Raw genomic sequence first — 64,053 nt, forward strand, 5'->3', positions numbered from 1 at the left:
GTGGTAAATAAATAAATAAATAAATAAATAAAATAACCACAATTTCATTCCTTTGGAAATATTTCCATTTTTTCTAGAGTTTTCTAGCTGTGAACTTAGAGGAGGGCAGTATCTTCTCTCCTCTTCTGGCCCCTACTGCGCTGTGAGATAGGTAATGTAGCCTCTACTCTGTCATGTGTAATGTGTCCTCTTGCTCAAGCTACACCACTGTGTCATAGCTGCTCTGCATCTACCTGTGAGATGGTGGTTTCTTTTTGTTTATTCTACTTGGGATTCACCAGAATTTCTGAATCTGCGAATCACTGTCATTGCGCCCTTCAGTTTCAGGTTGTTTTGGTTTATGACTTATGCTTTTTTTATTTTCCCCATTCATTCATTGATTGATTCACCTTACATCCCAACCCCAGCTCCTTCTCCTCCCAGTCCCCCCACACACACACACACACACATATCAACTCCTCCCTTCCCCACTCCCCTTCTTTTCTAAGAAGGTAGAGCTCCCCTCCCATAACAACCCACCCTGGCACATCAAGTTCCTTTCCTTTGTGTATATTGGGCCTGATTCCCTCCTGTCTTGTAATTCATTCATCTATTCAGGCTGCATAACACCTCTCATTTAAATAACCCATTACATTAAATTTGCAAATTTTAACATACTTATGTTCTTTGGAAGTCTCGTAAATGTCTTTTCCAAATTTGCTTGACTATTTCTCATTGTGCTCTACAGCTCTTTCCTCATTTTAATGCCTTTTTGTTTTGTAAGTACTTTTCTATTTTTTTTAGATTAAGATAGGATCGCTTCCCTTGCTTCCCTCTTCTCTTTCCTGGTGCCCCTCTTTGCTCTCTTTCAAATTCAAACCCTCTCTCTCTCTCTTTCTTTTTATTAGTTGTTGTTACATGCGTATATGTATAGGTGTATATATTCCTAAATATAACCAGCAAAGTCTGTATGATGCTATTTCTTATTTACATTTTCAGGCCTGACCATTTGGTACTGGATAACCGAGTGGTGTGTGCTTCACTCTTGGCATTCCTGAGTTGCCTGAAGTTTTTGTTCAGGGTTGAGTCCTCATGGTCTTTCCCCATTCCTGCTTTAGCATGTTCACTGCTCCTTCATTTTTTAAAATGAATTAACATATGCTAACGTAGACCTCAGTCATAATGCCTGGCTCTGGACGCCAGTCCCCACCACCATTAAAAGAAAATGACACAATAAATACAAACATGGAAAAGATGAATTTACTTACAATTTTGACCAAAACTGCAAAAAGAAACAATCTACCCTTGCCCAGTGCCGTTTACCATGGTGGTGTCAAAATGTATTAAAAGAGATGAAACTAACACCAACATAGGTCTGAGGAGATAGCTCAGCATTGATATGCGTAATGTGCCCACATGAGAAGCCCAGTTCAATCCCCCAGACCCACATAAAAATTCAACACATCTGTGCATACTTCCAATCATAGCAACAGGGAGGTGGAGACAGGCAAGTCCCTGGGTCTCACTAGCCAGCCAGCCTAGACTCCTTGGCTGGCAGCAGCCCAGTGAGAGACCCTGTCTCAAAAAACCAAGTTGGATGTCATTTCTGAGGAAAAACATCCAAGATTGACCTCTAGTGTTCCCATGCAAACTCACCACAGAAACACAGACATACATACACATACACACACACATAAACACACACACACACACACACTTGTGTACACGGTCTCCCATATAGATAGTCTTTTCTTCTGGTCTCAGGATACCTGTGGGTGGCCCATCATTATTCCTGCATGAAATTTCCTGGAGAAACCCTAATTGCTAGCACCTCCATGGCATATAATCGTATCAGAATCTAATAATCTAGGTATTTTAAGTTTTTTAAAAACGTGTGCATTTCTGTCTGGATGAGAGGAGTCACCACTGTGCACCACAGTATCCATGGAGGCCAGAAGAGGGTTTGATCTCCTGTGACTGAATTGACAGGCAGCTGTGAGCCATCCAATATGGGAGCTGAGAACCAGACCCTCGTCCTCTGGAAAAGCAGCAAGAACTCTTAACCTCTAATATTTGAATAATGAAGTGTCTGTAGGTCCATCTCAACTGCTATCTGCTACTCTTGTTTATCACACCTTATGTGCTCAGGCTGGTGTCTTCATTTCACAACCAGGCTACAGTTTTCCTATGTGTCTAGAGAGTTCTTTCTGTCCCATGTTGACAGTGTCTTCTTCTACTCAGGATTCGCAGACACCCTTGCCAGTTGCCTCTGTATAGGTCTAGGTTTCCTTCAAATTGACGTTCATTGCTCTTAATTCTTCAAAGAAAAGAATTGTAGGAAGGCTACTAATTACCAAATAGATTGTTCCCCTTGACCTATAGCTGAGATTATATATGTCACGTGGATTTTTTTTTCACCAGTTCACAGTTCTCCTGGAGCATAGTACTTCTTGGTCTTGGGAACCTTTGAAGTTGATCTTAATCCTCACCCAAATGCAAAATTTTGCCTTCCATTCCTGAGGACCAAACCCTGGTCCATCCACCCCTGCAAGTATAACTGGCACCATCAAACCCAACTGACTTGTCACACTGATGGACCCACCTCTTCCTGGACTCAGATGGCTGCCCTAATTTTGTAAGGTTCACTAACATAGGTAAAAGGTTGGGGCTTCAAGTTTAAGTTCTTGTGCTTCTTTTCACAACCTGTACAGCAGAATAGTTTCCTAATATCTAAGCTCCAATGTTGTCAGAAAGAATAATCGAAGGCTGAAGAATTTAATTTTTAAAATTTAAACTTCTATGTGACAGAAAACTCCATGAAGAACGTGGTAGAAGAAAAAACAGACACGCGAAGATAATGTGTGCATGCAACAATGAATCTATATGAACCTTTAAGTAGCGTTGAGGATAAAAACGGTTCTTACTCCAAAGAAAGAAGTAAGAGCTCATTCTGAGTGACTACAGCCTAGAAACACAGATTCCGACTGCCTTAAGGACATCTTCCAGTATGGAGGTGACTACACAAGCTTTTAATCACAGGGGAAAGAAAAAGACAGTTGGGAATCAATACATTTACAAATATTTCAGTGGAGATGCCAGGCAGCAAAGTGGAAATTACCTTAGATTTTATATGCTATCTAGAAGCATTTCTAGTTTTGAAGTTGACCACTTCATGGATAAAGGGGTCTTCTAAGAAAATACATCTCAAAAGTTTTACCTAATAATCAGAAAGATGCTGAATCTGAAGCAGACATGGATGATAAAATGGCTGCTCAGGGGACAAAATGTAAACTGTGCAACTTGAGTGAGAAATGAATGTTCCCCCACAGGCCTGGGTATTTAAGCACTTTGTTCCCAGTTGGTAGTGCTGTTTAGGGACATTAAGTCTTTGGAAGGCACATGCGTGCTGGAGGAAGTATGTCATTGAAGGCAGACTTTGGGGGTTTATAGTTTCACCTGACTTCCCCGTCACTCTCTCTGCTTCCTTTATGTTAGCAGTTCTCCATCCATAAGTCTCAACCCCTTTAGGGTTCAAACAACCCTCTCATGGGGATTGTGTATCAGATATCCTGCATATCAGGTGTTTATATTACATAACTTGTAACAGTAGCAACATTACAATAATGAAGTAGCAACAAATCAGTTTGTGGTTGAGGGTCACAACAATGTGAGGAACTGTATTAAAGGGTCACAGCATTAGGAAAGTTGAAAACTACTGCTCTACATGGATGAAAGAAATAGGATTAGCATGCTTCCTACTCCCACTGCCCCCCATGTCCTTCCTTCCTTCATGGACTCCAGGCTCCTTGATGATCCACCTAACTAAACCCTCTCTCTCCCAGTTGCTTTTGGTCATGCTATTTTATCAAAGCAAGAGAAAAGTAACTAGTACAGAATATAACCTAATTTTGGCTCTGGTCCTGCGACATTCTACCTCCCCACAATCATCAACTTCCAGTGAGCCTGCAGAACATTCACCATAGGTATGACTCTTTCCAGAAACTTCTACTCATGCTACATCCCAACCAACCCTATTTTTGAAGAAACTCCATTTTGTGTAAGACCTGGGACTAAACTCCAATGCCAGGAAGAAAATCACACTTGAGCAAACATCCTATAATACCCCCACTCCCACCATTAGCAACAGCCAAGCTACAATAGCAGGACCAAGGTATATAGAGATAACCTAAGACATCCAGAAGAGAATAATCTGACTATTTGTCAGGTGGTTCTGTCGTCATGTTTGGTTCCTGCAGATTACACCAGAAATGCAGTTCTTAAAACATTAACTTACTAACTAATGTGGAAATTCCCCAAGTTTGCTGTAACTACAATAAAAACCCTGCATCCCTAGACTCGGGGCTCTCATTCTGACCTGGGGCAAATTTGAGAGTCTGAGAGACCTTGCTTTCCAGCTGATAATAAAGACCCTTGTGCGTTTTACATCACAATTTGTTCTACAGTGGTCTTTGGGTATTGGCAACTTGAGCATAAAACTCACAACAAATTATACAAAGAGGAGACACATAATATGATAGGAAGGAAAATTTGGAAACATAAATTGGGGGGGGCAGGTGATAAAGATGTGTGCATTCACGTAGCTTCTTTTTTCTTCCTGTTTTACTAGAGGGGATTGGGGGTAATAAGAATGGGGGAAGGGAGAGGTAGGGATGACTTTTCAGAGATTAGCTCAAAACAAATTCATGGGTTGACCCAGACTGCAAATTCCATAAGAATGGTAGTTTTAAAACTGTTTTCTGTTTTCTTCTCTCTAGGTTGCCTATATCTGAACAAAGCTCATCACACGGGCTTACAAAGTGAATCTTTACAGAAAAACTGAACATTTTCACTGTGTGACTCTGATAAATATGCTGTTTCAAATCTACAAGCTGAATGGATGCTTTAATAAATAAGGCTGGAACAACGGCACAGTATGCCTAACAGCACACATAATGAAGACAACACACAATGAAATGAAAATGAGCGCTCTGCAGGGCTGCTTGCAGAAGCCAGAGACTCCAACTTATTTTCCAACATACAATATACATGACAATGCATGCAGGCTTACCAAGTACATGCAAAACATGGCAATGACAGAAACACCAGCAGAGAATTGATTCAGGGAGGGGATGTTAGCAACAACTTTAAAACAGACACCACATATATATAAAGCATGTTACTGTAACACAATAAAAATACAGATGGTCTTGGTGAATGAAAGATGGGGCAATTGTTTATGAAAGCAAATATTAAGAAACACAAATGTGGTGTGGCGTAAACATGGGGAAGCAAAAGAAAACAAGGAAATGTGCGACTATGAAGCGAATGCTCAGTCTGAGAGACGAACGACTTAAAGAAAAGGATAGGCTGACGCCTAAGAAGAAAGATCCCAGCGCGCTGAAGGAAAAAGAAGTCCCGCAGCATCTTTCCTGCTTGTTCTTCCAGTATAATACACAGCTGGGTCCACCTTACCACATCCTTGTCGGTACCAACTTCATCAACTTTTCCATTAAGGCCAAACTGGACTTAGTGTAGTCAATGATGGACTGTCTGTATGCCAAGTGTATCCCTTGTATAACTGATTGTGTAATGGCTGAAATTGAGAAATTGGAACAGAAGTATCGTGTGGCACTAAGAATCGCAAAGGATCCACGGTTTGACCGATTGCCATGCACACACAAAGGAACCTACGCTGACGACTGCTTGGTACAGAGAATAACTCAGCACAAGTGTTACATTGTGGCCACAGTTGACGTCACCTCAAACGAAGAATCCAGAAGATCCCTGGCGTCCCTATCATGTACATTTCTAACCACAGATACAGCATCGAGCGGATGCCAGATGATTATGGAGCCCCTCGCTTCTAATTCTCACTCTGCCTGCCATGCTTGGACCATCTCTCTCTTGTCAGTTAATTAAACGCACTTTCTGATAGAAAGAAAGAAAGAAAGAAAGAAAGAAAGAAAGAAAGAAAGAAAGAAAGAAAGGAAGGAAGGAAGGAAGGAAGGAAGGAAGGAAGGAAGGAAGGAAGGAAGGAAGGAAGGAAGGAAGGAAGAAAGAAAGAAAGAAAGAAAGAAAGAAAGAAAGAAAGAAAGAAAGAAAGAAAGAAAGAAAGAAAGAAAGAAAGAAAGAAAGAAAGAAAGAAAGAAAGAAAAATGTGTCTTGAATAATGAGAACATTGGCTGGACCTTACAGGAGGAGAGAACACTAGAGGGAAGTACCTGAGGCCTGGAGCCCAAGCCTGTGTTATAACCACGCTTCAGGACACTCATGTTTTATGAAGGAAAAAAGGAACCTCCAGAGACAACCATGGAAGAACTTTGTCAATTCTGTTTGAACATCAGTATAAATAAGCATTCATTACAAAACAGTCAAACTATTTTTTAGCCATGATATAACATTTAGAAAATTATATTGTTAAGTATGTCTTTCTTCATAGGAACTAGGGGTTACAACATTTCCAAAGAGGATGTCACATTCTTTGTCATGAACAAGTTTTACGTGTGTGTGTGTGTGTGTGTGTGTGTGTGTGTGTATAATTTTTCCTACCCAAATGTGAAAACTCCCTACAGACCTAGCTTCCCTCCCAATTCCTCCTCCTTCTTTACTTTTGCTCCACTAAACAACTGCCGGGCTAATCTTACGATTCACGTAAATGAATATAAAATCAGTAAATCGTTTTGATTCAAAATGTTGATGTGTTTACATGGGCAAAGAGAAGCATATAGGAGTTTAGCCTAACTGCTATCTAAAACTAATATCCTCCATGACAACCTACCAAGGAAGTCCTTTATTCCATCCCAGTCTGCCTTTTCTTGTCCCCTTCAATACCTTTCCTCTGGGATGTCCTTGCGGTTTCTTTACACACGTGTGCATGCACAAACACGCCCATATACAGAGAGAGAGAGAGAGAGAGAGAGAGAGAGAGAGAGAGAGAGAGGAAAGGAGGGAGAGGGAGGGGAAGGGGAGGGGATGGGAAAGGAAGGGAAGGGGAGGGGGTAGGGGAGGGGAGGGAAAGGGGGAGGAGGGGAGGGGAGGGGGAGGGGAGAAGGGGAGAGGGGGAGGGGGGAGGGGGAGGGGGGAAGGGGAGAGGGGGAGGGGAGAATACCAAAAGCAAATAGAAGAGATCCTTGGTACAACCAATGTAATTGGTCAATTTGTTATTTCTCCCAGTGTCTCTTATTTCTCCTGCAAATATTTCAGGATCGCCTTCCTCCTAACTGGCCTAGCACCTTCTCCTCTCATTACTTAACTGTCTATGTTGTGCTTTGGAGGCAATATTTACATTCTATATTTTAAAGGCCTTCTCCAAAGCATTTAATTATTCAACTTTACTTTCTGGGGAATTCTATTCAATAACATTTTGTTTCTTTTTTTTCTTTTATTTATTTATTTATTTTACACTCAGTGTGAAAACATTTTGTTTCTTAAGACAAAATCTGAAGCTACATTGAGATTTGGATTTGAAAAAGAAATAAAACAAAACAATGCAGCTCTAGGAACGTCATTACCCACAATGAGCAGGAAGAGAAGGTAGAAGCCAGCTGGCTAAGGCATGCCTGCTGGCAGCTGTAGGACAGTCATTTCCAGAAGTTTCTAGTATTGAAGCATCTTCCTGCCAAGTTCCTGGGATGTGGTTCTTTTCCTGCCAGAACAGAAATCCTCTCCTGCTGATTTCACTCATGACCACCCTTCTCAAACCAGTTGTCTTATCCTTCCTTAAAATTTCCAAATTCCTCTCACTTAATGTTTAGCTGTTTCAAATGAGACTTGCTTTTCTTCCGCTACCAACTTTTTTTCTAAGTGAAAAACTAACAAAGTTTTTATAAAATAACTGCACAATGGAAAATATGTATTTATAAACATTTATCCCCTTTTGCCCAAACACATCAGGTTTTAATTTTTTGCTGAAGAATACTTTTTGGTTTCAAATTCACTGGAAAATATAGAATTGATAATTATATGAGTGAGATCAATGTCCTAGTTTGCTTTTCTGTTGCTTGATAAAACACTGACCAAAAACAACTCCAGGGAGGAAAGGGTTTGTTTGGCTTACACTTCTACATTACAGTCCATCTTTAAGCAGAGTCAGACACCCAAGCAGAACTATAAGCAGGAACCATGGAGAAATGTTACTTATTGGCTTGCTTCCAATCACTTGTTCAGCCACTGTTATACAACTCAGGACCACCTGTCTTGGGTAACACTACCATAGGGACCAGGCTCTCTCACATCAATCATTGATTAAGAAAATGTATCAAAGACTTGCCCACAGGCCATTCTGATAGAGGGTATTCTTCAATTTAGTCTCCTCTTATAAGATGTTGCTAGTTAGTGTCAAAAACTAACCAGCTCAACCAACAACAATGACTCTGTACACAATGAGAGGAATGAGGGTTGAGAATATGTAACCTCACATCTTTGGGGGTATGCTTGAAAACCATCAGTAGATTCCTGAAGCTATGGTAAGTGCCCAAGCATATGGAAGTGGCACTATTAGGTGTGGCCTTATTGGAAGAGGTGTAGCCCTGTTAGAGGTGTGTCACTGTGGAGGCGGGGCTTTGGGGGTCTCCTATATGTGCTCAAGTCTGGCCAGTGTGATCCAAGCCCTCCTGCTGGCTGCCTGCAGAAGATATTCTTCTCCTGGATGCCCTTGGATCAAGATACAGAACTCTTGGCTCTTCCAGTACCATGTCTGTCTGGATGCTGCCATGATTCCCACTATGATGATAATGGACTGAATCTCTGAAACTGTAAGTCAGCCCCAATGAAATGTTTTCCTTTATAAAAGTTACCTTGGTCATGTTGACCCTTCACAGCAATAAAACCCTAAGACTCATGGCAAAAAGATTGACAATACCTCACCATAGATTCTAGCAACGTCTACATACGATTTCTTTCTACATTCCTTATTAAGTCAAGAATTTTCACGTTTTTTTTTATTTGAAGGAAATGGTATTAAGATCCTCTTCAGTATCTCTAATTTGCAGCATCATGGCCCTTTTACTTTGGGACTGTTATAAAGTAATTTAGAATCACTTACACATAAGTGCTGGGGATATCACAACTGTGGATCTGATAAGCAATATGCAAATAGGTACCATACACAATCTGGATAAAAACTGTAAGAGGATATAGCCTAAGAACACTAGGCAGAGTGGTGTAATATTTCATCCTGACAATACAAATAATGTGTGAAGTTGTTGAATTATTTATTTCGATAATTTTCCATTCAATATACCAAATCACTACTGGCCATGGGTAACTAAACCACTCTAGTCAAAACTGAAGATAAAGAGCTGTGGAGACTTCAAAGATCAAGCATTTGCTGTGCAAACAAGAGCACTGAAGTTCAGGTTCCAATCCCCACATATATGTTGGATTGCAAGGCTAGAAAGGAAGCTCTGCAGTACTTTAGGGGGATTCAGGTTCAGATCCCAGTACCCTCATGGCCACTCACACCTGTATAACTCCAGTTCCAGAGAAACCAAAGCCCTCTCCTGGTCTCCATAGACACCATATATATGCTACATAGACATACAGGCAGTCAAATACTCATATATACAAAATGAAAATAGATAAATCCTTTTCTTTAAGTTGGAAAGGCATGGTGGCCTGCTTATATCCAGCATTGGGTAGAAAGAGATTGGGGATACCCATGGCAGGCTGGTTAGCTAGGCTACCAGAGTCAGTGTGAGCTCCACACCCAGAAGACCCTAATCTCAATAAATAAAATAGAGAGTAATTGAGAAAAACATCATGCTTAACTTTAGGCCTTATATACAGGCACACACATGCACACAAATCTGTACACACATGTACCCACATGCATGCAAACATGCACAAACACACACACACAAAAAAAAATCCCTGTGGATAAAGAGGAATTACTGGTTTTAGAGAAAGCTCTGGATGGCTCCAAGAAACCTGATTTTGTCTAGGTGTAACATTACCTCATTGCTTGACACTGATTAAGTCACCTTCTCCTCCAGAAACCAGTTTCCTTATCTATGTAATAGAACTGATCAACATTAGGCTTAATGAGACACTGTGTTATTATTTACCCTCTTGTTGCTGCATCTCCATACACACTTGAATTTATTCCATTTGTGTTGTGTTGTGATCACTTGTTTGAATTTGTGATTCACTAGTATTGTAGTACATTAATCTTACGTCTTTGCATATGCAAAACTGTGTGATATAGCATCTATTATAACCAATGAAAGAAGAAAATATGGAAAATGGCATTTATGATCATTTTTACTTTGTTGAAGAAAGGTTCTACAGGGTTTGGAACATAAACTTGCGAATACTTGCAAATTTCCCAAGGAGTCTAGATTTTCAGCAGATGGAAATACAACAGGCATCTCAAAGGAAAAAAAATGATCAAGGTTACCATTAATGGTTAATCTGTTCATAGTAGTAAATGAGCATCTTTCTTAATTAATCATTATATCTGCGGAAGTGATCACATATCTTAACACAGAAGCTTTATAGAAATCGGGGGGATGCTAAACACATGAAACTCAAGAAGAATGAAGACTGAAGTGTGGACACTATGCCCCTCCTTAGAATTGGGAACAAAACACCCATGGAAGAAGTTACGGAGACAAAGTTTGGATCTGTGAAGAAAGGATGGACCATCTAGAGACTGTCATATCCAGGAATCCACCCCATAATCAGCTTCCAAACGCTGACACCATTGCATACACTAGCAAGAATTTGCTGAAAGGACCCAGATATAGCTGTCTCTTGTGAGACTACGCCGGGGCCTAGCAAATACAGAAGTGGATGCTCACAGTCAGCTATTGGAGGGATCACAGGGCTCCCAATGGAGGAGCTAGAGAAAGTACCCAAGGAGCTAAAGAGATCTGCAACCCTATAGGTGGAACAACATTATGAACTAACCAGTACCCCAGAGTTCTTGACTCTAGCTGCATATGTATCAAAAGATGGCCTAGTCAGCCATCACTAGAAAAAGAGGCCCATTGGACTTGCAAACTTTATATGCCCCAGTACAAGGGAACGCCAGGGCCAAAAAATGGGAATGGGTGGGTAGGGAAGTGGGGGGTAGGATATGGGGGACTTTTGGGATAGCATTGGAAATATAATTGAGGAAACTATGTAATAAAAAATTAAGACTTCTGGTGAGTGGAGCACAGCTTCTGCTCCAATCCAATTGCGCGGGACCTGAGACTGCATTAGTTAGGGAAGCAGAAACCGGCCTGAGTAGGACCACAGGCCTCATCCGGCCGGATCAGCGCCGGGGTAGCGGGAGCGCAGGGTTGCCTGACACCCGCCAGCTACCCACGACCCCCGCCGCAGGATTTTGGGACTGCTGGTGAGTGGAACACAGCTTCTGCTCCAATCCAATTGCGCAGGACCTGAGACTGCATTAGTTAGGGAAGCAGAAACCGGCCTGAGTAGGGCCACAGGCCTCATCCGGCCGGATCAGCGCCGGGGTAGCGGGAGCGCAGGGTTGCCTGACACCCGCCAGCTACCCACGACCCCCGCCGCAGGATTTTGGGACTGCTGGTGAGTGGAACACAGCTTCTGCTCCAGTCCAATCACGCGGGACCTGAGACTGCTCTGGTTGGGGAGAGAGAAATCCCGCCTACATAGGGCCACAACCCTCTTCCGGTCAGAAAAGCACCGGGGCAGCTGGGACCAGAGACTGCATTAGTTAGGGAAGCAGAAAAACGGCCTGAGTAGGACCACAGGCCTCTTCCGGCTGGACCAGCACCAGGGTACCATCAGCTACCCACGACCCCCGCCGCAGGATTTAGAGACTGCTGGTGAGTGGAACACAGCTTCTGCTCCAATCTTTAAACAGTGACAACGATAACAACTAACCCCAGAGATTACCAGATGGCGAAAGGTAAACTTAATAATCTTACTAACAGAAACCAAGACCACTCACCATCATCAGAACCCAGCACCCCCACTTCGCCCAGTCCAGGGCACCCCAACACACCGGAAAAGCTAGACACGGATTTAAAAGCATATCTCCTGATGATGATAGAGGACTTCAAGAAGGACTTTAATAACACACTTAAAGAAATGCAGGAGAACACTGCTAAACAGGCAGAAGACAATAAAGAGGAAGCACAAAAATCCCTTAAAGAATTGCAGGAGAACACTGCTAAAGAGTTACAAATCCTTAAAGAAAAACACGATAACATAATCAAACAGGTAGAAGTCCTTACAGAAAAACAGGAAAACACATCCAAACAGATGATGGAAATGAACAAAACCATACTAGACCTAAAAAGGGAAGTAGACACAATAAAGAAAACCCAAAATGAGGCAACACTGGAGATAGAAACCCTAGGAAAGAAATCTGGAACCATAGATACGAGCATCAGCAACAGAATACAAGAGATGGAAGAGAGAATCTCAGGTGCAGAAGATTCCATAGAGAACATCGGCACAACAATCAAGGAAAATGGAAAATGCAAAAAGATCCTAACTCAAAACATCCAAGAAATACAGGACACAATGAGAAGACCAAACCTACGGATAATAGGAGTGGATGAGAATGAAGATTTTCAACTCAAAGGACCAGCAAACATCTTCAACAAAATTATAGAAGAAAACTTCCCAAATCTAAAGAAAGAGATGCCCATGAACATACAAGAAGCCTACAGAACTCCAAATAGACTGGACCAGAAAAGAAATACCCCCCGACACATAATAATCAGAGCAACAAATGCTCTAAATAAAGATAGAATACTAAAAGCAGTAAGAGAAAAAGGCCAAGTAACATATAAAGGCAAGCCTATCAGAATTACACCAGATTTTTCACCAGAGACTATGAAAGCCAGAAGATCCTGGACGGATGTTATACAGACACTAAAAGAACACAAATTCCAGCCCAGGCTACTATACCCAGCCAAACTCTCAATTAACATAGATGGAGAAACCAAAGTATTCCACGACAAAACCAAATTCACACATTATCTCTCCACGAATCCAGCCCTTCAAAGGATAATAACAGAAAAAAACCAATACAAGGACAGGAACCACGCCCTAGAAACAACAAGAAGGTAATCCCTCAACAAACCTAAAAGAAGACAGCCACAAGAACAAAATGCCAACTTTAACAACAAAAATAACAGGAAACAACAATTACTTTTCCTTAATATCTCTTAATATCAATGGACTCAACTCCCCGATAAAAAGAAATAGACTAACAAACTGGCTACACAAACAAGACCCAACATTTTGCTGCTTACAGGAAACTCATCTCAGAGAAAAGGATAGACACTACCTCAGAATGAAAGGCTGGAAAACAATTTTCCAAGCAAATGGCATGAAGAAACAAGCTGGAGTAGCCATTCTAATATCTCATAAGATTGACTTCCAACCCAAAGTCATTAAAAAAGACAGGGAGGGACACTTCATACTCATCAAAGGTAAAATCCTCCAAGAGGAACTATCAATCCTGAATATCTATGCTCCAAATACAAAGGCAGCCACATTCATTAAAGAAACTTTAGTAAAGCTCAAAGCACACATTGCACCTCATACAATAATAGTGGGAGACTTCAACACACCACTTTCACCAATGGACAGATCATGGAAACAGAAACTAAACAGGAACACAGTGAAACTAAGAGAAATTATGAATCAAATGGATCTGGCAGATATCTACAGAACATTCTATCCTAAAACAAAAGGATATACCTTCTTCTCAGCACCTCATGGTACCTTCTCCAAAATTGACCACATAATTGGTCACAAAGCAGGCCTCAACAGATATAAAAATATTGAAATTGTCCCATGCATCCTATCAGATCACCATGGACTAAGGCTGATCTTCAATAACAAAATAAATAATAGAAAGCCAACCTTCACGTGGAAACTGAACAACACTCTTCTCAATGATACCTTGGTCAAGGAAGGAATAAAGAAAGAAATTAAGGACTTTTTAGAGTTCAATGAAAATGAAGCCACAACATACCCAAACTTATGGGACGCAATGAAAGCATTTCTAAGAGGAAAACTCATAGCTCTGAGTGCCTCCAAAAGGAAACTAGAGAGAGCACACATTAGCAGCTTGACAACACACCTAAAAGCACTAGAACAAAAGGAAGCAAATTCACCCAAGAGGAGTAAACGGCAGGAAATAATCAAACTCAGGGGTGAAATCAACCAAGTGGAAACAAGAAAAACTATTCAAAGAATCAACCAATCAAGGAGCTGGTTCTTTGAGAAAATCAACAAGATAGATAAACCCTTAGCCAGACTCACTAGAGGGCACAGGGAAAGCATCCTAATTAACAAAATCAGAAATGAAAAAGGAGACATAACAACAGATCCTGAAGACATCCAAAACACCATCAGATCCTTCTACCAAAGGCTATACTCAACAAAACTGGAGAACCTGGATGAAATGGAGAAGTTCCTAGACAGATACCAGGTACCAAAGTTGAATCAAGATCAGGTTAATGATCTAAACAGCCCTATATCCCCCAAAGAAATAGAAGCAGTCATTAATAGTCTCCCAACTAAAAAAAGCCCAGGACCAGATGGGTTTAGTGCAGAGTTCTATCAGACCTTCAAAGAAGATCTAATCCCAGTTCTTCACAAACTATTCCACAAAATAGAAACAGAAGGTACTCTACCCAACTCATTCTATGAAGCCACAATTACTCTGATACCTAAACCACAAAAAGACCCAACAAAGATAGAAAACTTCAGACCAATATCCCTTATGAATATTGATGCAAAAATCCTCAATAAAGTTCTTGCTAACCGAATCCAAGAACACATCAAAACAATCATCCATCCTGACCAAGTAGGTTTCATCCCAGGGATGCAGGGATGGTTCAATATACGGAAATCCATCAACGTAATCCAGTATATAAACAAACTCAAAGACAAAAACCACATGGTCATCTCCTTAGATGCGGAAAAAGCATTTGACAAGATCCAACACCCATTCATGATAAAAGTCTTGGAAAGATCAGGAATTCAAGGCCCATACCTAAACATGATAAAAGCAATCTACAGCAAACCAGTAGCCAACATCAAAGTAAATGGTCAGAAGCTTGAAGCAATCCCTCTAAAATCAGGGACTAGACAAGGCTGTCCACTTTCTCCATACCTATTCAACATTGTACTTGAAGTCCTAGCCAGAGCAATTCGACAACAAAAGGAGATCAAAGGGATACAAATTGGAAAAGATGAAGTCAAAATATCACTTTTTGCAGATGATATGATAGTATATATAAGTGACCCTAAAAATTCCACCAGAGAACTCCTAAGCCTGATAAACAGCTTCGGTGAAGTAGCTGGATATAAAATTAACTCAAACAAATCAATGGCCTTTCTCTACACAAAGAATAAACAGGCTGAGAAAGAAATTAGGGAAACAACACCCTTCTCAATAGTCACAAATAATATAAAATATCTTGGCGTGACTCTAACTAAGGAAGTGAAAGATCTGTATAATAAAAACTTCAAGTCTCTGAAGAAAGAAATTCTAGAAGATCTCAGAAGATGGAAAGATCTCCCATGCTCATGGATTGGCAGGATCAACATTGTAAAAATGGCTATCTTGCCAAAAGCAATCTACAGATTCAATGCAATCCCCATCAAAATTCCAACTCAATTCTTCAACGAATTAGAAAGTGCAATCTGCAAATTCATCTGGAATAACAAAAAACCTAGGATAGCAAAAACTCTTCTCAAGGATAAAAGAACCTCTGGTGGAATCACCATGCTGGACCTAAAGCTCTACTACAGAGCAATTGTGATAAAAACTGCATGGTACTGGTATAGTGACAGACAAATAGACCAATGGAATAGAATTGAAGACCCAGAAATGAACCCACACACCTATGGTCACTTGATCTTCGACAAGGGAGCTAAAAACATCCAGTGGAAGAAAGACAGCATTTTCAACAAATGGTGCTGGCACAACTGGTTGTTAACATGTAGAAGAATGCGAATCGATCCATTCCTATCTCCTTGTACTAAGGTCAAGTCTAAGTGGATCAAGGAACTTCACATAAAACCAGAGACACTGAAACTTATAGAGGAGAAAGTGGGGAAAAGCCTTGAAGATATGGGCACAGGGGAAAAATTCCTAAATAGAACAGTAATGGCTTGTGCTGTAAGATCGAGAATTGACAAGTGGGACCTCATGAAACTACAAAGCTTCTGCAAGGCTAAAGACACCATCAATAAGACAAAAAAACCACCAACAGACTGGGAAAGGATCTTCACCTATCCTAAATCAGATAAGGGACTAATATCCAATATATATAAAGAACTCAAGAAGGTGGACTCCAGAAAGTCAAATAACCCCATTAAAAAATGGGGCTCAGAACTGAACAAAGAATTCTCACCTGAGGAATACCGAATGGCAGAGAAGCACCTGAAAAAATGTTCAACATCCTTAATCATCAGGGAAATGCAAATCAAAACAACCCTGAGATTCCACCTCACACCAGTCAGAATGGCTAAGTTCAAAAATTCAGGTGACAGCAGATGCTGGCGAGGATGTGGAGAAAGAGGAACACTCCTCCATTGTTGGTGGGATTGCAAGCTTGTACAACCACTCTGGAAATCAGTCTGGCGGTTCCTCAGAAAATTGGACATAGTACTACCGGAGGATCCAGCAATACCTCTCCTGGGCATATATCCAGAAGATGTCCCAACCGGTAAAAAGGACACATGCTCCACTATGTTCATAGCAGCCCTATTTATAATAGCCAGAAGCTGGAAAGAACCCAGATGTCCCTCAACAGAGGAATGGATACAGAAATTATGGTACATTTACACAATGGAGTACTACTCAGCTATTAAAAAGAATGAATTTATGAAATTCCTAGCCAAATGGATGGACCTGGAGGGCATCATCTTGAGTGAAGTAACACAATCACAAAAGAACTCACACAATATGTATTCATTGATAAGTGGATATTAGCCCAAAACTTAGGATACCCAAGATATAAGATACAATTTGATAAACGCATGAAACTCAAGAAGAATGAAGACCAAAGTGTGGACACTGTGCACCTTCTTAGAATTGGGAACAAAACACCCAGGGAAGGAGTTACAGAGACAAAGTTCCTAGCTGTGATAAAAGGATGGACCATTTAGAGACTGCTGTATCCAGGGATCCTTCCCATAATCAGCTTCTAAACGCTGACACCATTGCATACACTAGCAAGATTTTGCTGAAAGGACCCAAATATAGCTGTCTCTTGTGAGACGATGCCGGGGCCTAGCAAACACAGGAGTGGATGTTCACAGTCAGCTATTGGATGTATCACAGGGCTCCCAATGGAGAAGCTAGAGAAAGTACCCAAGGAGCTAAAGGGATCTGCAACCCTATTGTTGGAACAACATGATGTACTAACCAGAACCCTGGAGCTCTTGTCTCTAGCTGCATATGTATCGAAAGATGGCCTAGTCGGCCATCAATGGAAAGAGAGGCCCATTGGACTTGCAAACTTTATATGCCCCAATATAGGGGAATGCCAGGGCCAAAAGAATGGGAATGGGTGGGTAGGGAAGTGGGGGGCGCTATGGGGGACTTTTGAGATAGTATTGGAAATGTAATTGAGGAAAATATGTAATAAAAATATTTAAAAAAAATTAAAAAAAAAAGAAGTCGGGGGGGAAAGTGATTTTGTTTATAAGACTTGGAAATTTATTTTAAATTTTCTCTAAATTTCACTTATTGTAGGCACAGAAAGCAGATAGATAACTCGATTGTCTACTTGCCAAAGCTCCAATCAAGCGCAAGAGCGAGATGGTTACTCAGCCAAATAACGTAAAATGCTGTCCTAGTGGAAAGAGCATGAGGAGAGCTAGGTATGCGGAAGTTACAGAGCACTCGTTGCTAGGAGAAACACTGCTCCGTGTGTGTTCAAGCATTCACATCTTCATATATCTAGGCTGTTCTGGAAGATTTTATCTTTGTTTTATTATTTTACATTTTGAAACAACTCTGAATACTCAGTCTGAATTTATTTTAGGCATCCTATAAAAATTGAGTTTTTCTTTCTTACCTGGAAGCCTAAAAAGGATGGTGGTACAACATGTTTGTTTTTTCTAAAAACTGCTTCAAAGGATTTAGAGGAATGCTCAAAGTGCCTGCAGAGCAGATGTTCACCAAACCAAATAGCGATTTCTTCTAAAGACCATTACTGTAATTCTGTTTCTTTGGGACTGCAATCAGGAAGAGCACTTAGCATCAAATGCCTGTTAATCAGTCTCAAAGGCTAATGCACAGAGCCTTCAACCTAGAAATGTTTGTAAAGAAAATGAGCACTGAGTAGAACCTTCAAATTAGAGAACTCAGCAAACTCGAACCACATACATTATGATAAAGAGGATATTTCCAGTAGGATATGTTTATCAAGTACCAAATCTAGGGGAAATGCAAAAATAAACCTTACATATATAATAAAATTGATAATAATATTTCAACCTTGAGGCTTGGAAGAAGAAAAATATTTACCTTCTTAGGTCTTGATTCTCTAGCAGACTTGCAGGACCCAAGTCAGAGTAACCCGTAACTGTTGCTTTTTGTTGTTGTTGTTGTTGTTTTAGGTTTTTTTGTTTTTTGTTTTGCTTTTTTTCTTTTTGCTTTAAATGATTTTTAAATGAAATATCTATTTGAACCTCATAGTCCTTTCATTTTTAGCCCCCTCTTCCCTCTCCAAGTTCACTCTTCACCTTTGTCAATTCCACTTACCTATGTTTATTAGCAAATTGTTAATATCAGTGTAAATATGACTGCTAAGAATGTATTTAGTGCCACCCTGGCATTTAGATGTTTATATTTCAAAGAACTACTCAAGACTCAGAATAATCCAGGACCAAAATTATTCATTCTCCAATAATAGATCTTTAAGTATATAATCCTGGTAGAATTAAAAGTATTAGGGATACATGGCTATCTTGTTACCCAGGTAACCATTCACAGTCTGCATCCATGACAGAGATTTCCTCAGTTTTGTTACAAAGCAGTGGCTAGTGACAATCCTAAGCATTGACAATTAAGCTTCTTAAATACAAACTTTCCCAGAATTCAAAAGCTTTCAAGCATCTACATGTCATGGATGGAAATTTCCACACCTGATTGATGTCAAAACGCAAATACACTGAAAATATTACCCCAAATTACTTTCAGCCTATCTATATAAAATATATCTGAAATATAAATGAACTGTTGTGTTTAAATTCGGTTCCCATCCCCAACATATCTCATTATGACTATGCAAGTATTCCCAAAACTAAAGCAAATCTAAAACCCGAAACTCTCCTGTACTTAACTTTTTGTCATTTGTTGGAATGATGGATCTGTACACTTACCATTTACACTCCAGTTGACAATGATTACTGTCCCTGTGCCCAAGGCAACTAAACTGTGAGAACTGATGGCTCAGTACAAAGCCTGTCAGAGGTCCTTGGTGTGGGACATTTATATATCAGAGCCTTACAACAGCTTCTGAATGCACTCACCTGTCATCACAAAGTGAACCAGGGTTTTATAATTCAGAAAATGAAAATCAGTGTACAAATGTGAGGACACTTACATGCATGGTGGTAACACTGGGCTATTTACTTTACTGTACTGCTTATGAACCTCTATCAGACTCCAGGTAACAGATGCAGTTCATGGTTACTTACCAGAGAGAAACAGACTGGGAGGAATACAAAGTTGGCAGCAAACATCACTGCAACGAACTGAATACTTACATTCTCCCCCAAATTCACACGTTGGCATCCTAACCTTGAAGGTGGTGATAGCAAAAATGGAAAGCTTAGTGAGAAGACCAGGCCCTCAAGGATCCACCCTCATTCCTAGGATTACAGAAGCCTCAGACAGCTGGCTTGTCTCCTCCCAAGAGAAGATCGAGTAAAATGGTGATCATTGATGAACTGAGGAAATAGGTTCTCGCTACGTTAGCATCTGTAATCACCTTCTCTTGCACTGTCCAGCCACTAGAACTGTAAAGTTAAAAGAAAACGTGTTTGTGCTTTTCATAAGCCAACCTATTTATGGTGTTTTGTTAGAGTGGGCCAGACAGATGAATGCCCTTTAATGTCGATGGACCAAAATGAAACTGCAATGGATCGCAACAAGCATAACAGAGAGTCGGAGCCAGATGACACTCAGGAACCAAGGCAAATGTCAGCATCCAGGAAGGAAATAAACCAACAGGGAAAGCCCTGCCCACACTATAGGATGGAAAATCCCTAGGAGGGAATATGGCAGAAGTCCATGTGTTACAGCTGTTCCCTTAACTACACTATTTAAAAAGTTCTTTAAAAAGATCTCTTGCTGAAGATCAAGTATGGCAATGGAAGTTGGGCATGGCCATGGAAAGGAGACCAAAAAATTTTCCTCTAAAAATGTAATGGTGTTAAAAAAAATTTTTTCTCACTTGGATTTAAAAGAAAAAATGAGTATCAATTTGAATAAAAATAATAAAACTAGAAAGAACAAGAGAAAGAAACGAAAGAAAACACAAGAGAAACGAAAGAAAATACAAGAGAGACAGACACACAAAAATAAAATTCATAAACACAAAATGGGAAATCATACTATACAAGCCAAAAACCAGTAAGACAAAAATCCCCAAACAGAAGAGAGTCCCCTTGGTATTACAAACTTTATATCCCCCAGTACAGGGGAATGCTAGGGCCAAGAAGCAGGAGTGGGTGGGTAGGGGAGTGGGGCAGAGGGAGGATATAGGGAACTTTCGGGATAGCATTTGAAGTGTATATAAAGAAAATATCTAATAAAAGATTTTTGAAAAGTAAAAAAAAATTCCCAAACAATGTGATATGAGACAAAACATCTATAAAAATGCCATTGAGTCCATCTTGTGTTGGCCATTTACTGCTGTGTGTGTGGCTAATACATCCAGTGAGGCTCCACTGGAGAAAACTAATTGTTCCTTTGCAAGCAGATGTCAACTGGAGATGGCTTCTTGGCTCCAGTTGTGAGCAATTTACAATTCCAAACCAACTTTCCTATTTCACAGAAAGCCTTCTCCAATGATGAGTTATTTATGTTCCCTCTATCAGCTCTCTAAATAGCATTGAACATGTGGCTGTCTGACTTTTCATTAGTCACCTTCGAGACGGTTCCTACAAAACTCGAATACAGGCCAGAGGACAGAGACCTGCCCTGCAGAGAGCGCCATCTTGGCTCCGGGACTCCGCCGAACTTAGTCTACAGGTTAGAGTGAGGACCACAGAGGCAGACAGCTTCTGGGACAGGCGGGAGCCACAGAGCCGCTGAGGCAGCACCCTTTTGGGGCCGCAGACATCCGGCACCCTCCCAGTCGGAGGACAGTGACCTGCCCTGCAGGGAGCGCCATCTTGGCTCCGGGACTCCACCGAGCTTAGTCTCTACAGGTCAGAGTGGGGACCACGGGGGCAGACGGCTTCTGGGACAGGCGGGAGCCACAGAGCCGCTGAGGCAGCACCCTTTTGGGGCCGCAGACTTCCGGAACCCTCCCAGCCGGAGGACAGAGACCTGCCCTGCAGAGAGCACCATCTTGGCTCCGGGACTCCGCCGAACTTAGTCTACAGGTTAGAGTGAGGACCACAGAGGCAGACAGCTTCTGGGACAGGCGGGAGCCACAGAGCCGCTGAGGCAGCACCCTTTTGGGGCCGCAGACATCCGGCACCCTCCCAGTCGGAGGACAGTGACCTGCCCTGCAGGGAGCGCCATCTTGGCTCCGGGACTCCGCCGAGCTTAGTCTCTACAGGTCAGAGTGGGGACCACGAGGGCAGACGGCTTCTGGGACAGGCAGGAGCCACAGAGCCGCTGAGGCAGCACCCTTTTGGGGCCGCAGACTTCCGGCACCCTCCCAGCCGGAGGACAGAGACCTGCCCTGCAGAGAGTGCCATCTTGGCTCCGGGACTCCGCCGAACTTAGTCTACAGGTTAGAGTGAGGACCACAGAGGCAGACAGCTTCTGGGACAGGTGGGAGCCACAGAGCCGCTGAGGCAGCACCCTTTTGGGGCCGCAGACATCCGGCACCCTCCCAGTTGGAGGACAGTGACCTGCCCTGCAGGGAACGCCATCTTGGCTCCGGGACTCCGCCGAGCTTAGTCTCTACAGGTCAAAGTGGGGACCACGGGGGCAGACGGCTTCTGGGACAGGCGGGAGCCACAGAGCTGCTGAGGCAGCACCCTTTAGGGGCCGCAGACATCCGGCACCCTCCCAGTCGGAGGACAGTAACCTGCCCTGCAGGGAGCGCCATCTTGGCTCCGGGACTCCGCTGAACTTAGTCTGTACAGGTCAGAGTGAGGACCACAGAGGCAGACAGCTTCTGGGACAGGCGGGAGCCACAGAACCGCTGAGGCAGCACCCTTTTGGGGCCGCAGACATCCGACACCCTCCCAGCCGGAGAACAGTGACATGCCCTGCAGGGAGCGCCATCTTGGCTCCGGGACTCCGCCGAACTTAGTCTGTACAGGTCTGCTGACAGAGGATACTCAGAATCCCCAGAAGAACAACCTCTGAACAGAGACAACTATAACAACTCCAGAGATTACCAGATGGCGAGAGGTAAAGGTAAGAATCTTACTAACAGAAACCAAGACCACTCACCATCATCAGGACCCAGCACTCCCACTTCGCCCAGTCCAGGGCACCCCAACACACCTGAAAAACTAGACCTGGATTTAAAAGCATATCTCATGATGATGGTAGAGGACATCAAGAAGGACTTTAAAGAACTACAGGAGAACATGGCTAAAGAGTTACAAGTCCTTAAAGAAAAACAGGAAAACACAACCAAACTGGTAGAAGTCCTTAAAGAGAAACAGGAAAACACATCCAATCAGATGATGGAAATGAACAAAACCATACTAGACCTAAAAAGGGAAGTAGACACAATAAAGAAAACACAAAATGAGGCAACACTGGAGATAGAAACCCTAGGAAAGAAATCTGGAACCATAGATGCAAGCATCAGCAACAGAATACAAGAGATGGAAGAGAGAATCTCAGGTGCAGAAGATTCCATAGAGAACATGGGCTCAACAATCAAGGAAAATGGAAAATGCAAAAAGATCCTAACTCAAAACATCCAGGAAATACAGGACACAATGAGAAGACCAAACCTACGGATAATAGGAGTGGATGAGAATGAAGATTTTCAACTCAAAGGACCAGCAAACATCTTCAACAAAATTATAGAAGAAAACTTCCCAAATCTAAAGAAAGAGATGCCCATGAACATACAAGAAGCCTACAGAACTCCAAATAGGCTGGACCAGAAAAGAAATACCTCCCGACACATAATAATCAGAACAACAAATGCACTAAATAAAGATAGAATACTAAAAGCAGTAAGAGAAAAAGGCCAAGTAACATATAAAGGCAAGCCTATCAGAATTACACCAGATTTTTCACCAGAGACTATGAAAGCTAGAAGATCCTGGACAGATGTTATACAGACACTAAAAGAACACAAATTCCAGCCCAAGCTACTATACCCAGCCAAACTCTCAATTAACATAGATGGAGAAACCAAAGTATTCCACGACAAAGCCAAATTCACACATTATCTCTCCATGAATCCAGCCCTTCAAAGGATAATAACAGAAAAAAAAACAATACAAGGACAGGAACCACACCCTAGAAACAACAAGAAGGTAATCCCTCAACAAACCTAAAAGAAGACAGCCACAAGAACAGAATGCCAACTTTAACAACAAAAATAACAGGAAACAACAATTACTTTTCCTTAATATCTCTTAACATCAATGGACTCAACTCCCCGATAAAAAGACATAGACTAACAAACTGGCTACACAAACAAGACCCAACATTTTGCTGCTTACAAGAAACTCATCTCAGAGAAAAAGATAGACACTACCTCAGAATGAAAGGCTGGAAAACAATTTTCCAAGCAAATGGTCTGAAGAAACAAGCTGGAGTAGCCATTCTAATATCAGATAAGATTGACTTCCAACCCAAAGTCATCAAAAAAGACAGGGAGGGGCACTTCATACTCATCAAAGGTAAAATCCTCCAAGAGGAACTATCAATCCTGAATATCTATGCTCCAAATACAAAGGCAGCCTCATTCATTAAAGAAACTTTAGTAAATCTCAAAGCACACATTGCACCTCATACAATAATAGTGGGAGACTTCAACACACCACTTTCACCAATGGACAGATCATGGAAACAGAAACTAAACAGGGACACAGTGAAACTAACAGAAGTTATGGATCAAATGGATCTGGCAGATATCTACAGAACATTTTACCCTAAAACAAAAGGATACACCTTCTTCTCAGCACCTCATGGTACCTTCTCCAAAATTGACCACGTAATTGGGCACAAAACAGGACTCAACAGATACAAAAACATTGAAATTGTCCCATGCATCCTATCAGATCACCATGGACTAAGGCTGATCTTCAATAACAAAATAAATAATAGAAAGCCAACCTTCACGTGGAAACTGAACAACACTCTTCTCAATGATACCTTGGTCAAGGAAGGAATAAAGAAAGAAATTAAGGACTTTTTAGAGTTCAATGAAAATGAAGCCACAACATACCCAAACTTATGGGACGCAATGAAAGCATTTCTAAGAGGAAAACTCATAGCTCTGAGTGCCTCCAAAAGGAAACTAGAAAGAGCACACATTAGCAGCTTGACAACACACCTAAAAGCACTAGAACAAAAGGAAGCAAATTCACCCAAGAAGAGTAGACGGCAGGAAATAATCAAACTCAGGGGTGAAATCAACCAAGTGGAAACAAGAAAAACTATTCAAAGAATCAACCAATCAAGGAGCTGGTTCTTTGAGAAAATCAACAAGATAGATAAACCCTTAGCCAGACTCACTAGAGGGCACAGGGAAAGCATCCTAATTAACAAAATCAGAAATGAAAAAGGAGACATAACAACAGATCCTGAAGACATCCAAAACACCATCAGATCCTTCTACCAAAGGCTATACTCAACAAAACTGGAGAACCTGGATGAAATGGAGAAGTTCCTAGACAGATACCAGGTACCAAAGTTGAATCAAGATCAGGTTAATGATCTAAACAGCCCTATATCCCCCAAAGAAATAGAAGCAGTCATTAATAGTCTCCCAACTAAAAAAAGCCCAGGACCAGATGGGTTTAGTGCAGAGTTCTATCAGACCTTCAAAGAAGATCTAATCCCAGTTCTTCACAAACTATTCCACAAAATAGAAACAGAAGGTACTCTACCCAACTCATTCTATGAAGCCACAATTACTCTGATACCTAAACCACAAAAAGACCCAACAAAGATAGAAAACTTCAGACCAATATCCCTTATGAATATTGATGCAAAAATCCTCAATAAAATTCTTGCTAACCGAATCCAAGAACACATCAAAACAATCATCCATCCTGACCAAGTAGGTTTCATCCCAGGGATGCAGGGATGGTTCAATATACGGAAATCCATCAACGTAATCCAGTATATAAACAAACTCAAAGACAAAAACCACATGGTCATCTCCTTAGATGCGGAAAAAGCATTTGACAAGATCCAACACCCATTCATGATAAAAGTCTTGGAAAGATCAGGAATTCAAGGCCCATACCTAAACATGATAAAAGCAATCTACAGCAAACCAGTAGCCAACATCAAAGTAAATGGTCAGAAGCTTGAAGCAATCCCTCTAAAATCAGGGACTAGACAAGGCTGTCCACTTTCTCCATACCTATTCAACATTGTACTTGAAGTCCTAGCCAGAGCAATTCGACAACAAAAGGAGATCAAAGGGATACAAATTGGAAAAGATGAAGTCAAAATATCACTTTTTGCAGATGATATGATAGTATATATAAGTGACCCTAAAAATTCCACCAGAGAACTCCTAAGCCTGATAAACAGCTTCGGTGAAGTAGCTGGATATAAAATTAACTCAAACAAATCAATGGCCTTTCTCTACACAAAGAATAAACAGGCTGAGAAAGAAATTAGGGAAACAACACCCTTCTCAATAGTCACAAATAATATAAAATATCTTGGCGTGACTCTAACTAAGGAAGTGAAAGATCTGTATAATAAAAACTTCAAGTCTCTGAAGAAAGAAATTCTAGAAGATCTCAGAAGATGGAAAGATCTCCCATGCTCATGGATTGGCAGGATCAACATTGTAAAAATGGCTATCTTGCCAAAAGCAATCTACAGATTCAATGCAATCCCCATCAAAATTCCAAATGAATTCTTCAACGAATTAGAAAGTGCAATCTGCAAATTCATCTGGAATAACAAAAAACCTAGGATAGCAAAAACTCTTCTCAAGGATAAAAGAACCTCTGGTGGAATTACCATGCCGGACCTAAAGCTCTACTACAGAGCAATTGTGATAAAAACTGCATGGTACTGGTATAGTGACAGACAAATAGACCAATGGAATAGAATTGAAGACCCAGAAATGAACCCACACACCTACGGTCACTTGATCTTCGACAAGGGAGCTAAAAACATCCAGTGGAAGAAAGACAGCATTTTCAACAAATGGTGCTGGCACAACTGGTTGTTAACATGTAGAAGAATGCGAATCGATCCATTCCTATCTCCTTGTACTAAGGTCAAGTCTAAGTGGATCAAGGAACTTCACATAAAACCAGAGACACTGAAACTTATAGAGGAGAAAGTGGGGAAAAGCCTTGAAGATATGGGCACAGGGGAAAAATTCCTGAATAGAACAGTAATGGCTTGTGCTGTAAGATCGAGAATTGACAAGTGGGACCTCATGAAACTACAAAGCTTCTGCAAGGCTAAAGACACCATCGATAAGACAAAAAAACCACCAACAGATTGGGAAAGGATCTTCACCTATCCTAAATCAGATAAGGGACTAATATCCAATATATATAAAGAACTCAAGAAGGTGGACTCCAGAAAGTCAAATAACCCCATTAAAAAATGGGGCTCAGAACTGAACAAAGAATTCTCGCCTGAGGAATACCGAATGGCAGAGAAACACCTGAAAAAATGTTCAACATCCTTAATCATCAGGGAAATGCAAATCAAAACAACCCTGAGATTCCACCTCACACCAGTCAGAATGGCTAAGATCAAAAATTCAGGTGACAGCAGTTGCTGGCGAGGATGTGGAGAAAGAGGAACACTCCTCCATTGTTGGTGGGATTGCAAGCTTGTACAACCACTCTGGAAATCAGTCTGGCGGTTCCTCAGAAAATTGGACATAGTACTACCGGAGGATCCAGCAATACCTCTCCTGGGCATATATCCAGAAGATGTCCCAACCGGTAAAAAGGACACATGTTCCACTATGTTCATAGCAGCCCTATTTATAATAGCCAGAAGCTGGAAAGAACCCAGATGTCCCTCAACAGAGGAATGGATACAGAAATTATGGTACATTTACACAATGGAGTACTACTCAGCTATTAAAAAGAATGAATTTATGAAATTCCTAGCCAAATGGATGGACCTGGAGGGCATCATCTTGAGTGAAGTAACACAATCACAAAAGAACTCACACAATATGTATTCACTGATAAGTGGATATTAGTCCAAAACTTAGGATACCCAAGATTTAAGATACAATTTGCTAAACGCATGAAACTCAAGAAGAATGAAGACCAAAGTGTGGACACTGTGCACCTTCTCAGAATTGGGAACAAAACACCCAGGGAAGGAGTTACAGAGACAAAGTTCGTAGCGGTGATGAAAGGATGGACCATTTAGAGACTGCCGTATCCAGGGATCCATCCCATAATCAACTTCTAAACGCTGACACCATTGCATACACTAGCAAGATTTTGCTGAAAGGACCCAAATATAGCTGTCTCTTGTGAGACGATGCTGGGGCCTAGCAAACACAGGAGTGGATGTTCACAGTCAGCTATTGGATGTATCACAGGGCTCCCAATGGAGAAGCTAGAGTAAGTACCCAAGGAGCTAAAGGGATCTGCAACCCTATTGTTGGAACAACATGATGTACTAACTAGAACCCGGAGCTCTTGTCTCTAGCTGCATATGTATCGAAAGATGGCCTAGTCAGCCATCAATGGAAAGAGAGGCCCATTGGACTTGCAAACTTTATATGCCCCAATATAGGGGAATGCCAGGGCCAAAAGAATGGGAATGGGTGGATAGGGAAGTGGGGGGGCGCTATGGGGGACTTTTGGGATAGCATTGGAAACGTAATTGAGGAAAATATGTAATAAAAATATTAAAAAAAAAAAAAACAAAAAACAAAACTCGAATACAACTCTATTTCATTTGCTCTCAAATTTCTGTGCCCTTGACCATTTGCCATCTCATTAATAAAGTGTCCTACCCATGATTCATGTGGAGTCCCTCACTTAACCAGTCAGATACCATTGATTTCCATTCTTAGAAATTGAATGAGAAATTGAACATCTAGTAAGTAAGAGTGTAGGTTCTCAGATGAAGATTAATTACCTTAAGAACACAAGAATGATGGACACCAATTAGGACTCAGAAACTGCAAGTTCTTGAGCTTGACTTGTGAATAAACTTTCAGTGAGAACTCTCTTTCCTCCCAGGACCATCTGAAGCTCATCCATGGGGACTGGTGTCTCAGAGGAGACTAGAAAGGTGGCCCACTGACAAATCATTATTTTCAAAGAAGAAAACTTGGACTGGCATGAACTCGTCCGTTAATCACGCTCAATGCAATCCTTCTAAACACTGAGGAATTTTCTTATTTCTTAAACTCTTTATGAAGAGAATTCAATGATGCTGGAAGACACTTGCCTTCAGATCTGAGAAGGGGTTCGTTTTTCTTTACGGGAAGTAAAAGAAATACTTTTTTTGTTTAGACTATACTTCTAACGAGACTCCTTTTCTCTCAGAAGAACCGAGAGCAGAGGCACACTTCTGGACCAGCACTGCTGTCTTAGGCATCCTCAGTACCGTAAGTATCTCTTGACTACAGAGAGGAAAGAGCTATTATTGCTTAGGATATTTGGTTTTCGCTAGAATGAATAAGTATAGTTAACTCTGATGCATGGATATCGTCAAGCAGATTCTAGCAACTGAATTTCAACCTCATACTGTAAAATCATGACCGTGCCCTCAACCTTCTTCAGCAAAAATGACATTTTTTCTCTTACACCTAACCAGGATGCTGAGTCCTTGAGTGGATTTCACACTAGCTGTTTACTCGAGTTCTACTGTGGTAACATCGTCAAGTGGTAATTCTTGTTAGTTCCCCTGTGAAATGTATACTTCATAGTATCTGTGCTTTAAGGCTCTATTGTGCTAAGAATCTTCAAATTAACTCTATGACCAAAATCTTAAGAACTTGAATTTGCCTACATCAACAATTAAAAACTTAAAATAAACAAGGTTTAAGGGCACTACTAAATTTTAGCTCAAATCCAAAAGAGAAAATACATATAGTAACACTTTTTTCTTCTAAGACAATGAAAAAGATTTAAAAGGGCAAAGTCCTTTATTGCAACAACAGAGCTTAGAAAAAGTAACAGAATCTCAAGCCAGTCAGCAGTAAATGAGGTAGAGAAAGACTTGGGGACACAGGCAATCTGGAAATGCTGGAAGCAGAAACAAAAAAGAAAACAGCATTTCCTGTTTAGGAAAAGATAAAGCAGGGAGATTTACATGTGGCAAAACCTTAAGAAGAAGAAGCCAAATGCAACATCAGACTTGGAGATAAATTATGTAGTACATTGTCTCTGTTATGACTTAACCCAGGTATTTAAAATACAAGGAGATAGCACATTTAAATGCATGCATACATCAATCTACATAAACTTATAGATAACTGGAGGCATACTGTCAACAAGCTATGCACTTATATATCATTTACCAAATGCCAATCAAGGGTTTACTTCACATGTTCTTCTATATGTAGGTCCCACAGGCCTAAATATAGAAAGTTGGAGAAGACTTTCTGTGAAGGGGACCCCTAAGCTGAGATCGACAAGTCAAGTAGGACTTAGTCTACAGTGAAGATAGTGGGGAAGAGCATTAAGCGATCATTGAAAAGCAAAAAGAAGGGTTGCTCTCTCGGAACTAGAGAGGAGTGAGCAAACTCCCGTCTGCAAAGGACCACATAGAGGGTGTTTTAGTCACGTTGGGGCCCTGTGTGATCTCTAGTACAACTGCTCAAGTCTGCCATTTAGCACAAAAGCAGGCAGATAAAACCAAAGCAAGTGAGGCTGGCTGTGCCACAAGAGAACTGTGTTTACCAAAACAAGGTAGTGATTTGCCATACTCTGAGTCCAAGTGGCAGGCAAGGCTGGAAAAGTGGACAAGGCAAGGTCCTCAATGGCCGTGAATGTTACGCTAAGAAGGACGTGAGCGATCGACCTTACTACAGTTTGAGCTGTGAGCAGGAGAGGGAGCTCAGTTAGGGGCTGTACCTTTACACTGATGAAAGTTTAAAGACACAACCTCAAATGCCAATATGAGATTCAACCCAGGGGCAGGGGAGAATAAGGCGCTAACTCATTGATCTCCTGATCTCAGAGAAGGTAGAGCAGTGTCATTTGACTCGACACATCACAGCATTCCTAATGGGGAATTAAAATGCCGACAGAATATAGGACTCAATTTTGGTAAGCTGATATAGATCCAAGTGTTTAATCTAGTGTTTTAACTCTGAAGCCTTCGCTTCCTAAAGTTGCATTTTCTTTGGGGGGCAGGGGTGGTGTGAGGGGTTGTTGTCATTTGTGTGTATGAGACATACAGCTTCCTTCAGAAATATCACAAAAAGTTCACAGGGTGCTCCAAACCTTGCCTGCGCAGTTGTCTGGGGAGCTGCCACCTATTTCCTGATAACTCTAGTAGTTCAGCATCCCATCTGTTGGGCACTGCAGCATCTGGCACTCCTATTAAGGATCACTCCTCTCAGCAGGTTCTGTGCTTCCATTAGCATCTTTTCCATTGCCACTCCAGGATCCTCATCATTCCTGTATCAAGCCAGATCCTTTACAGACGTAGGGAGAAAATGGCTCTTTCTTGTCTGCCCTTGTGTGGTTACCTGGATACCATGTTGTTACTGTGCACAGGATCTCAAACGAACTCATGCAGATAACCCCTAGACTTATTCAATAAGCTTAATTCCACCTGCACATGTTAGGGATGAAGGGGGACATCACACTGCCTATACATGAATCTTTCCATGTGAATAAGACTCAAGATCCTCCCCTACAAACGTTGTGTGACTCCATCTTCAGAAAAAGCCTGATTCCCAGATCTAACTCATATGAGGTTCCTTACTCTGGTTGTAGCGCACAAACACTGGATCCTTGCCTCCTCCCTGTACTCAACCCTAAGACTCAGTTTTATGCTTCTTTTTCTCTGACTCTATTTTCTGTTCATGTGTCTCTGGGCAAAGAGTGTTTTCTGAGTCTCCCCAAAGATACTTGTGCGTGACTCTACCAAGTGATTTTTTTCATTGGCTGGGTCATTCAGAGTGTTTATATATCCTGATTAAGTGGTAAGCTCCTTAGGGGCCTACAGATTTTGAAACATAATAAACTTTTATCAAGTACTGGCAGAATCCATCCATTAGCACTCTGACATTTTATATTAAGCAGAAGAGGCTGTCACTCTCCTCTACACCGGAAATGAAGGCAATCCTGTGTCTACCGTAGGTTAAAAAGTCCAGGCCGATGGCCAGTTACATCGGCCATTAATGCAAAGTTAGAATTTTCTCCCTTTCTCCTTGCCATTTCTTAGAAAGTACTCAGCTTATGGTATTACAGAAAATGTCCTTGTTTTGGTCTGGTGAAGAGAAGAGATGGAATAGAGGAACTTTTCTCCCCTGACCGCTCAATGTTCATTCACGTTAGAGAGAAATTAAGCAAGCTATCAGTGAGCCAGTGGCATCTTCCTTCAAGCGGTTGTTGGTGTACTTTAAAACTGTACAGTTCCTCTCCCACTACTTTGTCTTATCCATTTCAAAGGGAAATGACAAGGAAGAATACTCTCATTAACACAGTTATTTTACAGCCTCCTACTGAACTTTACTAGAACCAAAGGAAAATTCTGCCCATGAATTTGCACATGCAAATGGGATGGTTTATTTACCATTGAAAGGTAATGAGTCACAGAAAAAGGGTTTGATAGAAATTTGTTTTTCTAGGATTTTCAGTTTAGTATCATTAGCAGTTGTCGGGGTCCAACCTCGACACAGGATCGCAGTTCTCACCTGGAAGTAGGGATATCTGGAAAGCACATAATAAATATGCACAGACTACTCTTTTGGGTACAAGTTGACAGGCAATTTTTCAAGGCTTAAAGTTTCTCTCTCTTCTCTCTCATTCTCTGCTCTCTTTCTCTCTGGCTCATTTGCTCGCAGTTTGAGGCTACACACACTCTGCATTCTCTTGAGCTCTCTGCTTTTCTCTTGTGTGCTTTTCTTTCCTTGAACTCTCATGCTCACACACACCTCTGTACGTTCCCCTTTCACTCTCACACACACACACTTCACACACATCTCTCTCACACACACACCACATGCACTCTTCTTTCCCTCACACACACACTCTCCGTACACACCTTACATTCTCTCCTTACTCTTCACACTCTCTCCTCACTCACTCTTCTCACATTCTCTCCTCACTCACTCTTCTCACATTCTCTCCTCACCCTTCACATTCTCTCTTCACTCACTCTTCACATGCTCTTCTCATGCTTGCTTGCCTTTTTCTTGCCCCAGTCTTTTATTGATACTCCAAAAGCAGGTTAAAAAAATAAAATAAAAAAATAAAAAGGACATTGTATAATCATTGCCAAATCAAATTCAAAAAAATAACCTTGTCCCACAAAAAAAAAAAATTAAGAATTACAATTGTTCCCCAAAGCTTCAACTGTCCCTATTCACAGGCCTATAGCCAAAATAATAATAATGGCAAACTTATCATTATTTAAACTTTAACTTATTATACTTCATAGCTCAGAACACCGAGGCCAGCTACTTGCATTTTCTTGTGAAGCTCTAATGATAAATGACATGGGCAAAGCTGCTAGGCAGTGGCCAGAAAGAATCAAATTAACCCTTAACTCAGTAGTTCTGCTAGCTTGCTTGCTTTCTTTCTTGCTTTCTTTCTTTTTTTTTTTTTTTTTTTTTTTTTTGTCTTTTCAAGACAGGGTTTCTCTGTATAGCCCTGGCTGTCCTGGAACTCACTTTGTAGACCAGGCTGGCCTCGAACTCGGAAATCCATCTGCCTCTGCCTCCCAAGTGCTAGGATTAAAGGCATGCGCCACCACGCCCGGCCTATCCACTAGCTTTCTGCTTCTGCACATTGCACACAGTGACTCTCCTAAGAGTCCCAGTGTTTGGACTTAGTTTTACTAATATAAGATTTTACATATTCTATACTTGCTTATCCAGGAACCACTCTCAAATATTATGCAAAACTAATTTCATAACTTTAATAATTTTTTCCTTCCTTTTCTTTTTTTTTCCATTAGGACTGTGCTATGCTATGTCCCATGCCTCAATTTTTAATTGTTAAAGAATCATTACGTCAACGAACATCTAGTTTCACAAAATTAACCAGAGCAGAAGGAAAAAGAAGTAAGAAAGTCAGATATAATAAAATAATTATGCACACCAAGGACAACTGAAAAGCAGTCACACACAAATGAAATCTATTCAGCCATTGTCTAGGGCTAAGGTTGGGAGAAATGGGAACAACTGTTTTATTTTTACAAAGAGCTGCTGCGGGCTACTGAGATGTCGTGTCCCCAGCAAGCAGTTGCGTATCTTTTTACTTATTTAGGCTTACAGTCTACAGCTCTCATTGCATGCTTCCACATATCAAGTGACTGACCCTAGAAATCTTAATTTAAGGACATTTTTCTACTTCCTCGAGAATCTTGTTTTCTCAGGCTGTATCATTTTAAGTCCCGAAAAAGAAAGGACCTTAATTAGAATGTGGACCCATTAACAAACATTTGATTTAAAACTAACCACTATAGATAGATAGATAGATAGATAGATAGATAGATAGATAGATAGATAGAATAGAGATAGAGATGATATAGATATAGGTGGAGAGAGAGAGAGAGAGAGAGAGAGAGAGAACCTGAAATACAGCCATGTCCTGAAGGACCATAGATACAAATCTATTGCTGTTGTTATAACTCTTCTTGACTACGGACTAAAATTTAAAAATTATAAGAAAGAGAGAGAGAGAGAGAGAGAGAGAGAGAGAGAGAGGAAGGAAGGAAGGAAGGAAGGAAGGAAGGAAGGAAGGAAGGAAGGAAGGAAGAAAGAAAGAAAGAAAGAAAGAAAGAAAGAAAGAAAGAAAGAAAGAAAGAAAGAAAGAAAGAAAGAAATTAAGCAGGCTGAAGCTGTGACTTCATGGTAAAGGGTTTGTCTAGCATGCATAAAGCCCTGAGGTACATTATCAGCACCACTGATTAAATAAATGAATAAGTGAATGAATGAATGAATGAATGAATGGCAGTGAATAGCCAACTATTTTTAAAATCCAATTTTTTGTTATTCATAATAGATACATCTAAAATGTAAACAAACAACAAATATCTCTTGACTAGAATCACCATCATCATTATCATCATCATCATCGTCGTCATATTCTAAGAACGACATCCTTGCTGTCTTCTTAGGAGATCAAACGACATGAGAAATGGCACTGCAATCACTGAGTTCATCCTCCTAGGTTTCCCTGGCATCCAAGGCTCAGAAGCCCTTCTCTTCATAGTGATCTTTCTCATCTATATATTAACCCTTTCGGGCAATGGACTCATTATTGTCATTGTCTGGGTTGAGCCCAGACTTCAAACTCCAATGTACTTTTTCCTTTGCAACTTAGCCTTCCTAGAGATCTGGTATACCACCACTGTCATTCCAAAATTACTAGAAACCTTTGTAGTATCAAAAACAGTCATCTGTACTGCCTGCTGCCTGCTGCAGGCCTTCTTCCACTTCTTCCTGGGTACCACTGAGTTCTTGATTCTGGGCAGCATGTCTTTTGACCGCTACCTGGCCATCTGTAAGCCCCTCCGTTACCCCACCATTATGACTAGCAATCTCTGCCTACAGCTGGCCCTCAGCTCCTGGCTAGCAGGCTTCACCATTGTCTTTTGTCAGACAATGCTGATTGTACAGTTGCCATTCTGTGGCAACAACGTCATCAACCATTTCTACTGTGACGTGGGTCCCATCTTGAAAGCTGCCTGTGCGGACACCAGCATATTGGAACTACTGGGTCTCCTGGCAACGATCCTTGTGATCCCAGGGTCACTCCTCTTCACCATCATTTCTTACATCTACATCTTATCCACCATCCTACGGATCCCTTCAGCCACTGGCCGCCAAAAGGCTTTTTCTACTTGTGCCTCTCACCTGACAGTAGTCTCTCTGCTCTACGGAGCTGTCTTGTTTATGTACCTGAGACCCACGGCACACTCCTCCTTTAAGATTAATAAGGTGGTGTCTGTGCTAAACACTATCCTCACACCCCTTCTTAATCCCTTTATTTATACCATTAGAAACAAAGAGGTGAAGGGGGCCCTCAGAAAGGCCATTACTTGTGCAAACAGGCATCATGCAAAGTGAAACCTTCAGTACATCAAAAGGAGCCGAATGCAGACGCTAATGCAAGGGCTGACAGTGAGGCAAACCTGTAGAAGAGTTCGACAAAGGTGTCCCCCTAAATATCAGAAATTCTAGAACAGCGTTATCCAAAGACAGAGCTAAAAAAGCAAACTGGTAGGTAAGGTCCCCATTAAATTATCTAAAATGAATGTATATGTGTTATACATAAATGAACTGGAATTTCTCCTTAAAGAAGAAAATGTCTCTGAAATCTTCAGCCAAATCATCTTAAGATTCTCTAAGATACATGCGGCAGAACTCAGGACTTGCTTAATTACAAGCTAAAGGGAAAAGAGCAAAGTCAGACAAATGTCAGTAAGTTTTTAAAGTGTGTGAAGAATCCTGTTTCCCTCGTTTATTGATAACTGTTAGATTTATGCAGCAGCAGGAAGAGACAGGAAGTCTGGATTTCAATAAACAGGGCTGTGTTTATTAGCATACATAGTGAGGGGCAGCCTCTCTCCCAAGGGAAACTTGGGATTTGCCAAGAAAAACAAGCTGGCTTTGACTGTTTATAGGGGCAGAGTAAGGGGCTAGGAATGAGGAAGCTGTTACAGCCATAGGGGGCTGCAGGACTCTCCTTCCTGAAAGTGCTGGCCCAAGGGAGATAAGCTCTCGTGGGAGACTGTCTTTACAGACATTCCTTTCTGTGCTGACCAGTAAGGCTTAGCAAAGTCATCTGTAATCTCATAGGAATTCTGTTTTACCACTGAGACACTATCAATAGCTGTATCTTGCTGCCCCACACACAAAGCATCCCATGCCTGTTTTCTCAGCCCTGTTGCGTTACTGTAAGAGAAATGCACTGGAGTCTCCTTGTCAATGCTGATAGTCTTTCAAAAAATGTATGAAATGAACCCGCTTTCTGTTTGATCAGTTGTTAATAAGGCCCCCTCTACCTTGACACGATACACAATTTTAGGCAAGATGAAGGGGACTCATTCCCAGGTAGTATAAAAACTCAAGGGCATCTTGTAAAAAAAAAAAAATCTGATTCCTATTTTGTGGATTATTTCAGTTTCTAGAATTTAGTCCCAGTAGAACAGGCACAAACACAAGATGCCTCCGAGCTAATATCACTGAAAGCCTTGTTGGAGAATTCCATTTCTGGTTTCTGTGAAGTTCATGACTGTGAAGGCTCACTTGCAGATTTAGCATGCAGAGCCCCTAAGAAGCAAACACACACTTGGGCAAGATATCTGTCAAAACTCTAATGATGATGCCAGCGAGTCAGCTTGTAGAGATGAGTATTACATCCGCCCTTTCCCAATGATGAAGGCTACCATCTAAAGCCCATCAAAACTCAACATTTTAAAAGGATTATTGTACATTCCTTTTGGTATTAAATTGAACACACACACACACTCAAAAACAGGCTGTATGAGGAAAGTGTTATTATCTCAATTGCTATACCTTATGTTCACTAAAAAAAAAAAAAAACAGATCTACACTGGAATTGATAATTCCATGGATTTTACCCAAAGCCATCTAGAAAATAGTGGAAATTGCCTTGGATAAGAAAATGGAGTCATCTTTAACAATCTACAGAGAATAAAGTAACAGTGATGAAAGGAAGAGAACAAAGGACCAAACATGATCCAGGAAAAGTCTGTGTCTATTTCACCAGGCCAAGGGTTGCCCAGATAACTGGACAAAATCTGTGTCCCTTACACACCCTTGCCATGTGTTTGAGTGTGGAAGTTATTAGCACTTGAATCAGTGGGTTTCAGTCAATCTGTTGAGAGCTGAATAGAAGAGAAAGGCAGGAGAGAGCAAAATACCCTCTTTTGAGGCAAGGCATTGTTTCATCCTGATATACCAAGAACCTGATCCTGAAACCTACTGATGCCGGGTTTACAGCGACACCCCACCTTCACCTATCTGTTCTGGGACTGGATGTCGCCACCAGTTTCTCAGTTCTCCATTCTGCAGTTCACACAGATCCTGCACCATCGTCTCAGCCTCCATAATTGGAGGAGCAAATTCTCATACTAAACCTTCATTACTTAGTACCCTTCTCTGGGTACTTAGCCCCATTAACGATAGAATTTTAAAATGGACTAAGAAGACTAATTTCAGTTTCAGACCCTGCCTAGAAAAGGAAAATGGACAAGAGGAAGAAAGCAAACCTGTCATTGTAAGCATTCACATAGTGCAGCAGAGGGAGGGATACTTCAGAAAATAATGGAAAGGCTCCAAGTAACAGAAAAAGCATACTTTGGCTCTGTCCAGTGTCCTCAGATAAAGATTTTTAAAAAATGAAGGTGGGGGGAGTATACCTGAGTCAGGACTCAGAAGGGCAGACAGATCTGCCCATCCTGGCACTGACTCTGCCTGAACTGAACAGAATCAGGTTTCTGAAAAAGTACATTATCTATCTCATTAAAGGGCTACCTTTACCAACTCCCATGTCTTTTACCATGGTATTAAGTGAACTTGCATTCTGGTGGGGTGGTCAGGTGATTGGCTGGGCAAAACTGGATTAATTCTCATGATTGCCCGGTCTTCAGCCAGGCTAGAGGTAGACTCCACTCCTTTGACCAAAGGAAAACAGTCTTCCCATTGGGGCTTCAACAGAGCCTTGATCAAGGGTGTTGTAACACCCTCTGCAGAACATAACTGCCTCTCTAGCAAAAGCAATGAACATGTCCAGTTCAAAGTATGCTAAGCAGTCTTGAGCAGCTTGTCCCATGAACAGAAACGGTTTTCAAGAAATGGGTGAAAGGAGAAGACTTGCACATGTCACCATGTGACATTCAGGGCAAAATGGACTATAGAAGTGTTAGGGACAAAGACAAAAACGAACAACTTGGATCAGGGATGACAGTGGCAAAGAGGCACCAAAATAGCACACAAAGGTTAATAGAGAACACCACCATTTTCTTACTGAGCTTCCGTCTACATTCCAGTTTTTAGTTCTAAGACCAACAGTTTGTGTTTTTTCAAGACGGACAGAGTTGACAGGCAGATGTTCTGGCGGCTCGGCAACAGCTGTGCATGAAGGAGCCAGCATTCAAATCTCAACCTTTCTTTTTTTATTCTTCCATGCTTAAAGGAAAAGAAAACTGCGTGGGAAGGAGGGGATTCTCTTGTGGAGATGTAGATACCAAAACCAACATGAAAGATGAAAACAAAACCCTGTAGGAAGTGGACAATGAATACCACGCCTAGGAAGATGATGGATTTGCCGCAAAGGGGACTGGCCATAGAGGGCAGCAGTCCAGGGAATGCTTCCCGGCATGGGTCTCACTGGAGGAGCCCCAGGCTTCGACCAACAGGAACACAACGAGTGGACCAAACCTCCTACAGCCTAGACAGGCTCCAGCACCGCTTGGAGGTGGGGCGAGTGGTCGCTTCCGGTTCCGGGCGCAGAGGACCCACGTGTTCCGACCCGCTGGGCCCCGCGCGACTCGGATCCCGCTCGGCTCTTTCGGCCGGGAGTGGGTGGGGGAGCACCGGGCAGGGGAGGAGCCGCCGGAGCAGCGGGAGACGTGAGTGTCGGGGACCTGGCCGGCGAGCGGGCACCGCAGCGGGCGGGGAGGGAAGGACGGGAGCACTGGGAGGGGCAGCAGACCCCGCCCCCCCGGCGCCGGGGAACAGCGCCTGCCAGGGAAGGGGTGGCAGCGGGGTCCCCGCGGCCTGGGCGTTGTAACCATGTCACCTCCTCGCGGCCAGAGCCGGGACGTCCGGAGACAAGGGTGGCACTCCAGGCTTCTCTGCCCAGCCACCTCCTTCCGCCCTCTCCGGGGGCCTGCGGACATGCACTGTGCCCCTCGGATTGCGTCCATACCAATCGGTCCAGTGCCCTAGAAGCCAGTGGGGTGTAGTCTAGACCCTTTGACGCCCACCTTCCCCTCTCATCAGACTTTTCACTCTGCATCGCACATTGCTCCAGAACCCTCCCTGCAGGTTTTGCCTTCCCTCCTTCCCAGCGAACCCCGCCCCCTTCACATGCGATCTTATCACCTGTGATCCTTGCCAGTCCTTGGCCACCTAGCGTGTGGCTCTCACCTGGCTTAGTGACAGGCTCAGAACTTCCCTGTAGAGCTAGAGGCTACTGTCTGCACTGTCTGAACTTCTCTCTTCCTACCCCTGACAGCCAGTTCGGGGACCTCTTCTCCAGCTCATCTCACCGTCTGCGGGACTTTCCATAGTGGACTGAAAGTTTGCTAGTGTTTTATTCCATGGCCGACCTGGTCCTCTCACACACTTTCTTTCCCCTGGGCTGTGGCTGTCTCGTATTCTACACATGGATAGCGCTGTCTTTTCTCTGTGGTGAACTCCCCCAAAGGGAGATCTCTAGGTCCAGCTGATCTTGAACTGCCTTGGTCATGGGTAGGAGTGCCACATCTAGGGTTTTGCTGTCAGGTTATCCTGTCCATAGTCTACAGGTGAAAGGCAGTAGAGAAAGCTTGGGGCAACGAAGTCACAAGGCATCTCTCTGTGCAGCTTTTTCTTTGAAGCAGCCCCATGGACCTTAATCCAGAAAACAGTTTCAATGAGTTTCAATGAGGTGTCAGGATGGCTGGGAGAAGCTTGTTGGGAGAAGCAAGTGACAGTGGGATATTTGGGGGCTATCAGTCTTGAGTCACTTTCTGCCATTGCTGCCTAACATAAAAGGGTTAGGAGGAAGGCAGTACATTTTTCTTCTAAGACAGCTGCTGACCTTTCCTCCTGTCTCCTATGTACACACCCTTTGCATTCTTCCTGTATAATTGCAGGAGACAGTCATTCCAAGGCCACTGCAAGACCTGCATCACTATTGAGGGACTCCTGTCATTTCAGAATATACAGGTGTGGTGACTATACCACTCGACACAGGCATAAAACAACCCTAGACTTCTTCCTTTCCTGCCTGAAAGTCGGCGTCGCTGGATAAGTTTGTGCTTTTCTGCATGAAACCTCAAATTTACTTCCTTTGCCCAGATAGTGGGTATGGAGTTTAACACACATGAATCTGCATGTAAGACTGAAGTGGTGCTCTGGGTTCTGTATTGATCACTTTGAGAAACACTAGTTTTGGCCAGACCTCCCTCGTGGTACCTGCCTTACAGAGGTTTGAGGACTAAGACTTGCAAATACTAGTACTGTTGACTAATCTTTGATGGGTGATCTTACCATTCGAGTGTGAGTTATTTATGAAATTGCATGCTTTTAAGACAGAAAGCCAAGTGCTCTATCATCTTTTGTGGCATGTTAAGATGAAATACTGACTGATGAGGGTTGCTTTCTGGTTTGGTTTGGTTGCTTGCTTGCTTGTTTGTTTGTTTTAGGACAGTGTCTCTCTATATATAGCTTTGGCTGTCCTGGAACTCACTGTATAGACTAGGCTGGCCTAGAACTCACGGTGTCCCGCCTGCGTCTGCCTCTTGAGTGCTGAGAGTAAAGGCTTGCAACCAGCTCCCTTGGTTTTCTTGATTCCCTTGATAAAGAGCTTCCCATGCTGATCACAGGTCAGATCTTATTTCGATGTGAATTCCTGATAGTGCTAAAGTCCCTGCTGTTCCCCGATCAACTTCATCACGGCTTCTTCCCCGCTCTGCTCAGCACTTGGAATATTAGGAGATATAATATTCAGTGTATGCTTATGAACTGAATCAAATCTGTGCAATTCTCCCCTCAAAGTTTCTCACCATTGATACTAAAGCAGTCTGTCTCTATTGAACAGTAAAGCAAGGTAGACTTGATTGATAAATTCCCCAAAGAGCTTAGAATGCTTAATACCCAATTCCTACAGCTGTCTGCATGAAAGACTTATCACCTAGGAGCGCTGGCACCCACTAATTACAGTACTTCTGTTGAGGCGTGTATTTATTGAGCTTCTCTCCCTCAAACTACCTGGAAGAATGATACAGGTCTAGGAACATATCCTTGCTTAGGGGTTCCAGCTTCCCAAGGAAAACAGACACTAAACTACCCACGAGGAATGACTGCTGGGATTTCCTCTGTGCTCTCAGATTCTGCTAGGTCAAACCACAGAGATCCCAACCTTTGTCATATATATATGCAAGAGAGCCTCAGTCCAAGCCAGAAGGAAATCACCTAGCATAGAGCACTCGGTAGCCAGGATGTATTGATTGTATACACATAGACAGTAACTTGCCTGAGTTACCTACATCCACTCCTGGAGTCCCGCTACTATCTTCTTATTTATCCTTTTTCTATTAAGTGAACCTTTCTCTGTTGTGAGATTATTGTTGCCTGTATTTGTTGTGGGAATTTTAATATATCTGCATAACTTTGGCTGCCAAATAATAAATGCTGTTTTCTTCCTGGTGGGTGTCAAGTGTTATGTCCCTTACCTTTTCAGCTTCAGATTAATTTGTGGCATTTTGCCTTAAATTTGTATTTAAAGATTGACGCACATTATTTAAGTCAGTAACTAATCCTGGGTACTACCCACTAAATGTAGGATGATTCACTTCATGTGGAGGTTAATGAACGTGGTCATGATGGCCAGATATGCAGGCTTTTCTCTTAAAATATGTATTATCTCAGTTCTTAAATAAGCCTCCTTCATTATCCCTCACTGACCCATTGTGAATCAAACAGTAAACAAAGAGTTTGTCTCTGTTCCTCTTGAAGCCCCTCCTTAGCATCCTAAAATCTGGAAAGCTTCTCAAAGGATGATCCACCTCTTTGCCTTTAGATAGAAAAGTCATCCCCTTCAAAATGAGCCGATTGATACAACTGGTCCAGGATGCCACACCTTACAAAGTAGAGCAGGGTACAGGATGTGAGCCTTCTGTCTCTTTACCATTGCTACGCACATCTGTGTGTATAAGGAAACATTATTAATTTTCAATTTACCATATTGTCAATGACATTTTTTAATCCACCTTAAACCTTGATGTTGACTATAAAGGCAGTCAAATTTCAGAGTAGAAGATAATTAAGCCTCTGGCCACCTGACCATCTTGTACCAGCCACTGCCTATTTGACCTCTCCTCTTCTTCCTATCTTCTCATTTTCCATTCCTCTTTCTGTTTCTTAAAAGCTATTGTAATAAGCTTTGAGCCAATATTCCTGGTTCTCAAATATGACTTTTATGAGAGAAAAAGTGGCAAAACAAAACATTTCTCCAGGCGGGGCTGTAGCCCAGTGGTAGAGCACTTGCCTAAAATGCAGAGTTCTGGACTCCATCCCAGGACTTCGGAATTAAACCAGTTTCAGCATGGTTTAAGGCACACTGATCATGACATGCTAGAAGGACAAAAGCCAGGGAATGCATCGCTTTCACTTTCTTTGCCTTCCGGGTTGAGCTTTCACAAGACTTGACATATTCATGGCTATGAGTCACATGCATCCTGCCAACTGCACAAAGGGAAGGGTCTTTGCCTTGGGTAAGTAGAAGCCTTACTGATTCCATCTTCAGCTAAAGACTCTATCACCAAGGTTCTGTCCCATCTGTGTTCAACAACTTCCTTAATTCAGTTTACAGTGCCTCCAGAGCAAGGCCTGTTTGCTTTTTGGTTTGAGTTTAACACTTCATTTGCGATATGACAATAAACAGACCAACCCTTTCCCTCATTTTTCTTTTGTAATTATGAAGGAATAAAATAGACTGTATGCTTATTTTTTAAGTCTTGATTTCTCAAAAGAACTTAAAGGAGCTTGAAGCAGAAAATAATGAGCCATATTGAACATCTACCCTGTGCCATATTCTATGCCAAGAGATTTATATAAATTATATCATCTACTCCATAAAATAAGCATGTGAGATAGGCATGTTAACCACCTTTCAAGGGTAAGGCTGAGAGTTAGAGAAATTGTGCTATGTGGCTTATGAGAGTAGAGATACATACTCAAAATTCCAAAGCCATGTTACCATTACATGGAGCAGTGGTGTGCATCTGTATACATAGCAGTTGAAATAAGGTCAAGAATTTGGCGAGTGGAATGGCCATATTGTTACATCCTTTTGTGGCACAGCAGCATTGGAAGAGAACAGTCAAGAGTTTGGTTTTTTGTTTTTAATTTTAATTCTAGAACAGCTTGAAGGCCCTAGTAAGCTCCAGTAAGCAGTTGTTTTCACAGTCCCAGACTATGAGGCTACATTTGTCACTTAAATTTTGTGACTTTTCCTGGAGAGATGTGACCAACTATCCCTACAAGACAAGACATAAATGACAGATCAAAGAAATTCTTCTACCCAGGTTGGTCAGTCACTGAGTTCATTAGTAACAGCTTTGAGTAAAGGGCTACTCAGAGGCACAAAGGTAACTACGGCACCAAAACGTTCACTCCAACTCTTGTAGCTATGTGCCCATAGTTCCCTGTTCAGTCTCAAGGTGGCTCCACCAGACTCTTCACCACCAGTTGCTTCCTGTTTGTATCAGAAGAGGGGGCTCATGAATCGTGTATGAGCTTGCTAAGTCAGTGACCTTTTTGAGTCATTAACTTATGAGGCTTAGGAACCACACCCTCTGCCTTTCCAAAGGGGAATGTCTTATTTGGAAGGAAATAGCTACATGGCATTCACTCCTGTGGCTCTTATGTTCTTTCCACTCTATCTTCCAAGATGTTCCCTGACCCTTGGACGGGGTAAAAAAGATGGGTGGGTATTTTCTTCCATTCCTACCTGAGCATAGGGACCAGTCACTTATCCTCAGGAGCTTGACAGATTGTATCAGTCTCTTCAGTTTTGCAATACCCATTTGGAGGGACAGCCTTTTCTTCCATATTAGAGACTGATGACGGCAGAAATCTGTGAATATAAACAACTGTTTCAAGGACAGGTAGGTGCATCACATTGATATATTAAAACAGAAACAGTAGTTTGTTTCTTTTTTTTTCTTTTTCTTTTATTAGATATTTTCTTCATTTACATTTCAAATACTATCCCGAAAGTCCCCTATACCCTCCCCCTGCCCTGCTCAACTCACCCATTCCTGCTTCCTGACCCTGGCATTTCCCTGCACTGGGGCATATAATCTTCACAAGACCAAGGGCCTCTCCTCCCATTGATGGCCTACTAGGCCATCCTCTGTTACATGTGCAACTAGAGACACAAGCTCTGGGGGTTACTGGTTAGTTCATATTGTTCCACCTATAGGGTTACAGACCCCTTTAGCTCTTTGGATACTTTCTCTAGCTCCTTCATTGGGGGCCTTATGTTCCATCCAATAGATGACTGTGAGCATCCACTTCTGTATTTGCCAAGCACTGGCATAGCCTCACAAGAGACAGCTATATCAGGGTCCTGTCAGCAAAATCTTGCTGGCGAATGCAATAGTGTCTGTGTTTGGTGGTTGTTTATGGGATAGATCCCCAGGTGGGGCAGTCTCTGGATGATCCTTCCTTCCATCTCAGCTCCAAACTTTGTCTCTGTAACTCCTTCCATGGGTATTTTGCTCCCCATTCTAAGAAGGAACGAAGTATCCACACTTTGGTCTTCCTTCTTCTTGAGTTTCCTGTGTTTTGCAAATTATATCATGGGTATTCTAAGTTTCTGGGCTAATATCCGCTTATCAGGGAGTGCATAACACGTGTGTTCTTTTGTGATTAGGTTACTTCACTCAGGATGATATCCTCCAATCCATCCATTTGCCTAAGAATTTCATGAATTCATTGTTTTTAATAGCTGAGTAGTACTCCATTATGTAAATGTACCACATTTTCTGTATCCATTCCTCTGTTGAGGAACATCTGGATTCTTTCCAGCTTCTGGCTATTATAAATAAGGCTGCTATGAACATAGTGGAGCACGTGTCCTTATTACAAGTTGGAACTTCTTCTGTGTATATGCCCAGGAGAGGTATTGCATGATCCTCCGGTAGTACTATGTCCAATTTTCTGAGGGACCGCCAGACTGATTTCCAGAGAGTTTGTACCAGCTTGCAATCCCACCAGCAATGGAGGAGTATTCCTCTTTCTCCACATCCTGGCCAGCATCTGCTGTCACCTGAATTTTTGATGTTAACCATTCTGACTGGTGTGAGGTGGAATCTCAGGGTTGTTTTGATTTGCATTTCCCTGATGATTAAGGATGTTGAACATTTTTTTCAGGTGCTTCTCAGCCATTCAGTATTCCTCATTGAGAATTCTTTGTTTAGCTCTGTACCCCATTTTTAATGGGGTTAGTAGTTAATTTCTTAACCCTTGGTCTTCCTGCTCTCTGTAGCCACAAATTTTTGAACAGAAGTAGATATCAGCCCTCTTGTAGAATAATCATTAAATCTAAGCAGAAAGCAATTGGCTGCATATGTAATGGTTGTAACAGCTATATGTTCATAGTAGTAGTACATAGAATTTATAGAGCAGGAGTGTTGGTGACATTTCTCTCACAGTAGACTGCATAGTACCTTCCTTCTGGCACTATGAAAGCCGGAACCAGCAGGTGAGAACCTTCCAGCTCAGTCCCAGACTGATTTCTCCTGTTCCATAGACAAAGTATGCAGTGTCTTCAGTAATAGTCTTACCATTTGTCTCTAATGTAAAACCAACAGCAGTGTCAATAGCTTATAGGGAAGCGGGGTAGGAGGTGAGCAGGGAAGCTAATCACTCCTAACACTGGAATTCACTCAACAACTTCAGAGACTGGTTTTTCTCATTGCTTTAGGTTATATATACTCTGTCTCAAGGAGGCATAGTAAGTACTACGTTTCTGGTTCTCTACTTTGATACTTGCACTGCCCATCTGTACTCATGTCGCATAGCCTTGTGAATCAGGCTATGAGGGACTATCTCATTCTTTGTTTTAATATCTGCTCAGTTAAAACTTGTCATGCATAGAGCATTCACTTAGGTATTGGGCCACTAGCCACCGCAACACCTCATACTGAATCATGAATTTCCCTCTTTATTAGAGGTTAAAATTGAGGGGTATGTTCCTTTACTTCTGACTTACTTTTGCCCTCTTCACTCACTTATTTTCCCAGTGGGATTCCAGTTTTTTAGTCGGGGGTTGGGGGGTGGAGTGGAGTGCTTTTTAGCAGGGGTCTAATTTGTATTGTCTTCCTTGCACCTGCCAAATGCAGGAAATGACAGCGCAACACCTCATCTTATCTTACCAGGTTTTTGTTTGTTTGTTTGTTTGCTTGCTTGCTTGCTTGCTTTTTGCACCTTCTATCAAATCAGAGGATAGCATCCATGTGTCTTTTTTCATATCAGAATTCCTCTTACATGGACAAGTGCTTTCCAGACAGACAGCTGAGCTCAGCTGTGACTTTTCACTCACAACAGTGGCCAAAATTGTTGCTATAGCCTGCTTATGGCCATAGCCCATGTATTGTACTTTCAGGATTGGCGTACATTCTCAAATTTATTAGCATTATTGGGAATGCCCCCAAAAGTCACCTGATAGGCCCAGTTCCCTGGAGAAGCATGCCACCTCATAGCATGTAGATAAGATGGTAAACTTAGCATTCCCTCAAAGGACACTCGATTCTCAGTGGCTTTACCTTGGGTGGCATGTCTTATCACCCATTAGTGGAAACATGAAAGGAAGCACACTGTCCTCTGGCACATGCAGAAAGGCCGTCAACATTGGAATTGCCTCTGTAAGTGCTCTGGTCTCCGATCAGTGTTAGTGCATGCCTCAACCTGTCATTGTCACTGTGCAGCTGCTCCTCCCCAACTCATCTTTGAAGCTTTCAGATTCTGTGTCCTTGCTAGTTGTGTTGCATGCCTTTTGAATGGGCATGTGAATAAATGTCTCTCCCCCCCCCCCAATAAAGTGCTGACGACATACCAAAAAGAAATGATTCCATCCAGACCTGATTTCGTGGTCTGGTGAATTTCTTAGAATTATTTACAAGAACATGTGTGAATCAAAGGCATTTACATCACTGAAAAGGTCTGTCCCAGCACGGGTGAAATCATAAAGCTATCTGTCACCCTGGACCTCCCTACTTAAAGGCAGTGCCACCAAGGAGTTTGCTCTTCCCAGCAGTTGCTTGCTGCTCATGTAATCTGGGGAACTGAGCTTGATGATCTAACAACTTACTGAGCTTCCTGAGTTTTGTAAGTTTTGTAGACATCCTAAGCCTTGTTGTATTAGCCCCCTAAGTTTTTTGAGCTTCACTCTTATCTCAGGAATGTTTCAACTTAAAGGAAATGACTACACACACAATATCTAAGTCTAATAAATATAATCATTTAAGTCCAAATTGCTAGTTAATTGTCTGAAGACTATTTTCCAGTAAAAAAGCAAGTCACCCTTTTCCTATAGCTACAGAAGATGTCTTTTAGGGTACAGAATTGATAATTCTTTTATGTCTTCTGGTTTTCAGTGCTTAAGAGAACTGAGTTAGCCACCTCTGTCATGTGACATCTTCAGTTAAGGGACAGAGAAAGCTAAGCCAAGAGTGGCAAATAGATCTTAGTTTCCCCTTGCCTCCTTCCAAATCATCCCTCATGTACTTAGCAATGCATACTCAAAAGGCCAGGTCATGAGACTGCCCCATCTTATGACGTGTCCTTGCAGACATTTTCTAGGCGAGTCTTCTTAACGAATCATTTACTATTCCTAGCCTGGTTATTATAGACTCCCTCATGAGTATCCAAGAGCCATCCCACTTCAGGAGGCTAGGAAAGGGCCCCTGGTGACGGGGAGTGAGCACTGGGTAGAGGGGCCAGCAGCCCAACCCCAAAAAACTTGCTACAGAGCCACCAGGGTCTGTGCCAGGGTTTTACCTGGCTGTGGAACTTTTCCAAGGACACCAAAGAAAGATAATGGAGTTGGAAGGCCACAAATTGTAGGTATCATGCATGTGACCATGCACATCCCATGAACTGTAGGGTAAGCGGTGAGAACCAGTTATGCTTGTCTCCATTAATGCTTGACATTTGCATAGCGTATTTTAATTCATGCCACTTCACTGCATTAAAGTAGTTATCTACAGGACTTTACCTTTTACAGGGGTTGGTTCTGGTGTGTGTGAATCTGGAGCTGGATCATGGTTCTTTCTGAACCTAATGTATATATAGCTTTGCCCAGCTGCCATGCCTATCCAACCCCATCTCCTGCCAGTGCAAGGAATCCTTCCCCTCTTCATTGCCACTGTTGCTGACCGCTTTCCCTCCACCTGAGTTTTTGCAATTGCTAAAGTAAATACAAAGCGAGCAGCAGGACTATCAACTGTGGAACATTTAAACACCCTGGCAAGGCTGCGTTGGTTTTGGGGGTTTTTTGTTTTTTTGTTTTTTTAAGAGTGAAATCACTCAAAGCAGGATTCCTTCTTTCAGAACTCGCAGTCTATGGAACCTTTTGGACATGATGCTCCTTGGAGACCAAGGGAATTTCTAGATGACTTCACTGATCTGGTTCTCAGACATTTAACACAATAGTGATCTTTTTATTAAGCTAAGTTACCTTGTATAGCAACTCTGTTTATCTGCCTTAAAGGTGAATGTTAGCATAAAGGGATATATATCTGGGTAAATAGTGAGTATTGACATTAAATTATTTAATGTCTGGTTGGTGTTTATTAAAGCTGATTGAAATCTCAAAAAAAAATTTTTTTTCAAATGCCCAGTTATGTGTTATGTACATTTGAGTTATCCCTAATGTGGCCTGAAGATTACTTATGACTTCATCACACTTGAAACTTGGGAATGTCTTGTTTATGTACCATACAAACAATACATTTTTCTTTATTCAGCACACATTTTGCTGAACACATGACTAAGTACTAATTCATATGGCATGGTAACGCTCCTTCCCAGAGGCAGAGACTCAGTAAATGTTCTCTGCCCTCACCAGTTATGAAGCAAGTACCTATTTTCTTGCTAGACTTTGGATTAGGGTACAGTGTGCTCCTCCCTTCAGACTCTTATCGTCTCATGAGTAATTCTGCTACTAGAGGAACCATTTTACAGCACAGTGTACACTGTGATATGGAGACCATGTTTTTACTCATCATCTAAGAGGGTTCAGTGGGGCAAACTCAGAATAGATCAGATGGAAGAGTGGAGCCAGGCAGATGAAGGTTTAGGATAGTTCATAGAGAAGCTTGGAAAATCTTGGTAAAGGGAAACAATATGCAAAAATACTAATTTGAGCAATGACTCTCATGGAAGTGGCACTCACAGTAGAGAAGAGAGGCCCCAAGAGATCTGGTCTTGAATTTTGAGTGTTAGAGAAATTCTTTGGTGACAAAAATCTCTTGGGGGACTGGAAGACAATTCAGTGGTTAAGAACACTTGCTCTCACAGAGGTGTTCCCAGCACCAAATATCAGGTAGCTCACAGTCACCTGTAACTCTTCTGGCCTCCTCAAGCACCTATACATACGTTAAATCACAGTCTTCTTTAAAAAAAAAAAAAAGAATTTCATTTGGTTCTAGCTCAGCACTAATGGTTTTAGTAATCTCAGATTTTTTTTTTTTTTTTTTTTTTTTTTTTGGTTTTCCGAGACAGGGTTTCTCTGTATAGCCCTGGCTGTCCTGGAACTCACTCTGTAGACGAGGCTGTCCTCAAACTCAGAAATCTGCCTGCCTCTGCCTCCCGAGTGCTAGGATTAAAGACATGCACCACCATTTTTAATTCTACCAGAACACAAAACAACAACCATAATAATAAATAAATAGAACTTCACTAAAGATGAGTACATAATTAAAAACAAAAATGCAAGCTACCAAGTAGTAGAGAAACTTAGCATAAGACACCATAAGAATAATAGAACTAGGCAAGATGGTTTAATGGGTAATGGTGCTTACTGCTAAGCTTAGTAACCTGATTCATAGAACCCAGCTGGTAGGCAGAGAACCATCTGCTGCAAGTTGTCCTCTGACCTCCAGTGTACACTGTGGCATGCCCACATCCACACACAATTTTTAAGAATAGTTGCATAACTATCAAAAACATGGAGGCCATGTTACAAATGATTGAAGACAATAAAATGAAATAACTTAGATTAAGAGAAATTTGGAAAACATGATTATATAATTATTATATATGACAGTCAAGGGTCAGCTGGTGAGAGTCAAGTGATAGCCTTGAGAGTTTATTACAGGCAACTGCAATGCAGAACAAAATGACTGATCAATAAGGGATCCCTGGCCTGGCTATCATTCTTGTCTGGAGGAGGACAGAGCCAAGACCCCTTGTAAAACTTGAACTCAGTGGTTCACTCTGCTGACACATAGTACCAGACACAGGCCAGTACTTTTCCAGGGTTGAGACTTTAGTCACTCAGAATGTGGCAGATACTGAACTAGAGCATTTAATGCAGATGAAGACATGATGGATTTGAAAGACATTTGTTAGACAGAATTAACAAGACTCAATCAATGACCCAGCAAAGTATGAGTATAGGTGGGGAAAGACTGGCTATGGGTGCTAAGATAGCAAGAAAGTATGAGAGTAGAGATTCATAGGACTTAAGTGCATTTATTGTGTTCTTTTAATAGGAGAGTAAAAAAATCACAGTTGCTAACATCAAGTTTCTCAAGGAAAATAAGCAGTGGCTTTGTAATAAGACAGAAAACAGAATGGATGGACCAAGGTTGCTTTTAACCTATTTAGGTGACTTCTAACCATGTGTAAGGGTAGAGAGAATAGGATCAAATTAAATTTCAGAAGACATGAACTTAAGCTGTCTTAAAAGATAAGTAAAGTTTAGCCAAGCTAAAGGTCACAGGTACTAAGAGTCATGTGTGACTTTTCTCCAAGCCAACCAACTTCCATCTTGGAGCATTCAGCTGTGCCCCCTTGCCAAGGAACCCAGCTGCGCTTTTTTAATAGTTCATCCCCAACCCCAAGTATACAACTGGCAACTCAGCAAATTCCCTGCAGGGGGAGCCAGAATATACACAGTCACACCAGAGAAGGCGAGAGCAGGGCTTCCATCTGTGCAGTTGTGGCCTTTGGGTAAAGCTTTCTAGGTGTGTCTCTTTGGGGGAAGAGTGACCACATCCTGTAAGTGACCCTCACCTACACTCCATAAGGATGCCTAATAAACTCTTTTGTTCCCTAGAGTGAAATTTGGTGGACTCATACCTTTATTTATTAGGAACTCGAGACAAAGGATAGAAATGGTTTATGTTTTCCCTTGGGAAGGAATTTTAACAACTGCTATTCCAAAGCTAAAGTTCATGGGACACTTGTAAAGATTGTATGCACCCAGTTCAGGATTTGGGGGTGGGGGGGCATGGCTATACAGGATTGCAAAGGGAATAACTACCTTAAGGCCAGCTAGTGTGTGATATACTGAAAGAATCTTAGTTAAGAGAAAAGCAGGAATGATTGGATGATCGTCACTAGGGGAAGAACATGACCAGATTTAGATTTACTGTGACAGCCAACAATGAGAACACTGTAAATTGGGGTGTCCAAACTTTTGGCACTAAAAAATAATGTCATCTACAAATGTGCTTGTTGGACTGTATTCATAACTCTCCTGGGAAATGTGTGGCCCAGAGGCTGCAGAGAAACATACCTACTAAAGAATGCTGACTTGGAAGAGCAACTCCAGAGGCAGTTACCATTATCTAGATGAAAATTGGTTAGGACAGCATCAGAGCAAGGGAGTGACACAAGGAAACAGCCACCCAGTAAAGAGTGTGCCACAGGTATATTCTTCAAAAGGCTGCAAGGCCTGAAAAGCCAGGTTGGCCCTCAGTGGTACAGGGGATGGGTAAGATAGGCTATAAAAAGCTTTGCATCCTCAGTTTTTTTCATTTAAAACACATTTTTATAATACCAAGTAATAGCATTAAGAAAATACTTTAGAAAGTTAATAGTTAACATTGAAGTTCCATCTCCCTTCTGAACACAGAAAACAGTAAGACATGTGATCTCAAATTTACTCTAACAGAAATATTATCAGCTCCATACTGTTGATGAGAAATTTACAGAAAAAAACAAAAAAAACAAAAAACAAACTTGCCATGGGGCTGTACTCCTATCCCATACCTTCTAAGTGATAGCAGGCAGATGTAAGTACTTTTGGTCCCCCTTCTCTTTACATTACCCAATCGGGATCTCATTAGAATGATAAGCAGCCCTTGGAAAGATATAACTACCTAGACATACTGAATCAGATTGTGAGAAAAAGCTTCACAACTAACGTATTATCTTTTACTCCTTGTTGAGTACTGAGGGCGCACAGGTAGGAAGTCATGACTGTAGTTCAGGCAGGGTGGTGAGGACTGCCCTGAAGTAGCAGGCAGGGAGTAGAGTAAAGGTTGAGAAGTTCAAGAGGTAGCGTTGCTTTAATCTTAAACAGTGAGAAAAAAATCATGAAGTTGAATGCACAAATCACTAAACTAAGTATTTTCTTTACAATTGGTCCCTGCCGAGGCAGAAAGAAGGTAAGTTTGCAGACAAGGCTAGAATAAATGAGTGTCCTTTGAACAGTTAGGGGTCAGTGAGTCATCCCGGTAAAGATGTTAACTTAGCAAGATAAAGGCAGGCTTCTGGGGAGGTGCTGTTAGTCTTTCCTCACGGTTGTTCCTCGGAGTGCTTAAAATCTCCAAGAGTTTCCATTTTACCAAGGTTAATACTAGTTTCATGCAGCCTTGCGTAACATATGTCCACCCTGCTGATGGCTCAAGATACACATACTATATGCCTGTGAAACAAATCATGGCCCATGGGGCATTGTTTGTAGGCATTATGAGCATCGTTTCTCCCAACCATGTAAGGACTGTGGGGAACTCACAATGTGCTGGCTGTCGTACAGACAGGAATTGAAGGAGCCAAACTAAAGAACTGAGCAGGAAGGAAGTAGAAGAAAGGCATTAGGAGGTAAAGCTACACTATTGTGAGTAGAGCTGTGTACTGGTTTTTTATGGGCTAGGAACCTTCCCTAGGAAGTGAGGGAAGAGGACCTTGCCAGGCCTATCCCAACTTGATTTTATTGCAACATGCAGTTATGGAGACTGGGAAAGGGGAGAGTTAATTATTTCAGAAGTATACAAAGGATTACTAAGTCAGAACTGTTGTCTCTGCATAACTGCAGGCTTCTATTCTCTTTCATCTTTACTACTCTACCCTAGGTCCCTTAGGAGGAACCCCTTGAGCTACCCGGTCTAAAATACGTTAATGCCGGTGTGAGGGCTAAATGGTGTGATAACACCCAAGAGCCAGGAAATGGCAACAGCCTTGGAGCCAGAGGACCAAGATCTTTGGGAAGAAGAAGGAGTTCTGATGGTGAAACTGGAGGATGATTTCACATGCGGGCCCGAGTCCGCCTTGCAGGGCGATGATCCTGTACTGGAGACCTCTCACCAGAACTTCCGCCGCTTCCGATACCAGGAAGCATCGAGCCCTCGAGAAGCTCTCATCAGACTTCGAGAGCTTTGCCATCAGTGGCTGAGGCCAGAGAGGAGAACAAAGGAGCAGATTCTTGAGCTGCTGGTGTTGGAACAGTTCCTCACTGTCCTGCCTGGAGAACTGCAGAGCTGGGTGCGAGGCCAGCGGCCCGAGAGTGGCGAGGAGGCAGTGACGCTGGTGGAGGGTTTGCAGAAACAACCCAGGAGACCAAGGCGGTGGGTGAGGAGGGGGAGTCCTGATCTGTGTGATGTGGAGGGGGACGTTCCTCAAGGCTGGATCTGGGGAGAGTATGAGGGTCCCATAAGTTAGCCTTTAAATTTTACTGGTTCTGCTTTTGGGTTTCATCTAGATCCATGAGCCCCGTGGAGCAGGGATGGATGTGTGCGAGTGTGACTTTCTAGGCTTTGGATCACCTGCCTGTGCCACCTAAAGATTGGATTTTAAATTTCTTTGGATGTTGAACCTTGGGGTCCTTAGAAAGCAACTATTCAGACTTCCTCTAGTTTCCCCTAGACCCTTAATCCCAAGACCCCTTTCCTAGGATGGTAATCTGAGAAAGCAAACAGTAAGCAGCCCTGAAGGATAGATGGAAACCTCAGGGCCCCAGGTGATGAGATTAAAGGTTGAAAGAAGGGGAAAAGTAGAAGAGTCCTAGGGTGTCCCCTGCCTTGTCTTTGTAAAGATAACTGGTTCTTCGTGTGCCTTTGCAGCTTGAGTTTCCCCTCCTCATCTTGTTCCCTTTGTGAGTGTTCCTCCCAAAGTACCCCTGATGACAAGCAGGAATTTTCTCCTGACTCCATCATGACTGGAAGTTAAAATTGTTCCCAGGTAACCGTCCATGTTCAGGGCCAGGAAGTCCTGTCAGAGGAGACCCTACACCTAGGGCTGGAGCCGGAGTCCTCCAGTGAGCAACAAGATCCCACACAAACCTTGACCACTGAGCAGCCCCATGAGGAAGCACTCCGAAGCCCAGATCTGGGGACACAGGAACAGGAGACCTTGCAGCATGAAGAGGAGCACCTGCCCCTGCCGGAATGTGGTAGGAAGAAGCCTCAGCAGAAAGGACAAATTTTGGCAAAGTGAAGAAGAAATGGGGGGGGGGGTTCCTCTTGTACCACAAAGGCTGAACAAATTCTAATTCTGTGTGAAAGCACAGAATATTGATGTTGGGAACCTGCCTACAAAGGGGCCAAGTTAAATAGTGGTATTCTTGAGTGTTCCCAGCATTCCAGTGGAGCTATAGGTCGTTATGATAATTCTGTCCCCCTTAGATCAGCTTCTTGATTCTCTTAGCAGAGAGAGTAAGTAGTTACGGACACTTTGTGTTCACTCTAGTGGAGGAAGCTCAGCCTCTGGCATTTCATGTTGCTGATCTCCTTTTATTTTTTAGAGGTTCCAGTGTCCCAGGATGTAGACTTTCCCACAGAACAAGGGTCTGGACACCCAGAGATGGTTGCTCTTCTCACTGCTCTCTCTCAGGTAAATCCTAATTCAAAATACATATTTGAGGATTTGTTGGGTGTTAGCCATATGCTGAACACTAACGGATGTAAGTGTGCATGCTTAGAGTAAAAGTTTTCTGTTCTTTCTGTGGGGATGCAGGATAGGGGAAGAAACTATAAAATTAAACAGCTGTTTTCAGCTCCAGTCTTCATCGTCTCTTTATTTGCCAGAGGTACTAACTGTTCTTTTCTTCAGCTAGACTACAACTCCAGAAGTAGTAACTATAGGCACTAAGTGGGGTCATTTTGCAGTATTCAGTACAACTTTGAAGTTGTTAAGTGAACAGATTTATCATTTGTAAGAGTGCCTAGCGTGACTGCGATAATATTTATGAGCTAACTCTCTTGATCTGAAATTATGGGGCTGAGAAAAGCAGATAGAATTCACTAGTGGTTTAGAGTTGTAGTCTAGTGGGGGGAAGAATTCTTTCTTGTTCTGACCATGGAACAATTCTCAGAAAAGATGGTTTTTACCAAGGCCTCCCATTAAAACACCAATTAGGGAGTTGAATGATTTAAGGCCCATCTTGCATTTTAAAAGTAACCTGAAGAAGAATATAGTTTGGCCTGAAGAAACATAGTAGGTTGGAGAAGCAGAAGCAAGGCCAGTGTTTTCCTCAAGTGCTGAAGGTTCAGAAGCAGCACCATTAACAGGCTCCCCATGGAAATCCTTCTGCATCTTCCCATTCCCTTTGTCTCTGGATGGACCCTACCTCAAAATACAGTAGGATGCCTGAAGCATCACGTCCTGATTGGATCCTTGTATCATTGCAGGGACTGGTCACATTCAAGGATGTGGCTCTATGCTTCTCACAGGATCAATGGAGTGATCTGGATCCAACACAAAAAGAATTCTATGGAGAATATGTCTTGGAAGAAGATTGTGGAATTGTGGTCTCTCTGTGTAAGGAGTTTTATGTATTTCCAGGGCATTCTAGCCACAAACATCTTTTCCCTGTTGGAATATAGGGAATCGGAGACCTTGAACTACATGTACTAAACTTTCACTAATGCATGCCTACCCCACAGTGAGATTAAAGATCAGTTAGCTGACAAAGATGACACCCTTCCAAAAGAAAGGAAGAAAGAAAGGTGCTTGGAAAAACAGTGAATAGAAAATGAGAAAATACAGTTATTGTTTTTGAGTTTAATATTTAACTTTTGAAGTAAGCTTATGAGTTTTGAAGCAGTCAAAACAAAGATAATCTTCCTTCAACAAGAGGGGAAAGAGCAAGGAGCACAGCAAGTAGTCTAGTTACTGAGGCTCGGGTGAAAGCACTAGAAATGCTCAAGATGGGCAGCACAGAGCAACGCCAAGCTGAAGAGTAGTGACGTCCGACCAGTTAACAGAGGCCTTGGCTCTGCCGTCTACCAGTCCAGACAGATGCTCTTAACTCAAGGAAGTGTTGAGCCAATCATGATGTACTCTTTTTCCCGTCTCTTGAGCAGCATTTCCAATTCCCAGACTAGATGATACCTCCCAGATTAGAGAAGAAGAGCCTCAGGTCCCAGGTGTCCATGAGTCTCAAGAGCCTGCAGAACCAGAAATCCTGAGTTTTACCTATACAGGTGAGGAGTATCAGACAAGGCTGGCCACCACAATGGGCAGTTCCCTCTAGTCAGTGTGTCTCTTTCCTCCGGGGCCTTTCTCATTGGTTCTTTTTCATGATTTGATTTTTTTTTTGTTATGGTCTTACTTTATTGACTTGCCCCACAGCCCACTCACTGGTTCTTCTAATATGCCATCCATCACTAATGCTTCCTTCCAAAAGGCAAACCCCTCCACCATTATCCTTTCCTTCACTCTTCCTTCCATTTCTTAGAAAACCCATTCAAAATCCTCTCATTGTGTAACAGATAAAATTGTTATTATTACTTCTCTTTTTTCTGTTCTTGCCCCTTCTATAGGAGACATGAGTGAAGCTGAGGAAGAATGTGTTGAGCAACAAGATACACACAAGTCTACTTTGGCAAACACAGAAGTTCACCAGACTCCAGATTGGGAAATAGTTATTGAGGATAATACCAGTAGACTTAATGAAAGATTTGGTACAAATGTTTCTAAAGTTAATAGTTTCACAAATATTAGGGAAACTATGCCTGTTCACTCCCAATCAGGGAGGCAGCATCATTGCCCTCTATGTGCAAAAAGCTTCACGTGTAATTCTCATCTTATTAGGCACTTAAGAACTCACACAGGAGAAAAACCCTATAAATGTATGGAGTGTGGGAAAAGTTACACACGCAGCTCACATCTAGCTAGGCACCAGAAAGTCCATAAGATGAACACTCCTCATAAACATCCTCCAAACCGGAAGACTGTGGATGGCCCTCTGGTCCAGTCTGAGGTAACTACCCGTGTGGAGAAACCATATACCTGTGATGATTGTGGAAAACATTTCCGTTGGACGTCGGACCTGGTCAGGCACCAGAGGACACATACAGGAGAAAAACCTTTTTTCTGTACTATCTGTAGCAAAAGCTTCAGCCAGAAATCTGTGTTAACGACACACCAAAGAATCCATGTTGGAGGCAAGCCCTACGTGTGTGCAAACTGTGGCGAGAACTTCAGTGAGCAGAAGCAGTATCTGACACACCGCAAGACACACGTGTCTGAGGAGCACCATCTGTGCAATGAGTGTGGCCGCTCCTTCAGCCATAGTGCAGCATTTGCCAAGCACCTGAAAGGCCATGCTTCAGTGAGGAACTGCCGCTGCGATGAATGTGGTAAAACCTTTAGCAGGAGGGATCACCTTGTCAGACATCAACGAACACACACTGGGGAAAAGCCTTTTACCTGTGCCACCTGTGGGAAAAGCTTCAGCAGAGGCTATCACTTAATCCGGCATCAGAGAGTCCACACAGGAAAGACCAAGACCTAGCTAGGGGCCTTATGTGGAGAGCTTAATTCTGCCGCCAACTGAGATGGATGGGTTCTGTGTTCAACCTGAGAAGAACTTTTCTGAGGCATCTCTGACCTGCCCGTACCTTACATCACCTCTTCCAACTACCAAACAAAACGACTCATCTTTTCTCAGTTGAGGCTTCTGTTTCACTGGCATACTCCTGCCTCTACCTCATAGGTGTGGTGTAGGAGATGTGGGACTTAAGGAAATTTGGGTCACTGTATTTTGGGAAACATAGGCTGCTCTAGATCCTGGAGACTACTTGACAGCCTCAACTTCAGTGTGGTCAAGGATAAGTACGTAGGTCTGATAAGCGACCGACTTAAAAGGGTCTGTCCTTACTGGACTCAAACCTTAAAGCACAAAACCCTAAACTCAAGATAGGAGGTTTGGGTCCTGATAGATTTGCCACACTGACGGGATAGCTACAGTTCCTCACTAATTCGCCTCTTCACTGTACACTTTCCTTTGATGCTGGAGACAAAGGGGAAGAATTTTGAAGGACAAATCCTTAAGGCTCCTTCACAAGGATTTTGACAGGCTGCTCCTTTCCCCATTGTCAGAATGACACTAAGTGCCACATACTGCTACAAAAGCGGGCCTAAGCAAAAGCCTCTTGGGGTGTACCACCCCTGTCTAAATACTCCTGTCTACTCTTCAGCCACTGTCAGTTTGTCCCTTACATGCCTACTGCAAAAGAGGTGTAGTACTGGAGTGCTGAAGAACTCAGTAAAGCATAATTAAGACATGGTGAAATCCATTCCATTCCCACATAATGTTTAAGCCTGTCCTCCTTCATTTGGCTTGTGAGAAGGGATCTAAAGCTCTTGTTAGCATAGAAAGGCACTGTATCTAGTGCAGAATCATAATTGACTGAGAGAGACTAGAGAAGATATAAAACCAGTCTGGAAGACTGAAACAGCTGCTGCCACTGGCTGAGACTATTCTGACTCCCAGTCCTTGGTATCCCTGCCTGGGTTCTCTAATATCTGGGAAGATTATGAACCCTAGTACTTGGGACCCTGAGAATTAATCAGAGTAAAGGGATTTTTATGTGTCTTGTGTTACTTGGTTTTTCATGTGTAAGTTCATTTTCATGTAATTGTGAACTAAAAAGTAGTATCTCCCGGTGCCCACAGGTCTCTCACCTGTTCAGTGTTCCCAGGAGGCTGAAATTCTATGACCTTACATGTCTGATCATCTGAAAAGGACTGAGGACAGATACTCCATAAGTGGAGCACAGGATGTGGGATTAAAGCATGAGAAGGCAGATACACTTCTATGCCTGATTTCTTCTGCTTTACTTTACAATCACAAAGGGATATGGTGGTTTAGCAAGGTATCTTCTCAGCTCTAATCCAATAGGGAAATTCTCTTAACGATGGACTAGTCAAATTTTAATGCCAGTCAATCATTGTCGTGAAGATACATAAGAAATAAATAAAGTGGGCTGGAGAGATGGCTCAGTGGTTAAGAGCACTGGCTGCTCTTCTGGAGGTCCTGAGTTCAAATCCCAGCAACCACGTGGTGGCTCACAACCATCTGTAATGAGATCTGATGCCCTCTTCTGGTTTGTTTGAAGACAGCTACAGTGTACTTACATATAATAAAATAAAACAATAAATCTTGGGGCCGGAGTGAGAAGACAAAAAAAAATTTATTTAAAAGAAAGAAATAAAGTAATATTTGCAACCAAGTACCCCAATTTACATTTTACCTGTTCACTTTCTAGAGCTTCAGTTTTCTGATAACCTGTGAAGGCCATTCCTGCTATAACTAAATAGATTTGGAAGGACAAAGTTTCTTCCACACTAAGCGAAGCCTTGGAGCTGTTAGCATAGGCCAAGCCTGGAGTTTTCACAAGAGACTAATCTTGTATTTTCAACCATGTATCTAAAGTGTAAGCAGAATTTGTCCTATAAGAAATGTCACTCAAAAAATAGTGAAGCTCATACTAATCTCTTAAGGACTATAGAACACACTGGGAAGGGAATTGGCTTTTCTCTGATTTGCCTGCTTGATTTCAGTAAGTACAAATCTGTCAAGACAATTCTCCAGAAGAAAAATTTGAAACTGATGTAGTTAGGTGAAATGGTGTTTCTATTGCTATTGTCCCTGCAAAGTCTCCTATGCTGATAGAGGTCTCTGGTCCTTGCTGTGTCTTTTTTTTTTTTTTTTTTTTTTTTTTTTTTTGGTTTTTCGAGACAGGGTTTCCCTGTATAGCCCTGGCTGTCCTGGAACTCACTTTGTAGACCAGGCTGGCCTCGAACTCAGAAATCCGCCTGCCTCTGCCTCCCGAGTGCTGGGATTAAAGGTGTGCGCCACCACGCCCGGCTTCCTTGCTGTGTCTTTTAAGACTTCTGGATAGATGCTTAAGCTGCCACGTCTGGACACAACCCACAAAAGAGCATCAGGGCCAGCCAGCGGCAGTACCTCGTATGAGGAAACAGCATTTCTGCTGACCCTAGGGCCTAGTATATTCATTCTGCCAAGGCATGCTTCTAGAATTAGTGAAGTCCAGTGCTATTGTAAGGACAAAAAGGCTGACTTGGCATTATATGGAAGACGCTGTAATCTGCTAAACAGAATGTCTAGGTTGTTGAAGCTGGCGAATGATGTGGGAATAACCAGGGATCATTGAACTTTACCGCCACAAAATTACCAAGAGAGCAAAGAAAATATATTCCAAATGAATTCACATGAACTCAATAGAAATTTATGAAAATTGTACTAGCATCAAGTTATTAGAACCAAAATCTACATTCAAGTCTTGCTGCCTCCGGACTCTAAGGCAGGTGATAGATTTCAGAAAGTGTGCAGTATTTCCACCAAGTGGAAAAACACAAAATGTCCCTAGTGCTTTGGTGAAGCTGGCAGACATAATCTCTTGCAGACCTTTCTGCTAGGAATGAGCAGCCCCTAGATTACCCCGCTGCAAGAGAAAGTGAGGTCTTTGTGAGATGCATTTAGAGAGCATTGTCATTAACCAGGCTTCTAGGAAGGGCAACCCAAATGAGAGTTAGTGGAGCCCCGTCATGGCTTTGTAGAACAAAAGCAAGACAAATAGCAACTGGTGGCCTGCTTTGCAGATTAACCATTCTGAAAGCTTCCCCACTGTTACTGTATGTCTTATTAGCACACAAACACACTAACCAGTCTCATCACGCATTTACATGATGTATTTTGATCATATTGATGTGTATTATCCGTCCTCATTCCCTCCCACTCCTGCTAGTCCCTGTCTTTTCTCAACTAGTCCCCATTCTTAACATTCATGTGGGTGGGGGCAGAGGGGACATCCCAAGGTGTTTCATCAGGATGGTTTTTGGAACATGAGCACCTTGGCAGTGGCTATGCCACTGAAGAAAATGCCTCTGTCCTATCAACCACTCATTATACATACATCTTTAGGAAGGGGTGGGAGCCCATGAACCCCTTCCCATTCCATGACAAAGTATTGACAGGCCAAGATTGTGTACGCAATCACCTGCTGGGAGTTTAAGAGTACAATAGGCATCCATGCAAGGAGGTCCGTTTTCCAAACTACGACCTTCCATCCTTGGCACAGAGATTTATTCTGCCCCTTTTGTGATTCACTGAGCCATGGAAACAAGGTGTAAGTGTATCATTTATGGATAGCATTCAACAGTCATTTAATTCTCCATAGTTTGATCAGGTATGAGTCTACACTAACCTCTGGCTACTGCAAAATGAAGCTTCTCTGATGAAAGCTGACGGTAGTGTTAGTATATGAACATAAGCTTAGAAGGCAATTTGTCAGGCATATTAAGTACATTTAGGAAAAAAAGCACAACCTTCCCCAGTAGGGTCTATGACCTCATCAGACAGGCTTTTGATTGAGTATGCAGTACCAGACTTGAATTCCTTCTTGTTGAATAGACATCAAATCCAATCAGAAAGTGTTTGGTTATCCCTATAACAGGTTTGACACTATTGCACCAGCTGGCTCATCCTGCTTTAGTAAATATTATTGTACCCAGGACCATGGATGAATAAGACTATTAATGATAATTATCCCCCAACAGCCCGTATGGCATCTTTCATCACTTAGGCTAGCCAGCAAAATGGACATTTCCAGCCTTGTGGGCAACCAATGGCAGTGGTAATTGCCTGTATTATTTTAGGGGACCTTCCCAACAACACATAGTAAGTTACCTTGCATCCAATAAGCTTTCATATAATCATCTATGGCTTGGGTCTGGAAAGATGACACTGCAGTTAAAAGTACTGGCTGCTCTTCCAGAGCCCAGGTTTGAGTTCCAGGATCCACATGTCCAGTCATAACCTTCTATAACTCCAATGCCAGGGGATTTGATGTCCTCTTCTGGTCTCTGTGAGTACCAGGTGGCACACACAGTACACAGATATACATGCAGGCAAAAAGCTCATCAAAATAAAATAGTAAAATAATAACCGTTGGCTCCTAAGAGCAATTTTACCCACATTCATACTCCTTTGGGTTTTTATTTTATATTTTTGTATACCTATCAACTATCAGATTTTCTCATTACCTTTTCACACGTTGTTAGTTTTGATCTTCTGTCCCTACCTGCCTCCTCCCCATCTCCCTGCTCCCACTGTCTCTATGTCAGCCTTTCCTGCTGAGAATTCCACCTTCCAGTTCCACATTACATGTCTCCACTACCCTCTCTCACCTTAGTGTCTCTTTTCCCCCTTTCTACTTTCCTGGATTCAACACACTTTTATTCCTGTATAAACACACACACACACACATAAAAGAGGCAAAATATGTAGCACTTATCTTTCTGAGCATGGATTATCTCAATTTTTTTAGAATGTCATCCATTTCCCTGCAAATGTCACTTTTTCTTACAACAGACTAGAATTCCATACGTCTGTGTACGTTTTTCCACTATCCATTCATCAGTTGGTTGACACCGAGAATGGTTCTGTGCCCTTATTATTGTGAATAGAGCAGACATGAAATGCTGCTGGCCGTGCATTGCCTAGTAGAATATCGAGTTCTTCGGGCATGTATCCAAGAGTAGCAGCCACAGCTGGATGTACAAGGGCTCACCTTTCTTCATATCCTCACCAACATCTGCCATGACTTGTTTCCTAAGGTGATAGCCATTTTGTCTAGGGTGTGTGTTTTCAAATGCCTGCAATGGCCTGAAGAGGGCATCAGATCTCCTAGATCTGGTGTTAATGGGTGGATGTAAGCCAGGTGACAAGGATTCTGAGAACCAATCAGAAGTTCTGCAAGAGTAGCAAGTGTTCTTAGCCAATGAACCATCTCTCCAGCCCCTGTAAAAATCAGTTTAATTTGCATTTACCCGATGGCTAGGACATGGAATACATTTTAAGACGTATTAACCATTTTATTGTTTTCAGAGCCTTGTTTGGTTCCTTAGCCCAATCTTATTTTTTCTTGTTTTATATTTTGAGTTATAGTACTCTATCAGATATATATAGTTGGTAAAGATTGCCTCCCATTTAATGTGGTGTCTCTCCAATGAACAGTTTCCATTGCTGTATAGAGGCTTGTAGTTACATGATTGTCAGTGATTATCAGACAGTGGCTCTATTTCCTAAGCTACTATAGCCCTATTCAAAAAGTCTCTACCTATGAGAATGTTGTGAAGAGGGCTTACTACTCATTGCTCTAGCAGTTTTTAGAATTTCAGGTATCTTGTGTGAAAGTTGTTAATAAACTTGGGGTGATTTTTTTTTTTGCAGGTGAGAGCTAAGAATCTAATTCTTCTACATATAGATATCTAGATTCCCCCAGCACCATTTGTTTAAGATGCTGGTTTTTCTCACATTCATAGTTGTCAGAAAATCAGTTGGCCAAAGCTGCCTAGCCATACACCTGGG

At 42.1% G+C, this 64,053-nt stretch overlaps 2 protein-coding genes and 1 pseudogene across 3 annotated transcripts; all 3 read left to right on the forward strand.

The window, feature by feature from the left end:
* The first annotated feature begins 5,259 nt into the window (after positions 1-5,259).
* On the forward strand, positions 5,260-5,846 carry LOC110302557 (rRNA-processing protein FCF1 homolog pseudogene; annotated as a pseudogene).
* Positions 5,847-34,589: 28,743 nt separating this feature from the next.
* Positions 34,590-35,528, forward strand: LOC110302632 (olfactory receptor 6X1). The gene has a single exon (XM_021173433.2). The coding sequence runs from the start codon at positions 34,590-34,592 to the stop codon at positions 35,526-35,528; it is 939 nt and encodes a 312-aa protein (XP_021029092.1).
* Positions 35,529-38,971: 3,443 nt separating this feature from the next.
* Znf202 (zinc finger protein 202) lies at positions 38,972-59,831 on the forward strand. 2 transcript variants are annotated; one of them, XM_021172300.3, is made up of 7 exons: positions 38,972-39,058; positions 53,510-54,005; positions 54,615-54,825; positions 55,177-55,265; positions 56,063-56,192; positions 56,738-56,857; positions 57,197-59,831. In XM_021172300.3, exons 2-7 carry the CDS (start codon positions 53,604-53,606, stop codon positions 58,168-58,170), a joined length of 1,926 nt encoding a protein of 641 aa, XP_021027959.1. In that variant the 5' UTR covers positions 38,972-39,058; positions 53,510-53,603; the 3' UTR covers positions 58,171-59,831. The 2 variants fall into 2 exon arrangements, with proteins under 2 accessions (XP_021027959.1, XP_085700658.1); XM_085844532.1 differs by lacking the exon at positions 38,972-39,058 and having other exon boundaries at positions 53,341-54,005.
* Positions 59,832-64,053: the final 4,222 nt, after the last annotated feature.

The sequence above is a fragment of the Mus caroli genome, unplaced genomic scaffold (genome assembly GCF_978045245.1).
Source record: "Mus caroli unplaced genomic scaffold, Mus_caroli_1 scaffold_11, whole genome shotgun sequence".
Lineage (NCBI taxonomy): Eukaryota > Metazoa > Chordata > Mammalia > Rodentia > Muridae > Mus > Mus caroli.

Coding starts and splice junctions, on each gene's coding strand:
- LOC110302632 (XM_021173433.2), top strand. CDS start 34,590: ATGAGAAATGGCACTGCAATCACTGAGTTCATCCTCCTAGGTTTCCCT.
- Znf202 (XM_021172300.3), top strand. CDS start 53,604: ATGGCAACAGCCTTGGAGCCAGAGGACCAAGATCTTTGGGAAGAAGAA. Junction 54,006..54,614: donor CCAGGAGACCAAGGCGGTGG/GTGAGGAGGGGG, acceptor AATTGTTCCCAG/GTAACCGTCCATGTTCAGGG. Junction 56,193..56,737: donor TGGAATTGTGGTCTCTCTGT/GTAAGGAGTTTT, acceptor TCTCTTGAGCAG/CATTTCCAATTCCCAGACTA.